General features: G+C 31.2%; 4 protein-coding genes and 1 long non-coding RNA gene across 11 annotated transcripts; 3 read left to right on the top strand and 2 right to left on the bottom strand.

Moving 5' to 3' along the window:
* Positions 1–1905: 1905 nt before the first annotated feature.
* On the top strand, positions 1906–2308 carry LOC111694713 (uncharacterized). Its single transcript, XR_002763695.1, has 2 exons — positions 1906–2068; positions 2183–2308. It is a non-coding gene; the product is annotated as an uncharacterized LOC111694713 (long non-coding RNA).
* Positions 2309–4272: 1964 nt separating this feature from the next.
* On the bottom strand, positions 4273–12317 carry LOC111718484 (troponin C, skeletal muscle). Its single transcript, XM_023494102.1, has 6 exons — positions 12179–12317; positions 11834–11946; positions 11705–11777; positions 7608–7664; positions 5436–5507; positions 4273–5010 (listed from the first exon to the last, which is right to left on the bottom strand). The coding sequence occupies exons 1-6, from the start codon at positions 12239–12241 to the stop codon at positions 4924–4926; spliced, it is 465 nt and encodes a 154-aa protein (XP_023349870.1). The 5' UTR covers positions 12242–12317; the 3' UTR covers positions 4273–4923.
* A 21917-nt stretch (positions 12318–34234) lies between these two features.
* Positions 34235–58249, top strand: LOC111718481 (bile salt-activated lipase). Of its 6 annotated transcripts, none has more exons than XM_023494092.1 (24): positions 34240–34272; positions 35194–35241; positions 35914–35967; positions 37642–37707; positions 37874–37978; positions 38392–38439; positions 39462–39512; positions 40540–40658; positions 41229–41301; positions 44142–44249; positions 44523–44565; positions 45179–45274; positions 46204–46294; positions 46786–46889; positions 48105–48209; positions 48977–49091; positions 49609–49683; positions 50100–50172; positions 50391–50439; positions 51393–51487; positions 52372–52483; positions 53095–53172; positions 55996–56112; positions 56549–58249. In XM_023494092.1, the coding sequence occupies exons 3-24, from the start codon at positions 35946–35948 to the stop codon at positions 56631–56633; spliced, it is 1830 nt and encodes a 609-aa protein (XP_023349860.1). In that variant the 5' UTR covers positions 34240–34272; positions 35194–35241; positions 35914–35945; the 3' UTR covers positions 56634–58249. The 6 variants fall into 6 exon arrangements, with proteins under 6 accessions (XP_023349863.1, XP_023349866.1, XP_023349865.1 ...); XM_023494093.1 differs by lacking the exon at positions 34240–34272 and adding an exon at positions 35726–35843; XM_023494094.1 differs by lacking the exon at positions 34240–34272 and adding an exon at positions 35726–35843 and having other exon boundaries at positions 35899–35967.
* Positions 53417–54480, bottom strand: LOC111718482 (uncharacterized). The gene is made up of 2 exons (XM_023494099.1): positions 53969–54480; positions 53417–53823 (listed from the first exon to the last, which is right to left on the bottom strand). The coding sequence occupies exons 1-2, from the start codon at positions 54418–54420 to the stop codon at positions 53472–53474; spliced, it is 804 nt and encodes a 267-aa protein (XP_023349867.1). The 5' UTR covers positions 54421–54480; the 3' UTR covers positions 53417–53471.
* A 2350-nt stretch (positions 58250–60599) lies between the features above and the next one.
* LOC111718487 (suppressor protein SRP40) lies at positions 60600–61186 on the top strand. Of its 2 annotated transcripts, XM_023494113.1 has the most exons (2): positions 60600–60728; positions 60795–61186. In XM_023494113.1, the coding sequence occupies exons 1-2, from the start codon at positions 60664–60666 to the stop codon at positions 61060–61062; spliced, it is 333 nt and encodes a 110-aa protein (XP_023349881.1). In that variant the 5' UTR covers positions 60600–60663; the 3' UTR covers positions 61063–61186. The 2 variants fall into 2 exon arrangements, with proteins under 2 accessions (XP_023349881.1, XP_023349880.1); XM_023494112.1 differs by having other exon boundaries at positions 60602–61186.
* Positions 61187–72089: the final 10903 nt, after the last annotated feature.

The following is a 72089-nucleotide window of genomic DNA, read 5'->3' as shown; positions in this document are numbered from 1 at the left end:
GAAATAAATCCTATCCACGGAAAACGTACATTGGTTACAAACTCAAATATAACAATATATTCAACTTACTACAGTACAATGCACTGAAGTCAAACTCTTTGTGTTGATGTGAACCCTGGGATCAAAGAGTTAGCCATATCATTTGTTGTCCTAAGGCTTGATCTAAATCCTCTCAGATATTTTGAGATCGAAACTCATAGCAGCCCGATAAATAAAATTAAGAAATGAAGCAAGCCCGTAGCTAGGGGGGGCACGTGCCCCCCCCCCTTTACTCCGAAGGGGAGGGGTACAGGGGGACACACTTTTTGAGACAAAAAAGAAGAAAATGAAAAAATGTAAAGAAGGAAACGAAAAAAGAAGGAAAAAAATTATTGTTAAAAGTTTATTGCTTTCTGAAAGATTTTTTTTGGAAATTTTTTTTATCCTGTGAAATGATAGGGTTTACATTAATTGTAATCTTGTGAAATGATAGGGTTTACATACATTTTTTATTTTGAGAAGCTTGTTCTTTTCCCTTCTTTTATTAGATTCATGATTCTAACAAACTAAAGCATAAAGTAACATGGCGACAAATAAAAATTGAAAACAAAATATGGCCAGGTTTAGGAGAAACTGTTTTTTCTCATTCTCAAGCTTGCAGGGGAGTTTTTTCTTCGAATTTTAGATTTGAGAAAACTGAAGATGATCATGCTTGAGCTTGTCTTGATCTTTACAGACATTTTACATAATTTATTTTCCCTGTATTAAAAAAAGTACTGGCTATCCGTGATTCAAAAGTTTTTAGTATTACATTTATTTGCTCAAATTTCTTCATCTCATACCTCCATTTTTTTGTTTTGATGCAAATATTATTATTCAAAATTATTCAAAAGCAACTAAGGAAACAAAAACAGGCTAAATATCTAAACTTAATAAACTAAATCCTAGTTTTAAGTCTACATACATACATTAATTTTCATTCTTCAGTTTTTTAGGTCAAAAAAAATGTTTCGCCTGCGGCGCGCCCCTAACTTATCTATCTATACTTATAAAAGGAATTGAGTCTTTATCACAAACTATGATTATCTTATTCTTATATCTTTGCAATCCAATGTCATAAACAATTTCAAACTATGAATTATATTAGATCAAAAATCTAAGTTTAAACGTTTAAGGTTGTTCGGTATCAGGTTGCAAAGATATAGGAATTTAGAAAAGTATTATGTGCGACAAAGAATAAATTCTTTTATTCCTAAATTCCTTTGGATGATATTTAGATCAAATTCAAATTTTGTATATTAGCTCTTTTTTAAATTACCTTTTTAACAAAGGCAGTTATTGCTTTTTGATTTTAAACAAGTCAATGTTAAAAAAACTAAAGTTAAAAATTAATTTTGAATAAAAAGTACATGCAAGACAAGCTGAACTAACAGTTGCAGGTGTATCAACTTTGTAATACTTTATTACACGTAGTAAATTAGAGACACAGCTTAAATATAGTACAGCTAACCTGGTCTTACAGAAAACTTTTGAATTATTGTCTAACTTGAGAAATAAAACTTAATAATGATAGTTGTAGAACTTTATTGTTAAAGCCGAGAATATCGGAAATGGTTCTAACAAGAAATTGATTTATTGCTTTCAAAGAGGGAAGAAAAAATAGTTGTATTTATTTCTCAGTCCTCATTATTTTTAAAGGGACTGTAATCGTAATTTTATGTAACCCTCCATGCAAAGATTTCAATGTCCGATTCACAACGGTACCTAAAAATATTTGTGTTATCAATCATGAATCGATGTTTGTAATTTTTAAAACTGACTATTTTCAATTGGACTTTCTCTGTAAAATTGACTGTATTTTGTATTTCTGTATAATTTTGAATTTACGCTAATTTATTGCTTCATGTTTCCTTTATGTTTAGGGGAAGGACTTGTTGAACAGAGTATCCGTTCATGATGCAATGCATCACAATAACATTACTGCTGCTGGAGCTATTGATGCAGATGATGATGATGATGATGATGATGATGCAACTCTCTCGTTCCATGATGCTGTATCTGATGAGAAAGAATATTCCCCTGATTTCAGGTTAATATTTATTTATATAAAAGTAATATCATAATAAATTTAATTCAGAAAAAATCCAAAAAATATTACACGNCACTAATTATTTTTTAATGCCACGTTTTTTTTCTTTTCTAGGTATTCTGATATAGATGAACTCTCCCTTGGTTGAGATTTTACAAGAATTCTTCACATTTTTCCAAAAATGTTTTAAATTTTTAAAAATAAAACATTTAACGAATAAAAATTATTCTTTATATTCTATTTGAACAATTTTAGTTCTCTAAGACTGGTACATTTTGTACAGCGTGCTTTTACTTTGTTACATTTACAAAATATTTAAACTGTAAACAATAAACATATCTGCAAGTTTCTTATTTCAAGAGTGCTTCTCTATATAAACCTTTCTAGACAAAAAACACAAAGATATCTTTGTTGTTTAATCTGCAAGGAAAGGATAAAGAGCATCGTTGTGAATTAGGCATATAACTCTTTAAAATGAAGGTCACTTGAAATTACGTCAAGCGTCTCTTAAAAGACAAAAACTTTATCAATGGGTTTAAAGCACTTGGAGTACATTTAAAAGAAACAATAACAAACTGGTTTTCTTTATTAGCAGTATTCACGCATTGAACTGCTTTATTGGAATATTAACAATTTATAAAGCTTATTATTACAATAATTATAAATAGTAATAAAAGGCAACAAAACCTGAAAGGTTTTCAATACGTTTATGCTTTCATATTTAACCAGTGCAAGTGGTGGGGGAAAGGGACCCTTTTACAGAATATTAAGGGGACCCCTCCTTGGAAAAATGTTAGTGTTTAAGTCGTAACAGGAGAAAGTGGGGTCACTTTTTACTCTCTTACTCTTAATTTTAACTATTTAAAAAAAAGCTTTTATAAAGTTCCAAGGGGGATTTTTCAAGACAGAGGGGATAAAAAATGTTGTTTTTGTAATTTTCCATGTTTTTTAATCAACTAAAAGGAAATGAGTTCTTACAACAAACTAAAAATTTGTTATTACTTTATCTTAGCAACCTGATGATGTAAACCTATAATATTTCAAACGTATGTTATTAGATCTAACAACATTCATAGTTTGAAATAACAAATATCACGACTTCGGGTTGCAAAGATATACGGATTAAATGAATTAAGTTTGGGGCAAGAACTCATTTCCTTTGTTGACTAAATTGTCCTTCTCTTTATTAAAAATTTAGTTCGTTATATAAACTTTAAACAGGCGTACAAATTCAAATGTGTAAAGAATCAAGGTTTATAAAAATTAAAGATTCGGAGAATTTTTTGAGAAAACCTCGAGGTTACTGAATGTAAATTAAAACTTTAAAAAAAAAACATTTTTTCCATTTAACTTTTTCAATAAAAAACTAAATTATTCTATCAAGGGTTAAATCAAGCAATATATATTCATTAATTCTCTGCATAGTAAGACCCTTATTTAGAATTAACGATTTTTTTCAATTAAATTTACTTTTTATACTAAAAATCTTGCATAAAACAACATTTGGTCTGCGTATTGCATGGCCGTTATATACGTTTTTGGAAGTCTGCGAAAATGATTAATAAATGTCTGCAATTACGATTATTACATCTATACATAATACATTTCTTCGTTTATGTATGAATATATATATATATATATATATATATATACAGGGTGACATAAAAAAAGGAATTAGCGTTTTTTTGTGTAGAACTTTGTCGAATAATCGAAAATTTATCCGTTCAGAAGAAAAAATCATTTATCTTATAGCTTCCTGAAATTCAAGGTTTATATAGGAAGTCCTAAACTCAGAACTTTATGGAGAGACATCAAAAAGGAGAGGTTGCATCAAATACCAGGTCTATGGTTGCTTTGACGGACCTTAAAAATAGGGCAGTAGGCTTAGTTTTAAGTGACCCTCCATGCAAAGATGTTAACGTCCGATTCGCTACGATACCCTTTAAACATATGTTTGATCAAGGATAAACTAGATATCAATGTTTACGATTTAAAAAAAATAATTATTTACAATCAGAATTAAACTAATTAAACTTAAATCTAGAAAACGATACTATGTTCCACAATATTGATCTGATTTCAAGGGAACCGTTTTGAATAAGGGAATACATGGAGGGTCACGCTAACAGTCCCTTTAAACTCTTTATATTTCTAATCTAATTAAACAAAATTATAGTTTTACATTATTTATTAATTGATCAGAGCACACAATAACTTATATTTATATAAACTGTCAACAAGTATTTTTGTTTTAAATCTATACTTTCCTGTAAAATAGTCACTTTTGATATATTAAAGCGGGGATAGAATTTTTAAATATTTAACTCACACACGTTAAAACTAATCTTTTATTTACCGCCGACTTTTTAAGTACAGCATATAAAGCTGACAAAATAAAATGTTAAAGAGGGTCTTCATTTTATAAACATACATATTTTAATGATCAAAGGGTCGTATACAACTTATATACATCAGTTTTTAATTTAGCTTGAAATTTTGATTTTAATCTTGATCAGAATAAGAATCAGGATCCAGATTTAATGATCAGGATCATTTTAGGATCAAATCAAATTCTAGATCTAGATCAAGATCAATCCAAGGATACGGATCTATGGATCAGGATCAGGATTAAACCAAAGATCAGGGGTTGGATCAGGATCAGGAGTATGATCAGCTTTGGGATCAGGATCAGGACTAGAATAGATCAAGTCCAGATCTGGATCAGGACAGATCTAGATCATGACTGATCAAGACCAAAATCAGAGTCAGGACTACGATAAATTGGTCAGGTTTCAGAACAGGGATTGATATATAGATAAAAAGGTGTATCGGGAGAAAGGGGAAGAATTAAAGTTTTATTTAAAGAGAGTTCTGAACTCATCAAGAGTTATTTTCCCATCTCCGTCTTTGTCTAGTTTCGTCATCAGTGCATCTCTTTGATCCTATGCAATGAACACTTAAAATGCTTTTTTAAAAAATCAACTAGTATTAAAAACTTTTCAACAAGCAAAACATTCAAGTTTTTCACAACACAACCTTATAACCTGGAATTCGATTAAGAATAAAAAATACTGTATGACCAGATGATAACATTGAATAATTTTTTTACCCTTGTTTTACTTATTTACTCTTTAATTGTATCTACTAACTAATGCTGAAATCAAATATTTTAAAGAAAACAAGAGAAATTATTGAAATTGATTTAACAATAGTTTTCTGTGTTTGATTAAAACAATGCTAGTTTTCTTCAAATGCTGAATTTTGTTATGAAGCAGTGCAGAACAATTAAATGTTCTATTAAGAGACAAAATAAATTTTTTATAAATAAAATAAATTTTGTTGCTTTTTTAACATTTTAAAAATGTTCCTTGTTCATTTTTGCGCCAAGTTTACCGAGTTCCCCTGCATCAATGTACCCACTGTTATCTCGATCTATTGCCTAAATCATTAAATTATTATATTATATTAATGTGTCTACAGTAAGATTCATAAAACTGTGAATTAGGAAAACGACTTTTATACTTAATTTATGATTTCCAAATAGTACAAGAAATGTAAAGCACAGAACATTTGCAGTGTACACCCAAATAGCCAATTTTCAAGCACCGGTCCGGTATAAAACTCTTTGCTTTTAAGCAATATCAAAACAAAACCTAGGAATTAAGTCTTAGCCAAAAATTCAGTTTTTGTAAAACCTATATCTTTGCAAAATTATGATGTAAACCTTTGATATTTCAAACTTACATTATTTGATCTAATAGCATTCATAGTTTGAAATATTAAAGGTCTACGACATTGGGTTGCAACGATATTGAAAATAGAAAATCAGAGTTTGTGGCAAAAACTCAATTCCTTTCTTGCAATGGATCCTCCTATTCCACAGTTTATTGGGTCCTACTCTAATCAAATTTAGTCCTGTATTTTTGTCGGGTTGGAATCCAATAAATTTTTGTGTTAAAGAATTCAAATTTCCAATTTTTGAAAATTCGCCAAAAAATAAAATTGAAATTTGAAATTCTTATTTAAGTAATGTACGAAGATAAAATGAACTACAGCTAGTAAAGAAAAATTTCAAAACTTAAAAAAATTTGGGCCCGATCGGTTCAGCCATTTTGACGTTTATTGGATACAAACAAACAAAAAAATAACGTTTGATTTGCAATTTTTTATTTAAGTTCAAGGTTTAAAATTTGACAAGAATTCATGTTCTTAATTAAACGAGAATGATTTATCAAATTTTAAAGACTTAGGCGAAAACTTTGCCTAATAGTTTTTGTTTTGTTCATGAAGCCATGCCTGAAACGCACATTTTTTTGTAGGGGAGCGGGGGGGGGGGCAAAACTCTTTTTCACAGTTTAAAAGCACTTATTTCACCTTTAATTTGATCTTCCTTGTACCGTTGCCCCCCCCCCTCACTTACGGTACTTTATGCAGCTTCACTTATAAAATTTGACAGATTTTCATTTACTTATTTATTTGGTGAATTTTGAACTGCCAAGAAGTAAATTTTGAATAATCTTTTGGAAGCCTATATACTTTTTGACTCATCTAAAAAATGTCAATTTCAAAAATGTCGAAATGTGCCGCCTTTTGAAAAAATTATAATTATTTTTAATGAGGTCTTGTCTGGTCTTTTTTTTTGTAAATATAATACCATGTCGTGCATTAAAGTTTATATCCAACTGTAAAGTCCTTAATTAAAAACAGTTTTATGGTTTTAATGATGACATGAACTTTCACATTTCGTGTCATTTGTTAAAGTCATCTTCGAGCTTATTTGTTAAAAGGTTTTTCTTCTAATGTTCATTTAATCTATTTCCCATTACTTTAAATTCTCTGTGTTCTTGGTTTAAAGGATCTCTTTTTTTGTTTTAAAGTAAAACTTTCAATGACTAATCTTTTTTCTTTATTTTCATAAGCAAAAATCATTAATCTTAAGTTTGAAATATCAAGAAGTAAAAATTGTAAGTTAAAACCTAAAAAAAAAATATTTGACAGAAAATATGCAAGTATAAAATAAAGTTTAAATAAGACTGTAAAGAAGACAGATTTATAGATGTCTTCTTTACAGTCTTATTCTTTATGAGTAATACTGTATTTAGGGAACAAGTAAAAACTAAAAGTCTTTTAGCAATACTTAAAATATACACAAAGTATATCTTGCCATCAAAGTGTCCCATTGCTCCCATGGAGGTGGACTCAAAAAATTAAAAACCATGGCGTTATACAGAGATATGGACTTAAGTCTTTGTCACAAATTCATATTTTCTCATCCTTATATCTTTGCAACCTGGGACTGAATTTAATGAGTTTTAACTGCCAACAGCCGGTTCAAATTTGAATTACATAATTAAATCCTTCCTTAATCTTTAAATTTGAATCGGTGGTTCAAATTTGAACCGGCATTGGTAGTTCAGTGACGTAGCTCAAATTAATTAAATTCGGTCCTAGATGGAGTAAACCTATAATGTTTCCAAGTTCTAAACCGTTGTGTTGCAAAAACACAGGAGCGATTAGAAAAGCAGATTTTGTATCTCACCTTGAAAGCAATTTCTGCTTTGTCAATGTTTTTTGTTCTCTCCGAGTCAAGAAACTCCTGAAAAAAAGAGATTGCAATAGAAAATTGAAAAGATATCAATTTGTTAATTTGCAAATTTTTCACTAACGTATCTTTAAAAAAAAAATAAAGGAACTCAGTAGTTATTTCAAGTAAAGTTCGATTAAAAAGAGTGGCATCCGATTGACGAAGCTAGACAAGGTCGATTAAAGGGTAACGCCTTTTGAACTGGACATGCATACTCTATAAATCAAGATTTCTATGTAATTCACAGTCAAATTATAGTAAACGTTACGTTGAATTAAACTAACATAAACACAATTTTTTTAATTTTTTTTTGACTTTTAATTTATAACCGGATAAATCTTATTTCCAGGTGTACAGGTCTATTAAATTAGACATATTCATCTATTTTTAAATCGGAATAATTTTTAATCTCTAACCAGAAAAAAAGTAAAAGCTTGTATTTGTTCAAAAGAAAATAAGCACTTGATGTATTTTATTTCTGCAAACAAATGTCGGAAAACTAATCAGGGAAAAGCATTCAAGTAGTATTCAAGTATTTTAAGTAAAATCTATTTACAAAGGAATTGATTCTTTGCCACAAACTCTGATTTTCTAATCCCAATATCTTTGGAACCCAATGTCGTGAACCTTTGATATTTCAAACTTATATTATTTGATCTAACAAAAGTCATAGTTTAAAATGTCAAAGGTTTACGACGTTGGAATCCAAAGATATAGGGATTAGAAAATCAGAGTTTGTGGCAAAGACTCAATTCCTTTGCCCTTTTTTTCTCTTTTTTGTATCCAACGTCAAAACGGCTGAACCGATCGGGCCACATTATTTTGTGGAAGCTCTGATGAGTCCAAAGAAGGTCAGTGAACAATTAAATTTAAATCTAATGTACTAGAAATTCAAGGCGCTTCACGCCCTTTTTTCTAGGCTTTTAGGGCGCTATGCGGATTTTTAAAAAAAAAATCACGGATTTTCAAAAATTTAATTTTTTTTACAAAATTAAAAAACCTTTAAAACACATTTTTTTAAAATTTTTATCATTCATAAACCTTCCCTGTGGTCATGTGACGTCCCACAAAAAATTTGGGCCCGATCGGTTCAGCCGTTTTGACGTTTATTGGATTCAAACAGACGTACACCCAAACAGACAAGCCAAATTTATATATAGATGGAAAACATGTTGACATCTATTATTTTTGGAAATGCAATAATTAAAACAGAAAATTCTGCACAATTTTTTTGAGAACGGAGAAAATATATGTAGAGGTTTAAAACTTGTCTGAATGAAATGATGTACATATTTTCTACATTCATATATACTTTTCTTGTTTGTTTGTCAGTTTGTTTGTCTGTTTGTGTCCGATAAACACCAAAACGACATTTTTTGAAAATTTTGAAAATCGACGAAATTTTTTTTATAAAATCCGCAAATTTAATTTATTATTTCTACAAAGAGAAAATGTTTAAAAATAAAATAGAAGATGGGCGCGAAGCGCCCTTAAAGCCTATATTAGAAATTTTAAACATTTGTTTTCATCTCAATAGCTCTATTATAAAGGGAGTTATGAATGAAAAACATGTGAATTATGTATAAACATATAATATACATGATATACATAATATACATAATAAAATTAAGAATCTAATCAAATTCCTTTCATGGTAATAAATCTTTAGGAAAGGGTTTTTGGGAATTTTCTACTAAGTACTACTGCTTAGCAAAATTTAGGTAAACATATCTTTATAAAAAAAGATGACTTGAAAACGGAACAAAAATATGAAACATAAGTAAATTTAGTTTTTATGGAACCTTTTGGCTTTTCACTGATTTTTAAGCTTAAATTGTTCGATTTAATATCAAGAATCAAGATAAACATTATTTTATTTTATTTGAACCTCGTTTTTACAGAATATTTGAAGTGACATAAAAAATCCAATATTTTGTGTTTTATGGTGATAATTATGATGATTATCTCATATTTGGCATGAAAATAAACCTTATGCTTTTCTATATAAATATATTAATGATATGATACAATCTATAGGAAACTGAATACATATTTATTATAAAGAAATCTATAGACGATCTATTGCACGCATACCTTGTTTATATACAATAAATACATTTCTTAATCGGCAATATTTTATGGAAGAAAGAAATATTCATATAATGACATAGAAACACGAAACCCTTTTTTTATTTTTCAGTCTCTAATTTTTGCAACCTAATGTCGTACAACTGTGATGTCACGCTATGAATCCTGTTAAAATAGATCATATACATTTTATCGAATATTTTACATTTAAAGCTGTTTTAAAAAAAATCGAAAGTACATTTCTTCCACTTCTAGAAAGTGAAGGTCAAAGCATTTCTGCAGATTAATAAGTCAAAGTCAAATGTTTAAAAGGTACTGTTGGGTATCGAAAAAGCCCCTCTACAAATGAAGGGTCACTTAAAACGCTAACAGTCTCTTTAAGGTTGGAGATATAAACGGTTGCAAAGATATATGATAATTAGAAAATTAGAGTTTGAGGAGAGTTTTCAGTTCCTTTGAACTTTCTAGAACTTATAACAGGTAAAGTTTGAATAGACAAAATATATTTACTTTAATCTTCTTTATTTGAATTAATTTACAATATTGCAGAAACTTTCAAGTTAGAAGCATTCCACACGCAAACCTCGCTATGTAAACAAACTATTTAAAAATTGAAAATAAAAAAATATTTTTTCTATTTACATGTATATTCAGGTACAAAAATTTAAATGTATAAAATCAATTTTTAGAATTCCCATTGCTTTCCATTTTTGTTTATTTAATCTAATAAGAAATTATAGTGGAAAATACTAAAAAAAACTTTAAAAATAGGCCGTACAGTCACTGTTATCGTAATTTACAAGTCGTCACGTTATTGCAATGACCGATTTACACAAGTACCGTTAGAAGTTTGGTCTGATCAAGTACAGATTAGGTATCAAATCCAAGCTGGTTATTTTTAATTGTGGTTTCTTTACAAAGGATATCTTACGCATTTTTACTGCAGGAAAACATATACGAATTATCAGAATTAGTCACTTTAAAGCCTAAAAAACGTCTTTATCTTCCACATAATTATTGACCAGACAAAGTTTTTACGGGACAGGTGTGAATCGAGCATTGTCATCTTTGCACGGAGGGTCACTTTAAACTACGGTTACAGTCCCAATAACTCTAAAAATGCTTTTTAGTAAAAGTAATTTAGATGCTATGTTTGTATGTTTAATATTTCTAACTGAAGTTTTTCTTGTTGTTGTCTTACACACGTGACACAGGTAAAAAGGAATGTTTTTAAATAAAATATAAGCAACATTTTAGTTCTTCACAAAAAAATAATTTTTTGTATATCGTTATTTTTGCATTTGATACTTTGGAATTCGAAAAAGCAAACGATTAATATGGTTTCTAATGATTTGAGTCATTATTTATTAATTATTTATAGGATTCAGCTAAAATACCCTTTCCATTAGACACTTTGATTTCTGTCTTCTTTAATCACGAATATTATAGTCATGAAAACTGTTGATTAAGGATTAAATATTGATGTTTTGACGCATTAATTATTTCTGAACGTTTTACAAAGAACAGCTACACAGTAATTTTTATTATAATAGAATTAAAATTCATATCACCAAATGACCTTTGCCAAATTTTGAAAATAAAGCTAAGCCTTGACAAAATTCTGTTTACCAATGGAAATATTTAGAAAATACTTATAACAAACGGTATTAAAAAATAACGAAAAGAGACGTTAATTAAAACTTATAAAGAATTTCGTTAAGTTTAGTTAAAGCCCAGCTGATACTGTAATAAGGTTTTTTTTTTATTCAACACCAAAACTAACATTTAACTAATAGCAAGTGTTCTTGTGTTTCCTTTAGAAAAAAGGTTCCATTAAAACAAGGATTAAATAATTGAATTGCTGATACCTAGACCAATAACTGAAAAATAACCTCTGAAAACATACATCATTTACTGATAATACAAATATAGTCAAAACTCAAAAAGGAGAAAAGATTCAATACCTTGATAAGAGAAGATTTTTTAGCAAAGTCCATGAATTCCTGTCTGTCTATATTTCCATGATCATCCGATAATCTGGTAATAATAATAATGTTAAAAATGATAATAAAAACTATATAATAAAAAAATACTTTTCTATTTTTGCCATTTCCCTAGAGTCTGGTTGAATTTTGTTTGCGTTGAGAACTTCTAGGAGACTTTTCACAGATATAGGTCCCCCTCCCCCTCCACACTTAGACATCACCTAAAACATGAGAGATAAAAGAAACTGAAACTCGTCACAAACTCTAATTTGTCTAATATATTTGCCCTCTGATTTTTCACTTTATGAATTCCGATGAAATATCCTAGGTTTGCAACATTAGGCTGCAATGTTTTAGGGATAAGTAAATTAAAGTTTGTGGCGAGCAATCCAAGGTATCCAAGGATTTCTCTGAAATCCCCCCTCACACATCTTTTAAAAATAAAACACAAACCTTTTCCACAGCTTCCCGCATTTTCGCCTCTTTCTTGTTCTTCAAATGAGAAACGGCGGCCATTTTTTTGTGTATTTTATTCGTCAAATATTAAGATTATCTTTTAATTGATAGATAGAAATTGATGTTAAAAATTATGATTAATACGTGTTGCACATATTTTCTGAAAAGTTAGAAAAAAATCATATTAAAGCAATTTTATATTTTTAAAAAGAAAATACTAAACTATGTTTGTTATATAAGGATTAGTCGAAAAAAAGTTTAACATAAAGGCCATGTACAATTTAAGATTAAATTGACGTATAGCACATCAAAAAAAGTATAAAACGTTATAAATAGTAAGTATGTAAGTGTAATAAATGTACATCACTTTTATTAAATAAAACAAAAACATACAAAATTAAAATATGCAAAAATATCATATATATACTTTGCTTGTCTGTATGCCTATTTGTATCCAATAAACGTCAAAACGGCTGAACAGATCGGGCTGAAATTTTGAGCGGGACCTCCGTGACCCCGGGGGCCCAGGGAAGGTTTATGAATGATCAAAATTTCAAAAATTTGTGTTTAAAAGTTTTTTATTTTTGTAAAATTTTGAATACTAGCCTTAGAGGGCGCTTTGCGCCCATCTTCTAAATTAATTGTGAACATGTTCTCTTTGTGCACATCGTAAAACAAAACAAAAATAGTTCGCGGATTTTCACAAAAAATTTCGTGGATTTTCAAAATTTTCAAAAATTTAATGAAGATCGAATTTTGATGGAGACAAATATTTAAAATTTTGATCATTCATAAACCTTCCCTGGGGTACCTAGATGTCCCACAAAAAATTTGGGCCCGATCGGTTCAGCCGTTTTGACGTTTATTGGATACAAACAAACAAACAGACAAACAAACAGACAGACAAACAAGCCAAATTTATATATAGATAGATTATAAAATCCACAAAATTTTTTTTATACTGTGCAAAGAAAAGATGATCACAGATAAACCCTAATTAAAAGTTGAAATAGAAGATGGACACGACATCAAATTTTGAGTGAAAAATGCGTGCGTCTATCAAAAACTAAATTAAACCAAAAAAATGTTCAATCGATAATTTTTTACTCAAAATCCAATAAAAACGTAAAAGACCTCGTTAATTTATCAAACAATCTACGTTCGATAAGTTTACTGACATATATCTCTGTACTCGACGAACGCGCAAAGGTTTAAAGGGTACCGTTGTAAATCGGGCACTGCCCTCTTTAAAGGGATTGGCCGGCAATGTATGGTAGTTGAACTGAGTTTGCAGTATTATGGAGAAATTTTTTATGATTCATTTCAGACCTATAATCAGACGTTTTTTAAATCAAATATTTGTTCAGAAAGAGCGCAAATTCATTATATTAATCCTCATTTATTTTTTTTATGATTCATTTCAGACCTATAATCAGACGTTTTTAAATCAAATATTTGTTCAGAAAGAGCGCAAATTCATTATATTAATCCTCATTTATTGTCAACTTTGCAGGGATAATTTTGAGAATCGGTTTTATAAAAATTATTCAAAACGACGAAGAAAAATGCAACAAAATTTCTACAGTAAACTAATTATAGACGTTTTGGAACATATATCTCATTAGAAATTTGTCAATAAATCAATGTCAGAATCAATTGTTTTTTTTCATCATTATATTAATTTTCTTATTCTTTATAAATTTTTTTGCAGATGTCTTCAAATTCTTCAAATGTCGTCTTTTCATTAAAAATTCCAGGAAATCTACAGAAAATGATTTTAAACATTAGAGACATTTATACAGAAACTAATAACTGAATAGATTGGTGATTTTCGATGATAAGAGTTAATTTCTATTTTCTCAACCTGTTCCTGAACAACTAATTAGTTTACTGTATATTTTTATATTACCTTTTTCGTGGTCGCCATGTTGAATAATTTAAATAAAACCGATTCTCAAAATCATCCCTCCAAGACAATCTTTAAGGACTTTAAAGACTGCATTTGCGCTCTTGCTAAACAAATATGCCCCGTAAAAACGTCTCCTAGGTCTCAAATAAATCCTAAAAAAATTCTCAATAATACTGCAATCTCAGTTCAAAACCATACATTGCCGGTAACTCTATTTAAATAATAAACAAATACGTGCAATGTTTGATTTAGATTCACTACATCTATCTATTAAGGTCATAAAAGTGTAAATGATTGATTATTATTTCCAACTTCTGTCACCAGATTCCCCCTGCCTAATTCAGGGAATATTATTTATGAATAAACCTCGCGAAACAATCCAATATTTGCAAAAGTTAATGCAAATTTACTAACTTTCGCAACATTTTCATAACAATTTACAGTTCTACGAACAATATTAAAGTTATACAATTTCTTCAAAATCAATTTTTCCCCCTATTTCTTTCTGAATTAAAGATCAAGTAAAATACAGAATATTCTAAACTTAAACTTCCATTCGCAACATGCTCAATAATAGCGCAAAACTTGAACTTTAGCTGAATAATATATCTGTAAAAATTTAAAAGTTATCTGTTAGAATGCCACAATAAAAAAATCGTACTGGTAAGACAAACCATTATTTTTCAGTTATGAATATTAGAAGAATAATACAAATTTTGCATATTATTATTGCTAAAACTTACTGCATTTGTAGCAACATTTTCTCAACGGCTAATTTTTTATTTTCAACCCCTAAACATATTTTTCTTATTATAAAACTTTCCAGAAATTTTATAAATAGTTTTTGCTCTGACTTGCACCTTGTTAAAGAAATTGTTGCTAAAAAAACTCGCATTGCTCAGGATTGACATTTTAGGTTTTTTCACATTAAAAGGGCATTTTTATCAAAAATTTTTTAATCTTGATTTAAAATGTTTGTTTTTTGGAGGGGGGCGAGGGGGGTACATTTTTTTAGTTTAAAATAAAGCATTGAACGCTTTTTTCAACCATTTTTTAGACTTCGTTTTATGCATGTTATCTACATTTAATTTTGGTTTTAGTTTTTCTGTTTTTCGTTTAATAACAGTTCTAATTCGTTTTGGTTTTTAATCGGCGAACAAATGTTATATTTAATTATCCAAAAAAGTAAGAAAAAAATCGCCCTTCAAGTGTTTTCCAAGTTTTCTCTATAAAAAGTCAATTTCTATTTTGTTCGTTAAAAATATTCCAAGATAACTTGCAATATTTTATCTTTGTCCTGTTAAGCTAATTTTAATGCATCCTGCTTTTTAAATGCAAAAAAAACAAGTTTTTGAGAGAGATTGTAAAATAGAGAAAAAAATTTAATAAACTTAATCAAAAAATTTTTTGGCAGAAATCTTGAAATCAAAATTTATTCCTTGACGATATTGATCCCCCCCCCCATATATTCTCTTTATCCAACATATTAAAATTATCAAGATTAGTAGTTGTGAAACATGTGAGCTTGTTCAAATATATATAATATATATATAAATATTGTATATGTTTGATAGTAGATCCCATATTTTTAGTAACAATATTAAGTATTAAAGTACGTCCAGCATATTTCCCAAAATAAGCAAATATCTGAAAATATCAAGCAATAATTTACGATTATACATATCAGGGATTGATTATTGGCAAGGCATGCGAACTTACTGCATGCTATCTTTAATATGCAAAGGGATTTTTAGGTGTCTTTCAAATTATTTCAAGTTACTTTGATAGAGAGACAACTATTTTAAATTTTGAATTTTTAAATGAAAAAAAAACGAGAATATTTTAACTTAAGTTTAGACAAAAAATTAAAAATATATGTAACCATTTTTATTCGCAAACCAAGTTTCAGCAAGTATCCAATTAACTTGATTAATAAAGCTCGGGTAATTGCAAAAAAATGATTTGCCAGAATGATCAATATGCAACCTTGGTTAAGTATTATATACAGGGCTTCCCATAAATGATGAGACTGTAAAGACGACCTGAAATTATTAGAATATGAGGATCCTGCAAGGTATTGATAATATATTGATAATTTGATCATTTACTGTCAAGATAATACGCATTAAAAGTTTGACTCGGATGTCGAAATATAACAAATTCGTCACCTGCCGAATTTTAACAAATTTAAACCCCCCCCCCCCTAAAAAAACAATATAAATAAAAATTTGGTCTGTCTGTACTTTATGCATGATATACGTCAAAACGGCTGAACTGATTGTGATACCTCCAAAGATAAATTACATCTGGCTGAAATTGAAAAATTGTTGACTAGAAATAACTTTGAAATTAAGGAAACCATCAATGTGAACAAAAATATTTGCGAAATTTTAGATGTATTGAGAGAAAATGGCGACTTAAAAGAAACATTTAAAATCTAAACGTGTTACTAGAAAGGGACGCCTTAAAAACCTATAAGCTAAAAGTGTTACTTGAAAGGGATGCCTTAAAATCCTAAAAGCTAAACGTGTTACTAGAAAGGAACGTTTTAAAATCATAAAAACTAAACGTGTTACTAGAAAGGAACGCCTTAAAATCCTATAAACTAAACGGGTTACTAGAAAGGGACGTCTTAAAAGTCTATAAACTAAACGTGTTACTAGAAAGGGATGTCTTAGTATCCAAAAAGCTAAACGTGTTACTAGAAAGAAACGTCTTAAAAGCCTAAAAGCTGAACGTGTTACTAGAAAGGGACGTCTTAAAATCCTAAAGCTAAACGTGTTTCTAGAAAGGGACGTCTTAAAATCCTAAAAGCTAAACGTGTTACTAGAAAGGGATGGCTTAAAATCCTAAAAGCTAAACGTGTTACTAGAAAGGAACGCCTTAAAATCCAAAAAGCTAAACGGGTTAATAGAAAGGGACGTCTTAAAAGTCTATAAACTAAACGTGTTACTAGAAAGGGATGTCTTAAAATCCAAAAAGCTAAACGTGTTACTAGAAAGAAACGTCTTAAAAGCCTAAAAGCTGAACGTGTTACTAGAAAGGGACGTCTTAAAATCCTAAAAGCTAAACGTGTTTCTAGAGAGGGACGTCATAAAATCATAAAAACTAAATGTGTTACTAGAAAGGGACGCCTTAAAATCCTAAAACCTAAATGTGGTACTAAAAAGGGACGTCTTAAAAGCCAAAAAGCTAAACGTGTTACTAGAAAGAAACGTCTTAAAAGCCTAAAAGCTAAACGTGTTACTAGAAAGGGACGTCTTAAAGCCTAAAAGCTAAACCTGTTACTAGAAAGGGACGTCTTCAAAGCCTAAAAGTTAAACGTGTTACTAGAGAGGGACGTCTTCAAATCCTAAAAGCTAAACGTGTTACTAGAAAGGGACGTCTTAAAATCCTAAAAGCTAAACGTGTTACTAGAAAGGGACGTCTTAAAATCCTAGAAGCTAAATGTGTTACTAGAAAGGGACGTCCTAAAATCCTAAAAGCTAAATGTGTTACTAGAAAGGGACGTCTTAAAATCCTAAAAGCTAAATGTGTTACTAGAACGCCTGAAAAGTCCTACACCTAGTATTTTACACGACAAATAATAAGAAAACTATACTGGCACCCCAAAACCAACCAATTAAACAAGCATATCAGAATACTGTAGTATAGCGCGATCTACTACCCACTATAATTAGGTGGAAATATGAGGGTATTTAGAATAACTGATCCATTTAACATAGATAAATAACATGATAGACAAGTCCAATAAAAAGTATCTTAACGAATGAAATATGAAATAAATATGAAAATGTTTAAATGGTTGTTAATATCCTAAAAACGTTTTGTATTTTAAATGTAATCTGATGGTGTAAACATGTTATCTCTATTATTATTTATACTTTGAACTATCAAGGTCTACGCCTGCAGGGTGCAAAGTTAAAAGGTTAAAAAAATTTGAGCTTGAGGAGAGAAATCGGTTTCTTTCCTACTATTTCTGTAATGTATTTAGTCTATGATTTGTCATAAATATTTAATTGGAACATTTATAAACCTGCCCCGTCCGTTGTCCTTGGTACCTCTGCATTAAAAGAAAGGCAGTTGATATGAACCACTGCATCTATTAAAAATCATGATATTTTGAAATATGTAATTTGTTATATAAAATCTAATTATAACAATAAGGTCTATATCATATATAAGTAGTAAAGTAAGTAGACTTTAGGGTCATATAGTAAGATGTTCTGGAAAGGACCATACTGCCTAAATACTGAGTTTTCCTTTTGATACATAATTTTTATTATATAATCAACTAAGGATAAATACTTACGGATTATATTTATTAGATTTCTTAAACCTAAGCTTGGAATTTTTATTTTAAGTCCAGAAATTTCGGGGCCTAGAATATGATATGCCGTGAACAAACATTCAAAATCTCGTAAATCCGGGAATACTTAAAGGGACTGTACGCGTGACTCTCCATTAAAAGATGACAATGTCCGGTTTACAATGGTAACCTTGCAACCTTTAACTGATCAATAATATGGAATAAAGTGGTGTTTTCTAGGTTTAAAAGTATTTAATTCAGATAATTCCGATATGTCTTTCTGTAGCAGAAATGCGCGAGTATCTATTGTGTACAGAAATATTAATTGAAAAAAATCACTTTTCGAAATTATAAACATTAATATCCTATTTATACTTAATAAGACAAAGATTTTAAAGAGAAGGTTGTAAATTGGGAATGGAGGGTCACTTATAACTTTGCTTACAGTCCATTTAAGTCTACAACCATCAATGACAGTATGTTTTACCTCGTAAATAAATTCTAAAAAGGTTTAATTCGATAGCCGGATCCAACACAATAGTTTCTCACTGGAGCCTGATCCAACACATTAGTTTCTCACTGGATAGCCGGATTCAACACAATAGTTTTTCACTGGCGTAAATGCGTAGATTTACAATTGTTTTTTTAAAAGCTGAATTTAAATTTATTTAAAAAATTATTTTTAATTTAACGATTGTGTATTAGCATGTCCGATTCACAACAATATAAATTCTTTTTCTGATCAAGGATGAAATAGATATCCATGTTTTTGTTTTTGAATATCGCTTATTTTCATTTGTGACTTTTCTGCAAAAGTGACTTGCTTATTCCTTGCTTCCTTGCTTTTCCAACCTGAAAAAGGACGTTTTCTTTTACATTTCTGATTAGAATAAGGAATACCGTTGTGAATCAGGCATGCCTCTCTTTGTTAAAATATAGGGTAATTTAAAGGGAGTGTTCGCGAAAAATTAAAGGGGGTATACGCTTAATGCGATAAAAAAGCGCTTTTGATCGCTACTAATCTTACTTCTATCTGTTGCGTCTATAAGGAGAAAATTGATAAAGACGTCTCATACCGAAGAGCGTAGCGCCCATACAAAATGAGGAAGTTGGAACATACGACTTAGACCGTAAAAAAATCAAATTAATATCAAACAAATCATTCAGATATTACAACCTATAGTCATCGATTATCTTTCGCCACATTTGTATATATTTAATATTTCATACTAGTTTTGATTTTGTTTTTTGAAATAATATTTAGCTTACAACTTGTTTTCGAGCATTCCTGGAAAATATGAAAATGTCGTCTTCATTACCAAAAATCCTCGAGACATAACAATTAAAACATATTATGAAAAATCAACCATATAAAAATGTGGCGAAAGATAATCGATGACTTTAGGTTGTAATATCTGAATGATTTGTTTGAAATTAAATTGATTTTTTACGGTCTAAGTCGTATGTTGCAATTTTCTCAATTTGTATGGACGCCATATTATTCGGTATGAGACGTCTTTAACAATTTTCTCCTTGTAGACGCAACAGATAGAAGTAAGATTAGTGGCGATCAAAAGCGCTTTTTTATTGCATTATCCCTTTCATTTTTCGCGAACACTCCCTTTAAATTTATAACGACAAGGTTCTTTAAGATATAAGAATTTCAAGATAAGAAAATAGGGATTTTTACTTGTACAAATTATTTGTAACAATTTGAGTCCAGAAGATTCAAGGTGCAACTTACAATAACAAAATCGAGCTAAAAGGTTTCCCCCCCCCATGGCTATACCTGCCCCCCTTCCCTCTTCCCAGGCCCCATTTAACATCTTATTGAACATCTATACTCCTATCCTTCTTCCTCCAAAGAAAGGTTTTGTAAATACAATTTATTTTGTTTCTGAAACATTTCGATTTAGAAGATTTTCTCGTATGAATAAATTGTGAACAAGAAATCTGCCAAAAGATGTGTGTGGCCGGAAACCCTCTAATGTAATTCCATTATCGTAAAATGCACCGTTTAGTAAATAAAAGAAACTTTTATTATTGGGGGTAGGGGGGGGGGGGGCATAGGAGATTTAAGAATAGATAAACTAGAATGGTAACGGTATGTTCGTAGTAAAACATTCAATTGCGAAGGCATAAACTTTTTGTGTATACTTTTATTCTGAAATAAGATAAAAAAAATACTCTAAAGGTACACATAATTCTAAATGAAAAGTAACTAATTGTAAACGTTAAGAAGATTTTCCATGTTTTAAAAATGCAGAATATAGTTTGGAATAGATTTGTATGGTTGGTTTTGGCAGATTTAATATTCTCTAAACTGCAGGAGAAAGTTCTCGACCGGAATGGATTAGAGTTTTTGCCACAAACTCAAATTTACTAATTCAGTCATCTTTGCAACCTAATGGTATAAAAAACCTTTGATATTTCAAACTTTGATTATTTGATCTAACATAATTCGAAATAACTAAGGTCTACGACATTGGGTTGCAAAAATAAAGGGATAGAATATCAGAGTTTGTTGCAAAAACTCAATTTCTTTGATGCTTCATGTAAGTATTGATATCTAAGACTAGGAACTGTTAAATGGATTAAATTAGTTAAACTGAGTTATTCTTTTTATGGAGTAAACTCAAAATGATTGGACAAAGTTCTTAGTTTTGGCAAATTAGAAGTCAAACCGACCACTTTATGAGAACTGTGACTCAAACGGCCAATTAAAAAGTTCACGGCTCTGGTTAAAAAAGCATTTTTTTTAATTCAAAAAAGGGAACAAAAATAATTGCTTTAATGCACTTCATTGAAAGTGTCAATATTTCAATATATTGTTTATGCTTCTACTGCACTAACAAGTTAAACAGAAGTAGATATATTTCTTGGTAAAAAATATAGATATCGATATATATACCTTGCTTGTCTCTTTGTTTGTTAAGTTGTATCCAATAAACGGCAAAAGCGCTAAACCGATCGAGTCAAATTCTAAAAAAACTGCTTAACAAATTTTCGATTTTTTAAAATCCACGAAAAAAAAATCGAAAAAAGAGATAATATACAAATCACGCATAAAGGACAGACATTTTTTCCGTTTATCAAAATATTCTCCAGTACAGACAGACAAACAAGAACAGTATATATTTATATAGCTATAGATTTTTTATGAAAAGTCTAAAATTTGATTATTTCTGAGGTTTTGATAATTATAGGATTAAATATCGGTATAGGCTTGAATAATTTATTTTTATTCGGTAAAATGATTAATTTCCATGAATCCATTAGGTTTGCGAATAATGTTCAGGAATTAAGATAATTTCTGATTAAATTAATTTTGTTTCAGGCAAACTACTAAAAAACGTAAATTTAACTGAACTACTTATAAAACAGGAAAGCACACCCATTTCAGGCTAAAGAATATTTTTACCAAAATGTCGAAAGTTGGTATTTTCAAATTTATAATACTACCCCCTTGATGTTTAAGTAATACTACCCCCTTGATGTTTAAGTAATACTACCCTCTTGATATTTAAGTAATACCACCCCCTTGATATTTAAGTAATACTACCCCCTTGATGTTTAAGTACTACTACCCCCCTTGATGTTTAAGTAATACTACCCACTTGATATTTAAGTAATACTACCCCATTGATATTTAAGTAATACTAGCCCCTTGATGTTTAAGTAATACTACCCCCTTGATGTTTAAGTAATACTACCCCCTTGATGTTTATGTAATACTACCCCCTTGATGTTTAAGTAATACTACCCCCTTGATATTTAAGTAATACTACCCCCTTGATATTTAAGTAATGCTACCCCCTTGATGCTTAAGTAATACCACCCCATTGATGTTTAAGTAATATTACCCCCCTTGATGTTTAAGTAATACTACCCCCTTGATATTTAAGTAATACTACCCCCTTGATATTTAAGTAATGCTACCCCTTTGATGCTTAAGTAATACCACCCCATTGATGTTTAAGTAATATTACCCCCCTTGATGTTTAAGTAATACTACCCACTTGATGTTTAAGTAATACTACTTCCCTTGTTGTTTAAGTAACACTACCCCCTTGATGTTTAAGTAATACTACCCCCCTTGATGCTTAAGTAATACTACCCCCTTGATGTCTATTGTTTTTCTATTTACATTGTATTACTATTCGGAATATAAATTACCGTGGGAATACCCATTCAGTAGAATACAGGATAAAGGGACTGTACCCTGTAGAATACAAGATAAATGTTGATATTGAAGGTACTGTACCCCGTAGAGATGTTTAAGTACTACTACCCCCCTTGATGTTTAAGTAATACTACCCCCTTGATATTTAAGTAACACTATCCGTTTGATGTTTGAGTAATGGCTAATGACAGAACGAGAAACCGGGAAAACAAAATATTAGAAGCATGAAACATTTAACCAGAAAAACAGACAGGCTTAAATGGAGAAAATGCAATATTTACAAAAAATATAATACATATCTTATTCAGCTGCAAACGAAAACCAAAACAAAATACGAAAAAGAAAGGACATACTTTGTTCTGTGTTTTGCATAAACCACTACCACTCTTTGGACTTTTAGTTTTACCCTACTCAAAGTAAAAGGTTTACCCTACTCTGGGTAAAAATTTACCCTATTCAAGGTTAAAGGTTTACCCTACTCAGGGTAAAGATTTACCCTATACTCTAGGTAAAAGGTTTACCCTACTCCGGGTAAAGATTTACCCTATACTCTAGGTAAAAGGTGTATCCTACTCTGGGTAAATGTTTTCCCTACTCTGATTTAAGGTTTACCCAACTATAGGTAAAGGTTTTCCCTACTCTTGTTAAAGGTTTACCCCACTCAAGGATATAGGTTTACCTTACTCTAGTTAAAGGTTTACCCTACTCCAGGCAAAAGGTATAAACTACTCTTGTTAAAGGTTTACCCTACTCTGAGTAAATGTTTCCCTTACTTTGGTTAAAGGTTTACCCTACCCTAGGTAAAAGGTTTATCCTAGTCTGGGTAAATATTTTATCTGCTCTGGTTATAGGTTTACCCTACTCTAGGTAAAGGTTTACACTACTCTAGGTAAAGGTTTACACTACTCGAGGCAAAAAGTTTATCCTACTCTGGGTTAATGTTTATCCTACTCTGGTTTAAGGTTTACCAAGTTTAGGTTACTATGGTCTAGTAACTCCTAAATCCTGCTCCAGGTTTAGGTTACTATGGTCTAGTAACTCCTAAATCCTGCTCCAGGTTTAGGTTACTATGGACCAGTTACTCTTAAATCCTGCTTCAGGTTTAGGTTACTATGAACTAGTTACTCCTAAATCCTGCTCCAGGTTTAGGTTACTATGAACTAGTTACTCCTAAATCCTGCACCAGATTTAGGTTAATATGGACTAGTTACTCCTAAATCCTGCTCCAGGTTTAGGTTACTATGGAACAGTTACTCCTAAATCTTGCTGCAGGTTTAGGTTACTATGGACCAGTTACTCCTAAATCCTGCTCCAGGTTTAGGTTACTATGGACCAGTTACTCTTATATCCTGCTTCAGGATTAGGTTACTATGGACTAGTTACTCCTAAATCGTGCTTCAGGTTTAAGTTACTCCTAAATCCTGCTCCAGGTTTAGGTTACTAAGTTCTTTTTGCTCCTATATCCTACTCCAGGTTTAGGTTACTAATTTCTAGTTGCTCCTATATCCTGCTCCAGGTTTTGGTTACTTTGGTCTAGTAACTCCTATATCTTACTCCAGGTTTAGGTTACTAATTTCTAGTTGCTCCTATATCCTCTTCCAGGTATAGGTTACTTTGGTCTAGTAACTCATATATCCTACTCCAGGTTTAAGCTACTATAGTCTAGTTACCCCTACATCTTGCTCCAGGTTTAGGTTAATACGGTCTGGTTACTATTACAACCTGTTCCAGGTTTGTGTTACTATGGTCTCGTAACTCCTATATCCTGCTCCAGGTTTAGGTTACTATAGTCTAGTTACCCCTATATCCTGCTCCAGGTTTAGGTTAATATGGTCTGGTTACTATTATAACCTGCTCCAGGTTTAGGTTACATAAATTCTAGTTGCTCCTATATCCTGCTCCATATTTAGGTTACTATGGACCAGTTACTATCCTAGACTGGTTTGTATCCAACTGCCCGTCTCCGACTATTAATACCTGAGGTTGTCCGACGGTCCCCACAAGCACAACCCGGTATTTACTAGTTTAAAAACAAAAACAAAATTAGGAACAACAAGTTTAGATTTTTCACTTAATATTCGTCGTGATATTGTTTGTTTTAAATGTAGTTTTGACTTTTTTATTATTGTATTTATAAAGCATACACCTTTTTACGGCTGAGTCTGAATTTCAGGTTGAGGTTATGGTTGAGGTAAAGGTTTAGGCTTTGGTTGAGGTTGAGGTTGAGGTTGAGATTATGGTTGAGGTAATGTTTAGATAAATTCATTATTTTCTTATTTTTAATCTATGACAAAAAAGTATTTTTTTTCCGTCTTAGCAATCACCAGATCTGCGTAAAGATTAAAGGACAGTCCATCAAAATTGGCTCATTCTATGCAGTAGAAAAGGGTTACAGAATACCCACTTCTAACTCTAAAACATACACAAACATAATGGATACATAATTAAGTAACATGAAGACGTTAATATTTTTTCCTTAATTAAGTTGCAATGACTTTCCTCTCTCTTAATGATTCAAATCTAGGGGTTCGAAAAACTTCATGAGGACGTGACAATGAACAGTCCCTTGATTTTACTTGACGTGTATTCATTCCATTCATAGAATGGTCCAGGGCATGATTACTATTGTTTTTCTATTTACATTGTATTACTATTCGGAATATAAATTACCGTGGGAATACCCATTCAGTAGAATACAGGATAAAGGGACTATACCCTGTAGAATACAAGATAAATGTTGATATTGAAGGTACTGTACCCCGTAGAATACAAGATAAATGTTGATATTTAAGGGACTGTACCCCGCAGAATATAAAGCAAATGTTGATATTAAAGGGACTGTACCCCGTAGAATACAAGATAAATGTTGATATTAAAGGGACTGTACCCCGTAGAATACAAGATAAATGTTGATATTAAAGGGACTGTACCCCGTGGAATACAAGATAAATGTTGATATTAAAGGAACTGTACCCCGCAGAAAACAAAATAAATGTGTATAATAAGGGGACTGTACCCCACAGAATACAAGATATATGTTGCCATTTAAGTATTTATATAATAAAGGGACTGTACCCCGTAGAATACAAGATAAATGTATATAATAAAGGGACTGTATCCCGCAGAATATAGGACTTATAAATATATTAAAGGAACGGTATCTTGCAGGATACAAGATATATATAGGAGGACTGTTCCACAGTTATCTAAAGGTTGCCAACTTGCAAACACAAAATTCTATGAAAATGAGAGTCTTGCTTTATATTGTTGAAAGGTAGAGTTGAGAACACAAATTGAATAATAATTCATCATATGCTTGGAAATATAAAAAAATATAGTTTTTTTCCATCTTAACTAACTCAGGAATTCTAAAGGGTCAGTACTAAACCTATATTGAATACAAGCAAGATTATAAAAAATTCACTCCACCTATATGTTATTTTGTGTATTTTGACTTCTTATAGTTCTGAAATTGGCCTAATGCCTAATGCAACACTGCAATATTACAACCAGGAACCGTAGTTGTGTATTCTTTAACTGTGTTCAACATCCATCTATAATGCAGTACTTGGTTTACTGCAGGGTAAAACTGGATTGTAAAGTTGATATATAAATATTAATGAAAGCAATATATTATGAATGCAATTTTTAACAACAAAACTTTTTTAATAAACAATTCAATTTTGACGATGATTTCAACTTGTTGATTTTTGATATTTTTTTCAAACTATTTCTTTATGAATTATTAAGGTATGGAGCTAGAATATATGAAAAAAAAAACAGGTTACAAAGCGCTCTGAAAGCTGGTAGTTTAATGGTAGTTTATACGTCTCTATAATAATGTCTTAAAATATATTTTTTTTTCTTGTGAAATAAAGGAATCACAAGTTGTTTCTGTTTTTTCTGATATTCCTATATTTCTAGAAAGCCAGTTCTGATCTGTAAAGGAGTGAAATTGATTTAGTTTCTTTATCTTTTTACTCACTTTTATCTTTTTATTTACATTTATCTTTTTATTTACATTTATCTTTTTATTTACATTTATCTTTTTTATTTACATTTATCTTTTTATTTACATTTATCTTTTTATCTACATTTATCTTTTTATCTACATTTATCTTTTTATCTATATTTATCTTTAATTATTAACATTTATGTTTTTATTTACATTTATCTTTTTATTTACATTTATCTTTTTATCTACATTTATCTTTTTATCTATATTTATCTTTAATTATTAACATTTATGTTTTTATAACATTAATCTGTGGCGAATCTTATTTCTACTCGATATTTTGCAGAAAAGTGAAGTCACTAACAACGAAACTAAATTATGACGTCACTGACAACCAATGCTAGATAATGACGTCAGATTGGAGGATTCCGCCGAGGGAGGGAGGGACACCACAACCGCAATGAGCCTCCAAGATTTACCCAAGTGTACTAAGCCACCACTTATATGCATGCAGAATGAATTTCATATTTAAAGAGACTTTTAGACGTAATTTTGATACTCCATTTATAGAATTGCAAAACTTTGTCTGGTCAAGTATGAATTAGATATCCATGTTTATAATTTTAAAAACTGATTATTTTTTAACTGTGGATTCACAGCAAAAAAAAAGACTTTTTGTATTTCACATGCTGCAGGAAAACAATGTCAGAATTATCAGATTAAACAAACATTTTTTAATCTAGAAAAATAACAGTACCTTCCACCTTCTTTATCAGATAAAGACCTCAATGGTATCGTTGTGAATCTGGCAAGCCCGTAAAATGGAGGGCCCACTTAAAATTACAAGGACGTTCCCTTTAAATTTTAAATGTTTTTATGCAGTAAGGTAGGTAATTATAGAGAAAAAACTTGCTTGATTAAATTTTGCTTTATTCTTAAGATTTATAGATAATTCTATAAAATATTGTATCGCAACACTTTTGTAAATCTAAATAGATATTCCTGAAAACGTTAACGCTTGAATCAATGATTATAACAGATCAAATGAAATTCACTTCTGATATGTTTTCTCTTAAAGTCGAAAGGTTTGAAGACATAAACTGAGGCCGAATTTGGCTCAACAAACATAGTTGGTTCCACTTAAAATTATATTCAGTGTTTCGAGATTTGAGCCGGCGCTTAATTGGAACCGGTTTTTGGGGGATTAGCGACACGGTTAAAATTCTTTAAATTCGGCTTCTGTACGTATAGCGGTGGCTTGGCACTGTAAACCTGTGAGGCTGAAAGGGACCGGGGTGCCCCTATCCTCCCTCAACATAATGGAATACAAACTCAAGTTGTTTTTCTCAAACAAACTTTACAGTTTTCTAGGGCTTTCGACTAAACTGCAAACATTCAAAACAATAAACTTTAAGCATATCCCGACATGGCCATTTTTGTCTGATAAGAATTCGAGGATCGAGGGGCCATTGCCCCACACCCACTTATGATTTTGGTTTTAGAGTTGAGGAGTTTGATACATGCCCCTAGTCCATCTTTCAAAGGCCAGGTCATTAAAAAGGTTTGTAAAAAAAATCAAAAGAAGAAAAACAATCGTGATTTGGGTGATTAGGAGTTGTTTTGAATTAGTAAACTTTAGTTTAACTAAGATGTAAATATCATTTGCTTCTTTATTACTATTTGTAAAATTACTACTATTTGTAAGATTGGTTGCTGAGAAATGACGAAATCAAATTAATAAATAACAGAAACACATTCTATCTATTTTAAATTATAGTTTAGTGGCGGCGTCGTCCAACTAGCTGCATTAAAGCTTTTTGTTTTGATTGTGAAAGTTTGATTGTTTAGTCTGGAAAACTGGTGGAACACTCTTCACTAAAACCATCCCCTATTTCTTCGGTCAGAGTACTGCTAATCACTGCAGTACACACCATAGAGCTTAGCTGAGAGGGAATGTAGGATGCCAAAATAAAATTCAAATTGAATCTACTGAAAATTATGTTGCAACCAAATTTATAGATTTGATTGATTGATTAATTTGTTCAAAATTTACTTAAAATCTTTAACGTATATTTTGGTAAAATTTCAACTATTTATTTCAATTTATTAAAAAAATTAATCAAGTGTTTTAATTTTTCAAATTTATCATTTTAAGTTTCTATTTGAAAATTGAACATTTCAATTTATGATCTACTTTTATTTCTTTTAGTTGGTGCTATTTTATATAAAATTAAAGCTTATTTATTGTCTTCTGTTTCTAGTAGCAGAAACAAACAGAGGCCTAGTTGCCCTGGTTATGGGTGGTCCTGGAAGGAGGAGGGCGGACCCAGAGGGAGGAGGGCAAGCTTTGTGAGAGGGGGGGGGGGCGGAAGGTGGGCCTTTCCAATTTATGGCCTTGGTTCTTGTAGAAAACTGAGATTAGTTTTAGTGTCAGGTTATAATGGCAGGTGAAAACATTTTCTATTATTAAATATTTTGATTTATACTTTTTACACAACAAATCACATAAATATTTAACAATATTTGCAGAAACATATCTGCAGTACATTATAAGTAAGTTCTAAAATAAAAATAAAAAACTTCCCATTGAAGTAAGGGAAGAAAAAATTAAAGAAATCTAAATATTTATTATTGTAAAGCGTTATGGTTTGCTGCAGACTATAATGTTAAAATACACTGAAAGGTGCTTTACAAGTTTTTTCACTTTACTTGTGAAACAAGTTAAATTAGATTTTCGACATATTAGATTTAACACTTTTTTGTCAATTTTGCTTGTCTATTAATTCCGATTATACTGCATTTTCGTAAATTTTAAACAAGGGTTTAAAGGGGGTGTTCGCAAAAAATGAAAGGGGGATAGGCTTACGGTGAAAAATAATCGCTTTTGATCGCTACTTTTCTTACTTCTATCTGTTGTGTCTATAAGGAGAAAATTGTTAAAACCGACTTATACTGAAGAACGTAGCGTCCATATTAATTCAGAAAGTTGCAATATACGACTCGTAAGGTAAAATAATCAATTTAATTTCAAACAAATCATTCAGATATTACAGCCTAAAGTCATCGTTTTTTTTTCAAAGCATTCGAATATAGTTAATATTTCAATCCTCACATTTTTCAGATTAAATTGTTTTGAAATTGCAGATTGAATTTTTAAATTTTAAATCAAAAAAACCAGTTGCGTATTCTATACTGCATTTTCATAAAATTTTAAATCCTTATTTTCGTGTTTAAATCCTTATAATTTACAGGGTTATAATTTAAAATTGAATTTTCGTGAATCTTTTTCAGTAGAACTGCATATAAAGAAGCGTTATCCTTTGTTATAAAACAGGACGCCTCTCTGCTTGTCTCCGTGTATCGAACTATGGATCTCTGGATTGTCAACTTCGTCGATTATAATCCAATTTCTGTAGCACGGGTTCCACAACCTGATTATACGAGTATTTAGTTATCAACATTTAAAATATATAGACAGAAAATTGAGAGAATCCCCCCCCCCCCCTCGTAAGTTTTATTCAAAATATGGGGGGCAAGAAATGTGCATTTTCGTATATGTAATAGAATATAAGGCTGGGCTCCACTTTCCCGCGAATCTTCTAAGTATTCGGATCGAATGTTAGAAAAAGTATTGGTCTATAGGATGACCTTTTGTTTTCTGTTAGATATTTCCTGTTAATTTGAAACAAAATTCCTTAATTTCCTGATAATTGAAGAAATCTGAAGAATTTTTGATCTTGTTATCGTCTATATTTATATATCTGTATATATACTTTGCTTGTCTGTTAGGGTGTAGTTGTCTGTTTGTGTCCAATAAACATTAAAATGGCTGAATCGATGGGGTCCACATTTTGTGCGGGACCTCACATGACCCCATGGAAGGTTTATGAATGATCAAAATTTCAAAACTTTGCCTCCAACAAAATTCGATTTTCATTAAATTTGAAAATTCACGAAATTTTTTTGGTTTTCTTTTACAATGTAGACAAAAAGAAAATGTTCAAAATTGAAATAAAAGATAAAATGTATACATATACTTTCCTTGGGTGTATGTATCCAATAAACGTCAAAATGGCTGAAATCGGAACCACATTTTTGTAGGACCTCACAAGACCCCAGGAAAGGTTTCTGGATGATAAAAACTTCAAAAATTTGCCTCGAACAAAATTCGATTTTATCAATTTTGAAAATCCACAAAAAGAAATTTTTAAATTCGTTTTTGTTATTGTTTTATAGCGTATACAAAGCGTACACAATTTAAATAGAAGATGACCACCCTAAAAGCCTAGTAATTTACATTTGTAGAGAAAAATTTTTAACTTTTATGTTGAAACTCAATTCATTAAACTATCACCATGTTTTTAGTCTAAAAGTCGTCTTTGTATTTAATAATGAAACACACAAATACCAACTTGAACCTTTCGATCAGAGATGTTAGATAAAAATTAAGTAAATCATCTTTAAAGGGGCTGTATGCGAAAGTGACTTTCCATTTAAAGATTCACAACGGTAAAAGTTTCCTTATTTATCTACGGAAACGCTTGTAATTGTTGAACATTTTGTTTGCAGGCTGTTTTATATTTGAGAAATGAATATCTAACTTTCTAAAAGTGGCAGAAAATAAATATTCACATTCGAATTCTTGAAATTTGTACACAACATTTAATAGATGTATACACGGAGTTCTCTGTCCTCCATGATCAGTCAACGGTTTGAGGGTATATATATGAGGGCGACATTTCTTGAGAAAAAGGAAGTCACAAAGACGACATCTATTAGCTTTCTGGTTTTTAATGTATATAAACTGTAAGCTGTATTTTTTCTGCACATACTAACGTACTGCAAAAAAAAGCTTAAGACAAGTTTAAAAATTATTTTTTAAAACCTTTGACTGTTCTTTATTTTATACATATAAATGTATTGTATGCTGTATAGCCAATTGTTACTCATACTTAATTCAAGCTCGTTCTTATCAATTTCTATCGTATAAAATTAGAAAAGGGTGCTACCTCCCTTCCCACATGTTTCTCCTATAAAGCATTAAATTTTAGATTAAATGTGTTTTTTCTGTGTAGTAGTGCTTAATCCTCCCCCCCTTTGCCCCCCATCCCGTGCCCCTGTCGTCTACGACACTTCCTAGTTACGGGCCTGTACTTTTGCGGCCTGTATCTCAATCTTTTCATCTGAATCTTTTTATCTATCTATTTTACATAAATTTTTCGACATTTCATATTATGAATCAGAACCCAATCCCATAGACAAGTTCAGATCAATACACACTATTGTGAAGAGAGAGGGGTGGGGTGTGGGGAGGGCCGGAGGTTAGATGGGTGGGTGGAGACTAAAATACCCTCCCAAAGGGGGGGGGGGGCGGAGGACAGCTTGAGAAAGCCGGAGTTAGCACAGTACACAATATGTCTGCTTTTTTATGTAACAACTTATCTATAGCTGAGAACAAACATATCTATTATAGAGTTATGTGACGCGGTCCGGATAGTTACATTTGCGTAAAGCGAGGCGGGCCCACGCAAATTATAAAAGCGTACTTGCGGAAAAGCTTAATTTTGTATGAAGACTGAAATTTGGTGATAAAAAGTTTAAAAATTGCATTTACAAAGGAAAAGTGTGACCGATAAAAATCAGTGCGAAATATACATCAATTTGACCAAAATAAATTGATGTGTTTTTATTCATGAACGTAAAGTGAAAGAATTAAAAGTGAATAAGCTACTTATTATCTTTTAATCTAAGCTGCATGCAGAGAGAATCTATACAGGGTGTCACAATAAACATGGAAATTGAGAGACGACTTGAAAGTCGTCTTTGAATTCTAGAATTTAATGCATGGCAAAGAAAGTAAAAAACGAGGCTGTATAACGTCTGACGAGCTTCTCATAAAGTGGTTTACGTTACTTGTATCTTAAAAATTGACGAAGATATTAGATATTATAAGGTTCCTGGAGGTATCCAATCCAGGCTAACAAATGATTGGGAGCAAAGAGTTTGATGATGTTTCCTATCTGTATGGCCTCATTCCAGTATATCAGAAGAATTCCTGCACTCCTGTTCTAAAGCCTAAGAAGCGCTAGGCTGCTGGAATCTTGTCAGTCCTCTTCTCAGTATAAATGAAGCGTGGACGGATGAATGTGCTGGTAGAATACAACCCCTGGTAGATCAATACAAAACCCATACAACACCAAACTTTTGCAATAGAAAAATTCCGAGATTCGTACGTAACACCCCGATCATGTCTTGGGGACAAAAACATCCTTTTTAAAAGATATTTAAGCTGGAATACTACAATAAATATGTGATTAAAAAAATGCCGCATGAATCGAAGACGACATAAAAGGCGTCTTTGAATTCCCATGTTTCTTTGACACCCTGTACTTAAATGTATTATTAAAAAGTTAAAATAAAAATTATGAAAGCAACTGTGGATAAAATCATAAATAATCTGTGCAGATATTTTACTAGAATTTGAAATTTGATAGTTTTAGTTTTATTATTTGTTGATGTCTTGCTCTAATTAGATATATATGGATATATCAAACGAAAACAACAAGTTTTCTTTCTTTTACTTGTCCTGGAAATGTTTTGATCCCTTATTTTCCTTTCTTATTTGTTTTTTTTTTATTTTTTGCTGATCTCTTTTTTTATTTCCTTTCCTAACTTCTCCTTTTAATTAAAATCTTCTTTAGTTTTGATAATTTTCCTGTAATTCATATTTAGTTTTTTATCTTAATTCTAAGTCTGACGTTTTTTCCTTTTTTTTATTTCCTTCATGATATTTTGTCTTATTATTTTGTTTTCTTTACTTTGTCGTATATTTCAAACTAACTACTTTTTTCAAAATCTGTTTTTTTTGTGACCTAAGCTATGTAAATTAGTATAGTTAACAAAAAGTTTTCTGACTCATATCAATTCTTATCTTATATCCGGGGTTTCGAAGCAGGGGCGTATACACTAAACAGGGATGGGGGGACATTTATCTGCCCCCCGGGCCCCCCCCATCCTGGAAACTATGTTACTAGGTTTATTTTCACCTCACTGGATACATTCTTGTTTACGCCCCTGACCCAGGTCACATACAAATGGAAATCTTATCAGTGCTGTAAAAAGATTAAATTGGTTAAATTTTCACAGTTTATTTTAAACATTTAAAAGGACTTTTTCTCAAAAACTGAAATTGAACATTGACTATTTTAGAGTTATGTAAAGCTGTTTTTAATTGACTAGGCTTACAGTGTGCTTCGCGCCCACCTTCTAATTAATCGTGAAGATTTTCTCTTTGTATACACGTTGAAAAAAATTCGAGGATTTAATAAAAAAAATATTCGTAGATTTTCGAAACTTTCAAAAATCGGATTTCGTTATAGGCAAATTTTTGAAAATTCGATAAACCTTCCCTGGCTGGGGCCCACAAAAAATATTGGCCCGATCGGTTCAGTCGTTTCGACGTTTATTGGATAAACGAACAGACAGACAAGCAAAGTATAGATAAAGAATCTGGGATAAATAAGTTTGAAATGAACAGTAGCGAACAAAGAATTCTGTTGTTTTGTTGTTTTAAAAAAGTATTAATTATCAAAATTTAGTTTTCCTAAAAATTTATGGGTGTTTAACGATTAAAAAAACCTAAAAGAAATTTTAATAACGGTCCATGGATTGAAAATTTTAGTCAAATTCCAGGAATGACCTCAAATGACAATGACCTTAAAAAGGAAAGTTACAGGTGAATTAAGTAACAGATCAAATAATAAATAGATTTTTATGCATACATATAAATATCTTTAATAAAAAAGTGTGTTTTTTCCTATGATGGCTATCTTCGTAAAATAAATAAAAATCATTTAAAATCATTTTCCTGGAAAATGATCCTGCACAAACATTGCAATTTAGATAAGAATAATTGTGAATTATAATTAAATTAGCAAAATTGTCGATCTTTAGGGATTAAAATGAGTCTAGAGAATTCCTTTACCTCAAATATTAATTGTTTATTTTAGTAAAAAGTTTAATTTAATTATAATTTTTTCTCTCTTTTTCCTGCAATTGTATTTTACTTTTATAAACTCTAATAATAATTTTTTTTACATAAACCTAGAAGTAAAACAATTATCATCCATAAAAAAATTATCTTTGTCTGAAAAATTATCTGTTACAACGTACTGAATATGAAAACGACTTAACCGATCGCGCCAAATTTTCGGTAGGCCTTACGGCCCCAAGATTTAAAAATACCTCTATATAAACAGAAAAGTTTAAAACTGTATAAAATTTAATCAGTATTTTTAGAAACAGTCAATCTTGGAAAATCTTAACCTATTTTAGATTTTTGCTAACCAAAATTTTTAAAAAATCGGCCGAAAAAACTGCGAGAATTTTCAGAATAATTGTATTATAATGTACAGTGTACACAGCACAAAGGAATAGAGCTTTTGCCAAAAACTGATATTTTTTAATCCCTATATATTTGCAACTCAATGTCTTAGGCCTTATCAGATCAATAGTTTGCAAAGATATAGTGATCAGAAAATCTGATTGTGGGGCAACAATTCCTTTTTACTGGACAGGACCTTGTGAGCCTACATTTATAATTTTAGAAGTTTTTTAAATATTATTTTGTTTTGTTTATTTAAAATGTTCATTTTAGGGAAAATGTCGCTAAACTTAAAGAACTACGGAACAAAGTTTTAGACAGGTAAGCCACTTAATCATAATAATTTGCAATATGCATTTTACAGTAGAAAAGAAAACTGCTTGTTTAATGGGACTGTCAACCAAATTTCAAGTGGCCCCAACCCTTGTTTAAAGTGTTGCATGTTATATTTACAACGGTACCCATTACAAATTTACACTGAATTATATCCACTGACCAAATCTGAACTTCCTCAAAAGAGTTCTGATTTTGAAAGGCAGATTTATTTCCTTGTGGGATAATTAATTTCTTTTTAAATGAAGTTCACCGTATGACGTATGTTTGCATACATTACACAACAAAAAAAGAAATTACCTTTAGTTTAAAATGTTTCATAGAAAACCCATACTAATAAATACTAAATTTTAATTTAGAATACAAAAATATCATTCATCTTTTTTTAACGGGTAGCATTTTGAATCGGACATGCCATTGCCAAGCTTTCAATAGAGAGTCTCAGGAAATCATGTCTACAATACCTTTTTAGGAAGAAATATTGCCTGCTACTAGATTTCATAACTTTGTACTGCTCAACAAGAAATCTGGACATCATAATCATTCAACAATTAAACAAGATAACACGATTACAAATTGTACTGTAAAATGTAAACAGACAAGTAAACAAAAACTAAAGTGAACAAAACTATTTCTATTAAATAGGTTGTAAATGTTTAGGTGTTGATATCTGATACGTATGGGGTTTGAATATGCAGTGCTCCAAAAAACAAGGTAAAATCGATAGATAAAAATGAATGTTTTTAAACCAATTGTCTAGCCGGAGCGGCTATTATTTTTAAATTTTGAATAACTAAAGGAGTAATGAGAAAAGATTATGTTAATATGGTCCAACTTTCTGTTTATCAAGAAAATTGACGTTGATATTAGAAATACAAAAACGGGCATTTTATTTAAAAAAATGATATTTCCATATGTACTTTAAATAAAAAGCTTTTACATATTTGAAAATTAGAATTGATCATTTTCAAATATAAAAAAAACAAAATGTTTTCAAGCAAAAAAACTATCAATAAAAATATTACTTATTTATTAACTTATTGACTGCAATATGACAAAAAAGACTGCAGTGGCTTTACAAGCCAGGTGTTTGAACCAACATACATGCAATAATGCTTCACGCCAAACTGATTAGGAACGGACTGCATCCACGTCAAGCTTAAGATTAAAAAGCTAAGATTAAAATCGTACATGTTACAATCATAACTCCTCTTATTTAAGACTAACTGAGAAGAACAAATATTTTTAAATTTCTATTATGTAACCGGATAAATTTCTATTATTTAACCGAATAAATTTCTATTATGTAACCGGATAAATTTCTATTATTTAACCGAATAAATTTCTATTATGTAACCGGATAAATTTCTATTATGTAACCAGATAAATTTCAATTATTTAACCGAATAAATTTCTATTATGTAACCGGATAAATTTCTATTATGTAACTGGATAAATTTCTATTATGTAACCAGATAAATTTCTATTATGTAACCGGATAAATTTCTATTATGTAACCGGATAAATTTCTATTATGTAACTGGATAAATTTCTATTCTATTATGTAACGGGATAAATTTTTATTATGTAACTGGATAAACTTCTATTATGTAACCGGATAAATTTCTATTATGTAACCAGATAAATTTCTATTATGTAACCGGATAAATTTCTATTATGTAACTGGATAAATTTCTATTATGTAACTGGATAAATTTCTGTTATGTAACCGGATAAATTTCTATTATGTAACCGGATAAATTTCTATTATGTAACCGGATAAATTTCTATTATGTAACCGGATAAATTTCTATTATGTAACTGGATAAATTTTTATTATGTAACCGGATAAACTTCTATTATGTAACCGGATAAATTTCTATTATGTAACCAGATAAATTTCTATTATGTAACCGGATCGATAAATTTCCTTCTCTCGTAAATTCAAGAAACATGAATCCTAAGACTTATATTATTTTTTATTATTTTTTATGTTTTCATTATATTTAAGTTTTATAAAAAAAATCAAGTTGGTCTATATACTGGACATTACAAGGGACATGCTTTGAAATTCCCAATTAATTGATGTCTTGCTTTCTTGCTTTATTTCATTAAATATTTGTTAATTTTCTATTTAAAACTGCATAATTCTTACAGAAAACAAAAGAGAATTATGTTGTTTTACAGCACATGTTTTTACCACAATTATAAAGTGGTAATTAATGGGTTGTGTAAGTGCATGAACACTTTACAATTTGCTGTGTTCCAGTTCATTGAACTATTTAAATTCATAATTTAGGAGAAACAGCCGTTTTACAAATTCACACCTTTGAGCAATATCACAATATTTTTGTTTCATATGATTATTTAAGATTTTTTTATTTTCAGCTGGTCGGCCAATGGTATCTGTGGAACAGGGTAAACTTCTTGGAAGACGACGTAAAACTAAATCAGGTTATTATTATTGTTATTATTATTATTATTATTATTATTATTATTATTATTATTATTATTTTATTATTATTTTTATGGCTATGTTGGACTGCTTCAATTAAACTGGGGGGTGGGGGTAGGGAGGGGAGGCTCCTTTTTTCGAACCGCTATAATCTCCTACTCCTAGGAACTGGGTATGCTTCCTACACAAGGATCCCCTTTGCCGCCCCTCCTACGGGAGGAAGGAGGTTCATGCATCCTTCAGATCCACCTCCTTGGGAGGGAGTTCTAGGTTTGTGGTTTTTTTTAAAATGATGCAACTAAAATAGATCTTTACAACATGATAGTGTAAACCTTTGATATTTCACATTAGTTTCTTTAGCAGAATTGAAAGTTTGAAATACCAAAGGGTCACATCATCAGATAATGTTATTTAGTTTAATTTTTATCAATAATGGCAACAAACTCTGTTTTTCAAATCCCTTTATCTTTGCGACTAATAATTATAATAATAATAATAATAAGCTTGAATTATCAAAGGTTGCACCATCAGGTTGCAAGGATAAAGGTATGACAAAATGTGAGTGTGTGGCAACGGCTGAATTAATTTATCATGGTTCAATATGTGGATTGTAGAGAAAAAGATTTAAAATAAAAATGAAAAAATATCAAATTAGAATTTCTAGAAATATGATTTTTCTTTAGATGGTGGAAGACCGTGTCCTAAACCCCTACAGTCGAACTATGTAACAGGTATCAAAAATATGTTTTAACAAATATTTAGATCCTTTCTTTAAAAGCAGAAGCGATTTAAATTATTTGTATTTGTTACATCTTTAAATCTTTAAAAAATCTCACAGTTCGTTGCAAAAGAAAAAAATAATTACATAGATCCGGTTGCATCAGTTTTCAAGACTAAATCGACTGTACACTCACTAGCAATGCTTTTACCTTTAATTTTACCTTTACCTTTAACTTTTTTTTACAGATTTAGATTTTAAGAATTTGTTGATAAACATCTTATTGATTTTTGCGTTCGAGCTTCCAGCCTTTGAATACTATGTAATAGGATGTACTCTGTAAATTTTACTCACGGTACATACAATAAGCTTTGCGCAATTTTTTTTGTTGCACTTACAGGTTATTTCAAAAATAAAGGAAAAACGACAATTTTGTTTGAAATATTTCGTAATGACTAACATTTGTCCTAAACTATGAGCAATTTTTTCTGGATAACTCACAAATATTAAATTTGTTTTCGAGCAAATTCTTTCAGTCAGTTCGATAGTACGAACAAAATTTTATCTGTTTCTTAATTAATAATGTATTGTGAGAAAATCTAATTTTCTTCTACTAGTGTATTGTAAGAAATCTGAAGCAAAACAAACATGTATAACTTTTTAATCTTGTTTATGTCAGATTTTGATTCAATAATGTATTTCAAGTATGTAATTTTCCAACGCATCGTAATGACAGTCTGATGCGATCTGTTGCATTTGCAATATCATCACGTAGTGATAGAGCTGTGTGTATAAGAAAGAATTCTCGTCACGATAACTAATTGCATCTCTCTTTCGCTTTCTTGAATAGCAATAAATAGACTTAAGTCAAAAAATAGTATTCAAGAAATTATGTGATAAAAGAATAATACGATTAATGAACTGAATATTTGGTTACCCGGCAATAGTATCACTTTCTACAGAAATTCGTTGAAAAATGGATTTTTGTTAGTGTCCGGATTTTTTTGTCATCTGTTCCAATCTGTATTTTATAAGGTCTACTAGAGGGGCAGGAAGATTGTCTTTATCTTAATGTGTATGTCCCAGGTAAACATCATCATCATCATCATCATCATCATCATCATCATCATCATCATCATCATCATCATCATCATCATCATTTTCATCATCATGATTATCATCACATCATCATCATCATCATCATCATCATCATCATCATCATCATTTTCATCATCATGATTATCATCATCATCATCATTGTCATTTATGTATTTATTATCATAATCATCATCATCATCATCATCATCAATATAATAACCATATTAATAATCATAGGCATCATAATCATAATTATCTTATTGTAATCATTGGCATCATCATCATTATCAGCATCATTGACATTTTTGTAAACATCGTCATCATCATTATCATTATTATTTCTGTAAACATCATCATCATCATTTTCACTGTCATTTTTGTAATCATAGACATCATAATTATCCTCAGGATCGTCATTTGTACCGTCAACTTTATAATCATCGTCATCATTATCATAATAAATTCGAAGGTTTAAATAAATACTTTATTGACTAAATTTTAAAAACTTTAAATTTAAGAAATCGAATATCAAGGTGACGTGGCAGATTCTGGTTCATCTTGCCGCGTCTCAATCCGGCCTCAAACTCCTCAGATCGTCTTCCGCCACATCATCCTAATAAAGTCAGGAATATCATCATCATTATCAACAGAATTATCTTCATCACAATTCTTTTTTAATTTAGGACCATTTACATCAAAATCACCGTTATTTTCAATCTCCATGCTTTATTCGCGATACTCCTCATCTACAGAGGGACCCATTAAAATTTGAACTAGGAAGACGACATTTAAGCAATCTTTTGTGTGGTTGATATTGTTATATAGCAAGTAGCTTGACCAGTAGCTTTATAATCAACTTATTAAGTGAAATGGTCTGTGTAAAAAACAATGTACATCTGTATAATTTCTATTTCATGTTCATTGAACTTTTGGTGTCAAACACTATTCCCTCCATTTAACAGCTTCATGGGTCCAACTGTATTATTTTTCTCATTGAAGTTCTAATATTGTTTAGATACTGGAGATAGACCGGGTGTACTGCCTGTTATGTACTGGTTGTATGGAGGAGGGTTTATCATGGGAGATGCTACAGAAGAAAATTATCTTCCAGGGCCCCTTCTAGATACTAAACAGGTAATCCAGGGCCCCTTCTACATTCTAAACAGCTAATCCAGGGCCCCTTTTAGATACTAAACTGGTAATCTAGGTAACTTTGTTTTACGGTAGTGATAGTTGTAATAAACTAAGTGTTAGGATGTTGATAGTTATAAATGTAAAGCTATTTGTTTAAGCTTGTTACATACTAAACAAAATGTTAAGATTAGAGTTAATAATCTATATGTTAAAGTGGTGATAGTTATACTAAACTTTTTGTTAAAGTGGTGATAGTTAAACTAAACTATATGTTAAGGGGGTTATAATTATACTTAACTATGTGTTGAGATGATCATAGCTATATTTGATTTTATGATAAGGTTGTGATTACTTAGATGTACTATACTTTATGATAAGATAGAGATAGTTATACTAACCTATATGTTAATGTGGCGATAATTATACTAAACTATATGTTAATGTGGCGATAATTATACTAACCTATATGTTAATGTGGCGATAATTATACTAAACTATATGATAAGGTTGTGATACTTATACTAAACTATATGATAGGGTTGTGATGCTTATTCTAAACTATATGTGAAGGTGGTGATAGTTACAGCTAACTACAGAGTTGGACCCCTGGGATTTCTATGCATGGAAGACAATCTTCTGCCAGGTATATATTTTTCAACCTTTGTACTTGTTCAACCTTTGTTGCGATTTTGTCAAGCAATAGACCAATGATGGGCACTGATGAACATGCCATTTGCACAGGCTGATCCAATTAAAGTGCAGAAAGGATAGCACTATGTAAGTAAAGAAAAGTTAAGTGGGAGAATATGAGAGAGAATTTTTTACTGAGCCAGTGAACCCAGAGAACACAAAACAAGAAAGGAAAGGATAGACGGAAGAGAATAGACAGAGGAAAACAAAATCAATTCTTAAAAGGAAAAATTCCTTATTTTCTTTCTTTTTACTTTTTGTGACTGACTAAGAAAATTACAAAAGAGCATAACTCAATTATGTTTGAAAATCCAGCTTTTTACAAGTATTAGCAAATCAACGCTACATTCGATTAACAAAAATCATTATCATTTAACCAACCTAATAGTTAAGCCTAAGGAAAACAGGAACCAAGATCAGTCCACGTAAAATAAGTGGAAATAGATTTATTGATATATTGTTTTATTTGTATGCGTGAGCTTGTGCCCACTGCACCCCTTAACCAAAATAAATTATTAAAGTTAAAAACATTGATGTTAACAATGCTTGGTTCACATTATTTCTTTTCTTTTAAATTTAAACTTAATGATCTGTGCATATGCTCCCACTGAAAATAATAATTTATATTCAGACATTTAGATTCCTTTCGTTTTATATCTTTTTATAGTATGGCAGTAATTTATTTAGTTTTATAAATATAAATGGTTATGCATGATTTTGTCTACATTTTGTACATACAGAGTGTAATTAAAAAGAAATTGTGAAGACAGAACGAGAAGGTCAAAATTATGCGACATTGCTGGTATAACTGTGTGACCTCGTAGCTCTTCAAGTTTTGATTGTGCACATAAGTATGGGAGGGAAAGCAAACAATTGAATAATACATTTAAGATTTCAATCTTAAGTGCAATATATTTTACTTTGACGCAATTCGAGTTTTTTATTATTTTGTCGACTCATTGATTTTAGTTTAGAACGATTTCAAACTCCAGATTCATCATATTAGAATTATGACGCCTTGAGACTTTTCAACTTATTAATTTATGATCTGGCAATATGGGGGAAAACAGATAAAAAACCAATTCAAGAAAATGTTCGTCTCTTCAACAAATTTTCTACATTCTACATATTTGTCTGTCTGTTGGTGTGTCTGTTTATATCAAATAACTGCTAAACGTCTGAACCGATCAGGCCCAGTTTTTTGTGGCAGTACCTTTTTTTTAACTGGTCATTAAAAAGCATTGTCTTAAAAAACTTCGATTTTTAATTAAATTGAAATCCACCATAAAACAAAATTCTGCTAAATCTTTAGTTTTAGTTTTTTACAGTGAAACCCTTAATAACGAATACATCTAAAGAATTCATCAAATGTCGTATTCTTCACTTTCTGATAATGGAATGTTGCAGATATTTAGTTTTTTGATCAAATGATTACATGGAACTCTTTAAAACTATTCGCGCATATTCATGGCTATTTATTTATTTTCGCAAATACTGAAATTTACGTAATATAGTATAAAACTCATTGAAAAATTGTCAAGACTACATTTGATTATGCGTGAGCTTGTGCCCACTGCACCCCTTAACCAAAATAAATTATTAAAGTTAAAAACATTGATGTTAACAATGCTTGGTTTACATTATTTCTTTTCTTTTAAATTTAAACTTAATGATCTGTGCATATGCTCCCACTGAAAATAATAATTTATATTCAGACATTTAGATTCCTTTCGTTTTATATCTTTTTATAGTATGGCAGTAATTTATTTAGTTTTATAAATATAAATGGTTATGCATGATTTTGTCTACATTTTGTACATACAGAGTGTAATTAAAAAGAAATTGTGAAGACAGAACGAGAAGGTCAAAATTATGCGACATTGCTGGTATAACTGTGTGACCTCGTAGCTCTTCAAGTTTTGATTGTGCACATAAGTATGGGAGGGAAAGCAAACAATTGAATAATACATTTAAGATTTCAATCTTAAGTGCAATATATTTTACTTTGACGCAATTCGAGTTTTTTATTATTTTGTCGACTCATTGATTTTAGTTTAGAACGATTTCAAACTCCAGATTCATCATATTAGAATTATGACGCCTTGAGACTTTTCAACTTATTAATTTATGATCTGGCAATATGGGGGAAAACAGATAAAAAACCAATTCAAGAAAATGTTCGTCTCTTCAACAAATTTTCTACATTCTACATATTTGTCTGTCTGTTGGTGTGTCTGTTTATATCAAATAACTGCTAAACGTCTGAACCGATCAGGCCCAGTTTTTTGTGGCAGTACCTTTTTTTTAACTGGTCATTAAAAAGCATTGTCTTAAAAAACTTCGATTTTTAATTAAATTGAAATCCACCATAAAACAAAATTCTGCTAAATCTTTAGTTTTAGTTTTTTACAGTGAAACCCTTAATAACGAATACATCTAAAGAATTCATCAAATGTCGTATTCTTCACTTTCTGATAATGGAATGTTGCAGATATTTAGTTTTTTGATCAAATGATTACATGGAACTCTTTAAAACTATTCGCGCATATTCATGGCTATTTATTTATTTTCGCAAATACTGAAATTTACGTAATATAGTATAAAACTCATTGAAAAATTGTCAAGACTACATTTGATAAATTCTTCCGATGTATTCGTTATTAAGGGTCTCACTGTACTAAATTTTAAGGCTAAAATTACAAGAAAGAGGGGTGCGAAGGGCCTTATTAACCTCGTAAGTCCTAGTAATCTAAAAATTGTAAAGATATAAACCTTTTTACTCTGTATGTTTAGGTAACCTAGCTCTTTGGGATCAGAGAGCAGGATTGCTCTGGGTTAAACAAAACATTCATAAGTTTGGAGGAGATCCTGGAAATGTGACTATTTTTGGGGAAAGTGCAGGTCTAAGATATGAATTTAGTATTTATGATTAAATGAAAAAAAGAGAAACATCTGGGTTGCAGCAAAAAAGTTGTAGTTTAAAAAAATCTAGCTGTAATATGGATCTTTCCACTCATTATAAAATTTGAATAAAAAAATTTTCCTCTGTATTATACCTCTACCCCTTCGGCAAAGTTTTTTTCGGACCTCCTGTATATTCATATTGGACTATTTTGAACTACATATATTTATCTTTTAATAAACTATATATATTTATAATATATTTATATTTAGGAAGTTTTTGTTTGATGTGCCTCTATACCTCTCCTCTCTGCAGGAAAATAGTTTAACTAAAACTCATTTTATAAATTCATTTTAAAACTTCAAAGGGGAAAAAATTGAAAAATTCAACATTGTTAAAATTTGATTATTCATATCGTTATATGAGAATAAAACTAATATATACAGGGTTACCCACAAAGAATGATACTGGAAAGACGACATAAAAGTCATAAAATATGACGGTCCTAAGGTTCAATTAAGTTTTCTGCATTGAATATAGTCTTTTAATGGCTTATTGAATGATTAGAAAAGAAAGAAACAAGTTTGCTGTTGCAGAGAATCATTAATATAAAACACCGTAAAAATTCCAGGCATTTGTCTCCGAAGTCTCATCCTTTGTGGGCAACCCTGTAGCTCAATTTTTCTTTGCTAAAAACTTATAAATAAAAAAATGTTATGAACATACGGTTTATTCCATAATAATATTGAAATTATTTTTGCTTACTGTTAATGCTTAACATATTTTTTTTCTGTTTTCCAGATTTGGATTTCTCGAGAAATTGTGAACATCCGTTTACATAATTGAAATTAAATTTAGAAAATGTTCGCAATTTGCCATAAAAAAAAACTTTATGATTTAATAAGTTTCGATAAAACTATATTATCAGGGGTTTATTCCACAGAGCCATAGCTCAGTCAGGTCCTCTCATATCAAACTGCTCGGCTCTACAAGTCCTTGGGAAGACTCCCCAACTTTATGCCAGGTCAGAATCTTCCTAAAGTCGTCTTCGTTCATTTTAAAGGGACTGTAGACGTATCTTCAAGGAATCCGACATTTATAAAGTGGCATTAAACCGTTGGGTGGTCAAGGATTAAGATATGTTTCTATGCTAAAAATTGATTACTTTTATTTTTGGTTTCTCTGTAAAAGGGACTTCCGGATATGTGCTTCAGAGACAATGACGAAAATTGTGAACATTTTTAATTTTAAAACTAAAAAAAATACAAAACTAACCTCATTGCTACTAATATAAAGGTTCAAGGGGTAACGTACTAAATTTGACTCTTTAAATCTTCAAGTAAAATATAGAGGTTTCGAATAAAGATGGACAAAGTTTAATATTCAACTTCTGTTTAGAATTATAAACAGAGGAGCCAATACAATTATAAACAGAGGAACCAATAGAATTATAAACAGAGGAACCAATAGAATTATAAACAGAGGAACCAATAGAATTATAAACAGAGGAACCAATAGAATTATAAACAGAGGAACCAATAAAATTGTTGAATAGAAGACCGAATTAAACATTGTACTTAATAAGTTTATTTTCAAGCTACGGTAAAACTATTTGCTAAAGCAAAATAAAATAAATAACATCATCAAATACACCTAGGAGTCCTCAAAAACATGTCGCCTTCTTTTTCAACAGTTTTAAGAGTTCTAGAGGGGTCAAAAAGGATGAGAATTAATTAATATAGCGATCTGAAGGTTGAATTTAGATTTTTGTCTTGAATATCGAAAGAAAGAACCAAGCAAAGCACTAAAAAAAGCACAAAAGAAACAAGTTTCCATTGCTAGTGGACCAATATGGTAGTAAAGTAGACCAATTAAATCGTCTCTATAGTCGTCTCGTCGTCTCTATAGTCGCCTCTTTTGTGGGTAACCCTGTAGTTTAATAAGATTGTTCAGGAGCTATGCTGAAAGGTTGGGATGTGCCCGATCAGATTCATCCGAGAAAATACTAGAATATCTTAAATCAGTTTCAGCCGTCCGTTTACAGGTTAGATAAAAATAGAACAAAAAATAGAAAATAAATATTTATTTATTAGGTTGTATTTAATGTAAATTTTAAAATTATTTTTTTTATCTGTCGGCAATCTCTAATTTTACTTTAAAATTATTTTCTTTCTTTTTAGGCAATTTTAACTTTTAAAATGTTTTTTATGTGTTTTTAGGTAATCTTTCATTTTGCTTAGAATTCAAGCTTGCTAAAGGCAATCATTAATTTTGTCTTGCAAATCCTTTTGATTAGACTAGCTATCTTTCTTTAGACGTAAATTTATATACATTTTTGGTCAAAAATATTCTTTGATGGTATAGGCAATCTAATTGATTCTTGTTTTTAATATACTTTTGTTTTTTTTTAAATATTTGTTTAACAAAAACTTTAGTTTGAAACAAAAAAATAATTTTTGGAAAATTTGCTTCAAAATATTTGCTGAAATTTTTTTTTTAATGTCGGCAAAATTTTACAAAATATTTGTTGTCCAGGCAATCTTTAATTTTGCTGGTGACTGGGCCCCAATGTGTCCATCTCCTTGGAAGCCAGTAGTTGATGTCTGGGCAGATACTCCTATACTACCCAAAGATCCCAGGTTCGCGTTGTTGATGACATTGTTTATGTTGATAACAATCTTATTTTTATTATTGAAAGTTTTATTAACGATGTTGTTTTCGTTGCTGTTGCTGTTATTGTTATTTTTGATCTGCTTTTTTACTGTTATTAAATTTTTGCTGTTGTACTTGTTAGTACGTTTGCATAACTACTCATTGCAGTTAATGATGTTGTTGAAGTTGTTGTTGGTGTTACACAACTATGCATCTTTAATGTTGTTGATGATGATGACGATATTGTTTTAAAGGATAGTCCTGATGATGATATTGTTGTTGTTTATTAAGTTGTAGCATTTATTACAGATTGACAATTAAACTCAGAAAGCTATTTTTAACCGATAATTGTGTTGTCTCCATCCCATGAACTTATGTATCTCGATTCTATTGATTTCTCTATTTCACAATCTGATATCTGCTGAAATATTTGAAGATTCGCTAATATTCCAATATCATGCTGATGAAACAGAATATATGCAATTCAATACACATGATTTAAATCAGAGTTTAAGACTTTGACAAGACATACTATAAAATTGAATGAAAATACAAAAACTCCAAGTCATAAATTTAAAAAAACAGAGGTTAAAGCACAAAAGTTTGATTAATATATTTCTTCATTTTACAACGATGAAGCCCATAAAACTATGGAAGAGAAAGCCAACTTTCTTACTCAAATTAGTATTTTAAATATGCATGAACATGAAACACATACGGTGTACGGTGTACACTGTACACACACCAATATGGGTCAATTAATTAATTTTAATTATTGGTAAAACCAAACAGATTATCAAGTACAATAGGTGGCAACAGAGAAATTTACCAATTATACACGACGTCACAAGTGTCAAATATAACAAGGAAAACGAAATTTTCTCATATTTATTGACAGGTTTTCCAAGATTAAATAAAAAAGTGTACAGACAAAAAATAAAGAACTCATAAAATGGGACTTGTTTCACTGTAAGATAAGAACTTTATTCTAAAATTATCACAATTATTAATAATTTTGTCGGACACAAAAACTGAATTGACACTTGTACAGCTATACTGAGAGTGTACAAATTCTAGGCTGCCATCTATTGTACTAGACTCTATTTGGGTAAAACTACTTTACTAAATAAATGATATGTTGCACATAAAATTGCTAAAATGTCGGCTCTCTAGTCCACTGTTTTATGGTTCTCACTGTCTAGGCAAGCCCTACTGGATGGAGATGTACAATGTGTTCCTTTAATCACTGGAACATGTAGAGATGAAGGTCTTCTCAACATGTCTCATATTCTTAAAGAACCCGTCAGGTAGACTTTACAACATTCCGGTAGACTTTAGAACATTCAGGTAGACTTTACAACATTCTGGTAGACTTTAGAACATTAGACTTTATAATATTCAGGTATCGGCAAAAAAGTGTAAAGCTTAACATCCCATCTAACTTTCCTGTTCAATACTATCTTCTTTCTTCTTATTTTTCTTGTTTCTACACTTTGAGGCCTCTCAAAATAGTTCTTTTGTTATCTTGTTGTGGAGCAGGTAGAAGAGAGATAAAGAGGTTTGTAGGAGGAAGGGTATAGGGGATTGCTCCCTGTGTTCCTTCTGTTATACTTTTTCCTGAGTTAAAGGCATTAAGGAAACCCATAACTGCACCCCATGCAAAATGGGGAGTTGGGTGTAAGCCCTAAAGCCCCATTGAGAGGAATCTTCCGCAGCAGTCCACTTCCCCTGTAGGATACAAGATGTGTAACTAAACGCAGCATTCCACCAAACTGTAAAGCCGGGACTGCTAAAAGAGAAGGTCTTTCTCTTCAGAGGGCGGTTGGCAACTGTAATGCAAAATGAATGCCGCGGTCTTCAAGTCTTCAATCGATTAATATTATTCCGGGTTATTTAGATTAGAACTGTTACTTTTCACTATTGATTAACTCTGACCGACAATTTCCAGAGGGCTTTCTTTTAAAAAATTTACCTTTCTTGTGATGCTTTCTCTAAAATGCTTTCTTTGTTGGTTTAAAATTTTATTAATTACTGGGGAAAAATGGTTTTTAAAATTTGTTTTCTTCTAATTTAGGTGGAATTTATTTTCTGATCCCTCCTGGTGGAAATATTTATCCATGGTGCTGTTTCACTCCCACACAGAGGACCTGGATACCCAGGACAGAGATATCATGCTTAAGATTGCGAAGGTACAAAGAAATTTATCTTTATTTTCAAATTTCCATGTTTTCAATAAAACTCTTGTTTTCGCCTTTTTCAGATTTTTGTTCAAATCCCCAATTATGTGTATGTATTTTTTTACGTTTTTATGCTTTTTTTCTTCGTTACGTTATTTCCCAAACTTGAGGTTATTTTGTCGAAATAATTTTCTGGCTTGTTTTGGTCAAAATCCATGTTATTTATGGTTACTAGCTTAGCTATCTCTGAATGAGTTAAACTATCTCTGAATGAGTTAAACTATCTCTGAATGAGTTAAAATATCTCTGAATGAGTTAAACTATCTATAAATGAGTTTGTTTATCTATGAATGAGTTTAACTATCTCTGAATGAGTTTAACTATCTCTTAATAAGTTTTACTATTTCTTTATAAGTTTCACTATCTCTGAATAAATTTAACTATAAAAATAAGTTTAACTATCTCTGAATGCGTTTAACTATCTCTGAATGATTTTACTATCTCTGAATGAGTTTAAACATGAATCTAGGAGTATGATTTACTGGTTCCTGGAGAATCTACAATTTTAACTCCAACTACATCTCGGAATTCAAAACACTCCAAGGAAAACCAAATTTCATAATCATAAATTACCTTTGTTTAGATTAGGCTAAAAAATAGCTTTTAAATTAATTGTGATTTAGTCAACTTTATCTACTTGGAAAGTAAAAAAAATTATGAAATAAATTCCAACGATCTAATGGTTTAATTCGGTTTTGTAAAATCAATTTCAAGTTTTTAAACTTCGAAATTACCGGAAGCTAATTTCTTCTGCAGTATGAGTTGTATACAATTTTTTCGTCTTTTGACTCTTTACACTGCAGAGCGGGATGTTATTTTATTTAAAATTGCTCTACGGAACCCATATGCTTGCTTAATATAATCTTTTCAGTAGTTTCTAATTTCACTGCACTGTAGCTTTAGCTTGTTTCCTCATCTAAGTTTGTGAATATTAATTATATGATTTGGTTTGGATGGTAGGATGAGAAGATTGATAGATCTGAGAAATTAATCCAACTTTTCACGGATTCTTACTTCAAGGCAGGAACACTAGGTAAACAAGAAAGACGACAACTAATTTCATTAGAATTTGTAAAATCATTGTCATAATTATCATTTTATTTCTTGACAACCATGAATTATCTACTCTATTTTACTTTAGGGTTTTCTTTAAAAAAAGTCACATGAGCACAAACGGCTCTGTTGAAATGTCGTCGTATTTTTTCTTATTTTTACTTATTTTTCTGTGATTGACTGATTTTTTGTATTTAGATCTCTGTCAGATAATTGCGCAACAAAATGTTCCCGTTTATCAGTATAGGTAAATATATATATATTCAAATTAAAATAAATGGAAATTTAAATTTTTCTATATCTTTTTACAAATAACTTAAATTGCAGTCTTAACGTTTATGTTCATATAGTACGTTATGTGTTCTTTGCACCTCTTAAAAAGACATTTCAAAGACAGGACATTTCATAGACAGGACATTTCATGGACAGGGAAATATTTTATAGATTAGGCAAATTATTTTTCAAAGGCATCTTATTTAATAAATCATACACTATTGTTTCTACGAAAATATAAAATTTGGTTAATTAATTTACACTAATCAAGTTTTAAGTTAACGGTGACACATTTTTATTGACCATAAATTTTGGATTTTCACGCATCTAGAACTTTTTCTGTCTGTAAAAAAAATCTTCTTTTTCTATGAATGTCCAGTCTAAAATGTCCTATTATCTTAATTTTGTCTATGAAATGTCTTATTCCTGTAATGTCAAATCTATGAAATCTCTTTTAATGAAATGTCCCACACCTTTAATTTACTTTTCATGTAAAGAAGGTGTAAATAGTTAAGAATATCATGATAGATTCAATTTAGAAATATATAAAAGCTTTGTATCGGAAAAAAAGAAAGTTTAAATTGCATATTTTGGTTTAGGTTTTTGTGCCGGAAAAAGAAAGTTAAAATGGCGCCAATTTGGTTTAGGTTTGTTTGCCGGAAAATAAAATTTAAATGACGTCTATTTTGTTTAGGTTTGTGGACCGGTAAAAGAAATTTAAATGTCCTCTATTTTGTTTACGTTGGTGTACCGGAAAAAGAAAGATAAACTGACGCGAATTTTGTTTAGGATTGTGCACCGGAAAAAGAAAGTTTAAATGGCGTCTATGTTGTTTAGGCTCGTGTACCGGAAGTAGAAAGTTAAAATGGGGCCTTTCTTTAAGTTTGTGTGACGGAAATAGAAAGTTAAACTTGCGACATTGTTTAGGTTTGTGTACAAAGGAAAATGGAAGTTCGGTGATCTGCTGACTCTATCAGCTGGAGGTCTAGCTTTCAAGTTTATACTGGATACAGTCTCGAAAGGTTACTTTACATTACTTTGCTTTACTTAAAGCACCGTACCGACTTTCGGGTAGCTGGAGCAAGTATTGTACACTGTAGTGTATACATGTACAGACAACAACGCGTGGCAGCATACTAAATTAATCATTTCCTTTGGCAAGACTTTTGTACTAGAGTGGTCGTCGTTTATATCACTACAATGAAGACGACTTAAATTTGTTATTTCTACCAAGTGTTCAAACAGCAAGAATACATATATAAAATGGAAAAAGATAGAAATTAACAGCTTCTCTGTGTTTACTTGTACACTTGTAATTTGAAAAAAAGCTTGTTAGAAATTAAAAGTGAAATAGAAAAGTCGTCTTTATTATAGTTATATAGACGCTGACTACTGTATTATGAATATAAAACTGCGATGTATGTAGAGTGCTTCCTTAATATGAGTTTACAATTTTCGTCCCTTCTGGGCGTTCTCATTGTGTGTCCTTTTTGTTATAATAAGTGCATAAGTGCGTTCTATTTGGCAGTGTTGGTAAATATTTCAGGCCAATATAAGATAATTTATTTTATACTGACATTGAGATTTAGGTGATTACATTGGTTAAAAACACCTGTTTAGTCAAAATAATATGCCAAATAAGAGTAATGACAATGATTTAGAGAAAAGACTTGAGGCTAAAATTAATAAAAAAGTTATTAAATGTACTAAGACAACTAAAGCTATCAATATTTATTCTGAAAACAATGTAGGAAACAATCTTTAATTCATGGAATGCAGCCTTTATGCTTTAAGAATTAATACAAATTTAATGTAAAATTTAAAATTTTAATTTTTCAATTCTATGATTTGCTGTAAAAACTCGTTTAAAATCATGCTGAGAGATTCTAAAGAGAGCAATTTTTAGGAAAAGTAACCCTGCATGGACCACTCTGGGAGGGGGTGTGTCACGCAGACGAACTTCATTACCTGTTTAGTCCTAAACTCTGGGGGATGAAGAATACATTAGCAGATCATAGGTAGGTTTAGACTAGAGAGACGGAAACTTTTAAAAAGGAAAACAGCAAAACCGCGAATTAATCCACCATTTTTACCAGAGTTTTAAAGGTAGAGAAAACGTTCAGAAAGGAACTCATTACTCGCTTCTCGTGCTTCTTATTCCAACTTTTAAATCGGACAAACTTTATATATACAGATACTAGCTTGGGAACCCAGCGCTGCCCAGGTTGCTAAAAATTACTCCAGCCGTTTACCCGCACTTAAATAATTTTACTAGGAAACTAAATGTTCGCTATTAAAGTTTTAAAACCTAGCTAAAACAATCGCGAGTTCCCCATTCAAAATTTGAGGCAAAATCGGTCCAGAGGTTCCTGAGTTGAGATCGGACAAACAAACAACAGAGATTACAACTTTATACATATAGAAGATACACATCACTAATATTTACGTATGTCGTAATAAAGAACAAAATCGATATCATTACGAAAACACTTAAAATTTGTTTCAACGTTAAAAATATTTTACAATTGTTTTTATCCCTAACAAAGTGTCGAATTTAGAATAAAATGTTCGCAATTTCTAAATTCTAAAAACAGTTCCAAAAATTCTTCCATTTTAATTTATCATTTAGGGATAAAGAAATGAGTCGCCAGCTGTCCACCCATTGGGTAAACTTTGCTTCAACTGGAGACCCCAGTACACAAGTCAGGTATAGATCGTGTCCCACGAAAATATGATAGATGAAAGACAATCTAAAGATAAACCAAAATTTAGCCAGTCTTTTTTATGCCTTAAAAATGTAGCCAGCCTTTTTTATACTTAAAATATTACTTTCGTACATGTTAAACTCAAAGCAGTCTAAATCATAAACAGTGTTGACGAAATTAGTAAAAAAGATTAACTCTACGAAACCCATTCTATTTTTTAGATGTTAATTATGGAAACAAAGAAACTAGATGGTCAAAACAATTTATTAAAATATGATAAAACTCTTGATTTGATAATTATTTACAAAGCCTTTTGAGACTTGGCAGTAACTACTAGGATTCCGTCAGTGGAAAGATTGGATACAACGTCGTCTTTACCCATTCCCTCCGGGAGAGTGTACATTCGTCGGAATTCCCGTACAGTGATGTGCTTCTTATTCTCAGAGATATCCTCGTGTTTCCCGAGTATGTAGAGGATTCCCTTGTCCACGGTCACGTTGATCTCGTCAGGTTTGAAGTTGTGAGTGTCGAGACTGACCTCGAGACTTGTATCGTCTTCCTTGAACCTGATGAGCTCGTTGTCGACCTCCTGGAACAGGTTGAGGTTCATCACCTTCGTCTTCAACTCAGGGAAAGAGGGCAGCATCCAATATCTGAAGAAATATTAAAGTTTAAAAATCAAATATGCCAAGTTTGCGCAACTAAAAACCAATCTTTCATGTCTGCCGTCTAAAAATTAATAATTTTCAATTGTGGTTCCTTATACAATATACATTCAAGTTAAAAGTAAAAAATTACCTAGGAAATGGTGTATTCGTCTTTTGATCATATTCTTTTATCTCCACTTCTCCCTGTTCAGCAGGAGGAGTATAGGATAAACTTCTCAATTGATGATCAAATTTATGCCATAGATCAGCAGACACTCCTAGAATATGCTCCTTTATTTTATCATAGTGCTCCCAGCTCAGTTCAAAGTGCGGATCGCTGAAAAAATAATCTCGGAGATTTGTCGGGATTTTGGTGAGCTCTGTTACCGCATTGTGCGTGAGATCCTTAGCAGATTCAATAGTACTCCTTGGAATTTTGCTGATATCTGTCGCAGACTCTTTGGCATCATCTAGCACACTTTTAGTATTCTCTTTGGCAGTTGACAGTGATTCGTTTGTGCCATCAGCAACAAATGATGAAGAATCATGAACAGATTGACCTGTACTCTTAGCATCATTCTTCAGAGCAGTTGTAGTCGCCATTTTATATTCAGGACTAGCTATCTGACTTGTAGGAAATATATTGATTTACTGATCTTTAATAGTCACGGGTTGGTGTTTATATAATGCCATGACCCCCCCTCCCCCCACTCCCCACCCCAAGTGCAGTACACTGCAGCCGGAAGGATCTGGATTAGGATTTGCCAATGAAACTAAAGTAAAACAAAAACATCAAAAAGAAAACCTACAAATTTCTTGAAAAATATGGTAGCAAGAAAAATATATAAATAAAGTTAAAATTTAGCATAAAATGACTAAGGGTGCATGAAGTGATATTTCCTTACTTTTTATTTTCTTGAGAGAGGGTGGGTTTATAATATCACGTAGAGGCTGTATGCTTCATAGGGAATACTAGAAAATGCAACTGCAGGGAATGGGGGGGGGAGGTGGGGGTGGAGGTTCAGTGGGTGTGTAGGGGAGAATTGAGAGAGTTAGAAAGGAAAATGGTCATGTGTATATATCTTGATACAATATGGTTTATGCGCAGTAATGATAATGGTTTGTAATTTCTAAGAATTAGATTTGTTAACTTCTGAAGATTTCATTATCAATTCATGATAAACAAAATAAATCATTATTTAATTTTGGAAATATAATCATTGTATTAAGAAGATACATAATTCCTTTAAACAAAAAAGCCTGATTCGGATGTTAATCAATTACTCTGTATAAAACTAGTTAGATTTATTTTGTTTTTAAAACATTTTTTGTAAATGCGCTATTCTCGGCTTGAAAAAATTCCTGTATCTTTATAATTCTAGATGCGTTTTTACATTAGTGAATTATACAAGATGTATTTCTAGATGGGAGAGAGCGGAAGTGAAAGGGTCTAACTATATATTTCTAGATGGAAGAGAGCTAGGAGAAGAAGAGAAGGGTTAAATCATATATTTCTAAGTGTGAAAGAACGGAAGTAGAAGGGTATAACTAAATATTTCTAGACGGGAGAGAACGGAAGTAGAAGGGTCTAACTTTATATTTCTAGATGGGTGAGAACGGAAGTAGAAGTTTCTAACTATATATTTCTAGACGGGAGAGAACGGAAGTAGAAGGGTCTAACTTTATATTTCTAGATGGGTGAGAACGGAAGTAGAAGTTTCTAACTATATATTTCTAGATGGGAAAGAACGGAAGTAGATGGGTCTAACTCAATATTTCTAGATGGGAAAGAACAGAAGTAGAAGGGTCTAACTATATATTTCTAGACCGCAGAGAACGGAAGTAGAAGGGTCCAACTATATAGTTCTAGACGGCAGAGACCGGAAGTAGAAGGGTCTAACTTTATATTTCTAGATGGGAGAGAAAGGAAGTAGAAGGTTCTAACTATATATTTCTAGATGGGAAAGAACGGAAGTAGAAGGGTCTAACTTTATATTTCTAGATGGGAGAGAACGGAAGTAGAAGGGTCTAATTATATATTTCTAGATGGGAAAGAACGGAAGTAGAAGGGTCTAACTTTATATTTCTAGATGGGAGAGAACGGAAGTAGAAGGGTATAACTATATATTTCTAGATGTGAGAGAACGGAAGTAAAATAGTCTAATCATATATTTCTAGATGGGAGAGAACGGAAGTAGATGGGTCTAACTATCTTGAGATTGATATTGATGAGATTATGAAGGAATATGATCAAGATGAATTGAAGAAATGCAATCTTTGGAAGGAAATATTCAGGTATTTTAAACATTTCGGGATAATTTATGAAAATAATATATCTACTAAGAATCACATTGATCACCTGATCTCGATATCCACAGTGGGATTTTTTATTAATCAAAGCTCCCTTCAAACCCTGACCAGGAACGATCATGCCATGCGGAATATTGAATTAAGATTAGATTAATATGCAGATTAACAAAAATCTTGATATCCACAATACAAGAGTTCCCAGCTCCGGTTCTGGAAGGAATATTAAACTAGGTAGATGATGTAAAAAAGGTTAATTGAGTTCTCTCAATTTTACTGGGGATAAAGCATAGATGCTCAAATTTAAAAGTGCCCACATTAAATATCAAGCTCAGGTATAAGTGAAGATTAACGTTACTTTACACAAAAGTTCTGAGTTCTGACCTCTGTTGTCTCGTTGCTAATTTTGAAAAATGTATTCTAGGGAGAGAGGGATGAGAACTGTTCCTGGAACTTTGCTGCAGCTGAAACCAGAACCAATTGTTAAGCGTATTGTAAAATCTACCTAAATAGTTGGATTTTAGGATTTATTCTTCACAATTCCGCAAAACATAATTAGCAGAAGTCAGCTGATATATCTTACCAGCATGGGTTTAAAAGTCAACTGTTATCCCTTTCTAGAGCCAGCTGTTGTATAGTTGTAGAATCAGCTGTTATCTAGTTCTAGCTAATCAGCTTTTATATATAGTTATTGAGTCAGCTCTATTTTAGTTCTAGAATTAGCAGCATTAATTGTTTAAATCGTTCACAACTTTAATCATTCTAGAATAAGCTGTTATTCAGTTCAATAATCAGCTGTAATCCAGATCAAGAATCAGCAGTAACATAGTTTTAGAATCAGCTGTTATATAATTCTAGAATCATGCTGTTATCCAGTTTAGAACCAGTTGGTATCTATGTAGTTCTAGAAAACGATGTTATCTAGTTTTAGAATCAGCTGTTATCCTCTGTTTCCAGTTCTAGAATCAGAAATTATTCCGTCTTAGATTCAGCTGTTATCCACTTCTAGAATCAGTTGTTTTCCAGTTCTAGAATTAGCTGCATTAAATGTTTAACTTGTTCACCATGTTAATCAAATTATTCTCCATGTCGCACCATATGCATTTTTGAAATCCTTTTATTAGATATTTTTAGACTTTTCTATCTACTGATCTGGGATTTTTTGTAAATTACCGTCATAAGATACATTAAAATACGCGCAGATTTATTAATCATTTATTAGAACTCAGAACATGTTAAACTTGAAGCAAAGCTTAATTATTGTTTCATAATGTTTCTTGATATATTGTAAAGATCTCAATTTTATCACAAACTTTTATTTAGAACTTTAGAAAATCTTTTTAATAGACATTAATTGGTTCAGAATTCCCGTCAGTGAACGTTCCCTATAAAATTTTAAAATTGTTTATTTTGTAAAACTTGCTGATTGATAAAATTTATAAACTTTAAAATAAAAAACATAGCTTAAACTTCTGATGGTCAAAATAAAACAGAAAATTGCTTTAAAATTATATGTTATAAAATCATGACATATTTCCTTTATTCTGCAGTGCAGAAGAACTTTAAACGAATATAATGATATTATAACATTTTATCTATAAGTTATATGAAATTATGTCATTTCTAATTTTAATATTTTCTTATTTTGAGCAAAAATCCTTCATACTAGCAATATTTATATCAAAGCAATATTTTTTTATGATAAGTTTTTTAAATACAATTTTGCACTTTTTGATTTAGCTTTTTTAATTAAAAATAGCTTATTTTTTATTTGGATTGAGATATAAACAAATTTTTTTTTTCCACTTATTCCTTCAATTTCACATTCTTAGAATATCATCTAGTTAGTAAATGGCGTAATAGTGTCTGATATTATCATGCAAAAGTAATTACGCATCAAATGCGTTATGACGCACAATCTTATAAATTTGACTGTTACGCAGTTTATGGATTTATCATATGGAAACCTAATTTTAATGTAAAGGGATTGTCGTTGTAATTTAGAGTGACCCTGCTTTAAAAAAAGGCCATATCCGATTCACAACAGTACCCTTTTGAACGATGTGGAAGATATCCTCGTTTCACTAAATTGAAAATTTTCACAATTGGAAAAAAAAAAAAAAAAGAGAAATTAGGGATATCTCATTCATGCTTCATCAGACAATGCTTTTAAGTGTACTGTAGTTAATCAGACATGCCATCTCTACAGATGAAAGGTCACTAGAAATTTAGTCTACAGTCTCTTAAAATGTTCTTTAAAATATGCTCGTTACGTTACAGTTTGGAAATTATTTTTTTCTGAACATCATGCATAGTAGAAAATAACAGACATTTTGTAGATAAATTAATTTATCAAAGTTTGCAAATGCATTTTCTCAAAGAGATTATTTACAAAAACTATCCAATATATTTGAAATCAGTTTAATTTATTTTTAAAGGTTGAAATAGATCTATTGATAAAATTTCTAACATTGGAACTCAAGATCAATTAAAAATTGTTTTTTGACAAGAATGATTTCAATTCCTTTCTAAAATGTTTATTGGGATCATTCCCATTTCTAAAAAACAACCCAAAAAATTCCTGAACTTTTCTCCTTCATATATTACATATTTGGTATAATCCACCATGGTGCTTTTGCTCTAAATCAAAATGGTTTTGCTGGCCTAAATATTTATACAATAAAGTTGCCTTGAATGTATCGTTAAAACATAATCATCACACTTGATTCAAATTGTTTGAAACAATGAGTCTTAATTTTAGACTCTAAGTTATAATTGGCACCATTTTTTTGGATTCAACATTGGTATAGATTATAGCCCATTTCCTTCAAATATTATTTCAATTGTGTTTAATAGTTAAAAAGGTAAATCAGAAAAAAATTTTATTGTCAAGCTTCTTGCTACTTTCTGTTATTAAATTATATGGTTCAGGGTTAGTTAAAAAGCATGGGATGGCAGCATATATGTAAGTTTTTTGACTGGCCCTGTATTTTATTAATGTTTTTCAATTAATCTTTTAATAATTCATGTATTTCAAATTTTAAATTCAACATTTCAAATTTCAAATTAATTATTTCAAAATTTAAATTAAATATTTTAAGATTTAAATCATTCTATTTATGTAATATTTTGTTAATTCTTATAATCAATAAATCAGAAAATTAGTTTTGTTTAACTTTCTTCGTAAAACGTATAGACTATAAATTCCTGTCCATTTGAAGTTCCGGATACCAATCTTTTATGAAGTTTAATATACATTTTAAAAAATACATACAGATAATATCAAGGAAAACGTGACAGTACGCCAAATAAATCATTAGCATTCCCTTCTAGTTGGAGAGATAAATGTGCCACAGTTATCAAAAAGGTTGCAAGGAATCACACAAAAATCAAGTGATTTATATTCCTAAAATGTACATGTCTAGGGCTACAAATTTATAAGTTAGTTAGTGAGGTAAAATCAAAAAACAAGGCGTTCAAACTATAAACCATGTCTTGCAATTTTACAGCCCAGCCAAAATAAGCTCAAGCATTAGAGTGAAGTTTAAGACGAGTTTCAATAGTCGTGTCATAACACCGGCTTTTGAACCACTTACCAACTGGGTGAAATCTGTATGTATATATATAAATGAATATTCGTGTGTTTTTTTATCATTATTACACAATTTTCTCAGATCTTTACCTTTATTGTTTCAATAAAAAGTTTGAAAGAGAGAAAAATCTGGCGGGAAAATTGACTTGAACTCGACGTTTTATGTCCCAGTAACAATTTTAATGAACTTAAGATTTTATTATTTGTCTTTGCTTAATTAATTAAAGGGACTTTCAATGTAATTTGAAGTCACCTGCCCCCCCCCCCTATCCCCCATTAAAATAAGTTTTCCTCTTTACCCCGAAAAAACGGGTAAGTAGGTTCTAGGTATTTTCGTTTTTTGTCTTAAAATGTTGTGAATTCTGTCAATTTTATTTATCCTACGCAAGTTAATTTTTCAGACAAAACCACAGTTGAAAATTATCACTTATTAGTCCAAAAGCAAGAATAAATTCGTCTTTTTTTTGATCAGACAAAGGTTTCAAAGGTTATGTATCTCTTTAAATGAAGGATTTCTTGAATTTACGTTGACAGTGCCTTTAATCAAGGCCAAAGTTTGAGTTTATTTTCAACCAATCTCAGCCAAACAAATATCAGTTCTTAAAAATAAACCAAACCTAAAATTTCTCGCAGGTTTTAACAAACAATCTCTTCAAGATATGTGTGCAAATATCAGTTAATTTTCGACTTTAAAACTTAATGTTTAGATTTTAAAAAATTCTAAATGTAACGAGCTTATTTTAAGAAACCTTAAGACATATTATTAGGAACAGTAAAATTTCAATAATTCTGCGTCATTGTGGATTTGATGCGTAATAACTTTTGCCTTACACTACTGCGCATGCATGGGGGGGGTCATGATAGTATATAAACACCAACCCGTAATTATTTCTCATCAGTAAACAATTATACTTTCCACAAGACAGTAAAACTATCCTGAATATAAAATGGAGACTACAACTGCTGTTCAGAAGGACGCTAAGAGTATCGGTCAATCTGTCAAAGATACCACATCATCTGCCTGGGACAGCACCAAAGATACAGCATCATCTGTTTGGGACAGCACCAAGGACACCACATCATCTGCCTGGGACAGCACCAAAGATACAGCATCATCTGTTTGGGACAGCACCAAAGACACTGCATCATCAGTTTGGGACAGCACCAAAGACACTGCATCATCGGCTTGGGACGGGACCAAGGAATCACTGTCAACTGCTAAAGAGAATACTAAAAGTGTTCTAGAGGATGCCAAAGAGTCTGCTTCAACTAAGAAAGATTCTGTCAAGGAAAGTACTCAGAGAACGATAGATTGTGCATCTATTGACACCGAGACTGCTCTCTAAACAACCAAGGATAAATCTAAAAATACTGATGAATCTACTAAGGATCCATAAAAACTTTAAATGCTTATGATGATTAAAAATGTTTAAATGTTTATATTGTACTTAAGTTTTCATGATTAATAAAATAAAGAAAATTAAAGATAAATTGGAAAAATCAAGTGAAATATAAGGTTAGTCAAAAAGGCATATTTTCCGCCTCGATTTTTCTAAGCTTTGTAGAATACAGAGAAATCTAACTAGAAGCGGGAAAATTATATACAGGTTAAGCCCAAAAAAAAGTGTTCATGCATAATTGTGTAAAATTGTATTTTTTTTCGTAAATCGCATCTTTTGTATATTTTAAATCCTTTTTGGCGGAACTTGGGTCGAGAAAAAAAATCCCGCGAAACTTGTTTTCTTTTTAAAATCGAAAGTGTTGAAAAGAAAAAATGTGTTCACGAATAATTTCTATCTAAACCTAGAATTTTATAAAATCCGAACTCACGGAAATGGTTAAATTTCGTAAAATTGTATCAGCAAGGTAGTTCTAGTGTAAAGGCATATCAATAAACAGATCTGAGAATTAAGTGTCTCCTAAAGAATGGAGTACATTTAATGTAATGTTCTACTGTTAAAACTGTTAATTGTGTGCATGGATCTACGCTGATAAATACAAATTCTGAACAGGATGGAGACGGATGTTGAAAAGGATGGTTTTTTCTAACTAACTTAAAAGCGGTTTTTTTATTATTGAATTGGAATAACTAATTTTAAGGAAATAAAATAAAATTTACTTTTCACGTCAAACTAAAGTAAAATGAGTTGAACACGCACAGTTTTTGAGTCCGTCCTAGAAAACGATTTTTGATTTTTCGTCGTTGTTTTCATAACGAAACGATCGTTTTTTAAAAAATTGAAAATATTAACATCCCTACTTATAGAAGTTCACTTCAAAGACTTTAAGTCTAAATTTTAGAACCCTAAAAGTTTAACTATAGATTTTTCGTATTTGCTTTGATTTACTTTTTTATTGTTCTATTTCTGTAGATTTTATATATTGAAATATTGAAAGTCTCTGACGCTATTTACAATACACTGATAGGGGTTCACATCTGCATAATATTTTTTTAATCAAAGATCGGTCTGGAAAAACGAAAATTTGTAGATTTTGTTTGAAATCGCGTTTGTGTTTCGTTTTGATTTGCGGCATTGCGCTAAACCCCCATATTGCTTCCGAACCTCGAGATTCGGAAGCAATATATTGGGACCATTTTGATCATTCTTTCTAACTCTTTCAATGTTCAGAACTTGATGATTTTAATTCTTTGAGATATTTCAAATTTTGTACAGCTTCAATCCCTTGAACTTGTAAACTAAAGAAATTTACTCTCAACATGTCAAAATAGTACTGCAATGAATTAGAGATGTCATCGATAGTGTAATGTAACTTAAAATATACTTTACGTTTAGGGATGTTAACGTTTTCATTTTTTTAATTGATCGTTTCATTATAAAAACGACGACGAAAAATCGAAAACGAAACGATCGTTTTTAAAAACTATCGTTTTATAAAAAGTTCGTTTTTTAAAAATTGTCGTTTTTAAAACGATCGTTTTTAAGAACGATCGTTTTTTACAAAACTCGTCGTTTTGTTAACGATCGTTAACCCTATTCCTGCTGGGGGGGGGTCAATTTGGCCCCCCCCCCCTGTAGTTTTTTTTACATAACTCAAAAAGTATTGGTCTGAGGCTGTTGAAATTTTCTGACTTTTCCTACATACCCAAAGCCCTCCCTTTAGGCCTAAAACCGGGCTTTTATACTAACTGCCTGAGTCCTCAGGCACACTGCCTGAATGACTGCTTATTCCTTTAACAAACTAAATCTTTGTTTTGACCCACTTCCACTTGTCAGATTTTGATAAAATTTAGCTTTTTGGAAAGCCTTTGACATAAGGAAACGAATTGCACAAGTTTTGCGAAAAAAAATTGCAAAGTTTTTGCAAACAACCTATCAAAGGAAATTTGCACATTTTTAGTTTTTCTTGATTATAAATCAGGTTATTTAAAATTTTGCAAAATTTTTTGCATATTTGAAATGGCATGGTCAAAGGCTTTTCAAAAATGTATAATTTTTCATTTTTTGGACAAATTTATCTTTGCAAACATTTTTACTATATAACTGGATTTTGCGATAAAAAATTCAATTTTTGCAAATTTGCAAATTTTTTTTCAGATTCTAAAAGTAGAGCATAAGAGCTTTCCAATGATGTATCATTTGTCATATTTGGACATCAAACATGGGATTTAGAGGGGGGGGGTCAAATTGACCCCCCCAGCATATCCTGGTTTTCAAGTACCCCAACAGAGATAGGGTTAACAGCGACCATTCGTGAAGGATCGTTAACGACGAAAAAATCTGGCCCTGTTGGTGCATAGTTGAAATATTTATCTTTTGTAAATCGAAAAAAAATAGCTTCAATTGAATTAAAGATCAGAAATTTTATGTCCTTTGAAATGTTTCTTTTTTACACGCATTCCGAATGGTTCCATGGGATAAATAAAAGCCAGTGGTATAACAAATATTTTGTATTTAATTTTATATCGTAAAGGTTAGCCATTGCGTAGGCAGAAGAGATTTAATTAGTTTTTGCCCTAACGTGGTCAGATATTTTTTTTAAAGTTTTATCTTCACGGATTTGACACGTTAAAACATAATAATGGAAGTCGACGAGGATTTTGAGGATGGCTCGGACGAGAATCGGAGAAAATAAGGAGAATGTGGCTCGGAAGAGAAATTGTTGTGGCTGGCTTTCGCACATAAATTTAATGAAAATGCATTGGGGAACGTTGTCAAATATCGTCTTCTTGTTTAGGAAAAAAACGGAATAATTTAGGAGTCAATGAGGTTTACGAAGTTTAAGAGTAAAGGCTTGAAACTTCTTAACTTCAAAGAAAACCTGAATGAGAAGAACTTTTTAGTGAAAATTTATAAATACAGAGAGAGAACGGAGTTTAATGTTTTCCTGCAGCAGGAATGAGCAAGAAACTTCAATTTAAATAATTAGTTTTCAAAATTAAAAACATGGATATCTAATTCATACTTTATCAAATAGATATTTTAAGGGTACCTTTGTAAATATGAAATGCCACTCTATAATAAAGGGTCACTTGAAATTACGTATACAGACCCTATAAAGCAAGTAAACTAACCTTTACAAGATGATTTTTGAACCAACATTATGTTTTTTTCATGTAATAATGTAGAGTTCAAAGCGTGAATAAATAAAGATTTTAGTTTTCTTGTTCAATGAATCTTGTATAAGGATATAATGGTAATATTTGTGTAATAAATGATTGATGTTCTCTTGTGTGTCAGAACCTAGGGGCGCATATACAGTAATCTATTGAGGGGGAAAAGATTTTTTTTATTTTCCTGGGAAGACTGACCTGGGACCTGAGACCTTAGAAAGCATAGTTATCAGTTCTATGTGAGGGGGTCAACCCCAATGATCCCCCCCCCTTTGTGTACACTCCTGTCTAGTGTGTCACCAGGAATTGAGGTAAAGATTGAACGAAGCATCAATTAACCTTGAAGTTTATATGATCAAATATGAAAGAAAAAAAAGGAGCGATTAAACTACGAATATATCAACCACACACAGGGGGGCTTTGGGGGATGACCCCCCTCCCCTGGTTGAGCAGATAATGCATGGGGCAGAAGGGGTAATCAAGGACTGCGCTCCCCCCCTTCCCTTTTGAAAGTTTCTGTTTAAACCAAGCTTAACCCCCCCTCCCCTCCCTTGTAAAAAAAATGCTTCCAGTCTACCTGCATGACCTGCATTCCATTAAATGTTTTAAACATGTTAAACAAGCGGCTTCTAATTTATAAAGCCGATAACATTTTAGGTGGTTCTACTCCAATATTGACATGTGTATGTATTATATTTGCATGTTTCCCTAACTTCCAATAAACAAATATTATTTTCTAAAATCTTTTAACATCAAATTAGACCTTTTATATAATAATGTATCATACAAAAACTGTTTTTGTTACTGAAGCGTGCACTTCTGGCATATTCAATATCATACTTGGTTGACTTCTACTTGCCTCAGCAGGTTACACTCTCCTTTTTTATGTTTGATCGAAACGGATGAGGCCCCCCCCCCCGGTTCATAGTCTAACCAGAAAGAGTAGTGTCGTGCAAAAACGTCGTATCAATTTTTTATTCATCCTTGTGTTGTGTTGTATATGTTCTTCTCAGAAATCTAGCGTCCGCGGCGATGATAAAAATCCGCAGAACGAATTTAGCGCGGGAAATAATTTGTGGATTTCTTACGCATATAGGAATACAAATCTTCCTTGCCCGTATGTGTGGTTAAATCAATTTAAACCTATGTGTATAGCCGGAGGTTTATCAAAAGAATATTAATGTTCCTTTTATATTTGGTTAAAGTAATTTATAATGTGCCTGCTGTGAAAAGTAATAATATAATGTTTAACTAGGATTGAATTAACTATGCGATGTTTCAGTTTAATTTTACTTGTCAGTTTTCAACATATCATTTTTTTCTGAACGTACAAAATTTTTGCAAGCATCCTAGTATTTTCTGCATAGAAATGTTTATTTATAGCCGAGCATTGTGTGCGTATTTTGGCGTTAAGCTGAGATATAATCCAATATGATATTAAACGCTCTGTGAGAAAAATGCTGAATTTTGGTTTTAAGAATTTCTTACGAGTGTGCAACCAAAAAAGGATATTTAACATGTTTTATAAACCACAAACATTTAAGATCGAAGATTTTAGCAAAATTAATTTACCCAATTTTGTTAACTGTTAATTTATACGCTAGATGAGCTAGCTGAAGTGTTTCTTTTGCGCAAAAATAATTTTAGAAACTGATTACCCGTCCGCTAAAGATAAAAATTACTAGTTTAAAACCTAACAAAATGGCCCTGGCTTGAACGTAAAGATATGTATTTACATTTAACATTATTTTCTATACAGAGAATAAATTAGTAAAATTTGCTTCTCCTGATATTTGGTGTGGGGGGGGGGGATGAGGACCCCTGCCTGGATAAATATTACTCAATGGTATATATCCAGCAGTGGGTTAAACACGAAGGTCAAACAGATATTTTTAAATCTAGGATTCATCTAAGCATACAGTGTTTAATTTAAAGGGAAGGTATGCGTAATTTGAAGTGACTCCCCCTCCATGCCAAGATAGCAATGCCCGATTTTCAACATTAATGAAACCTTAATCTGATCAACAACAAAAAAAGAGATAACGTCAATTTATTTACTCGAAAAGTGTTTATTTCTGTAAATTTCACAATTGTTTCTTATAAGCAGAGATGTTTTCCAGTTACTTTTGCACAGAAAACGCAAAAGAACATTGACACTTAAAATAAACAAAAACATACATATCAATTCATAAAATTGATAAGTCAAAGCTTTCAAGGGTACAGTTGTAAATCGGGCATTGATATCTTTGCATGGAGTGTCCCTTGAAATTACGCTTACAGTCCCTTTAATATTAATGGACTCCAGAATACAGAGGTGTGAAGAAGTATCAATTTATAAAAAGAAGAAAGTAAACATCCTTCTTGAAGTAGATGGGAAATGCAAACAAACAAAATTTTTAAAAAATTTTCTAAGCCTCAAAATATCTTATCGTTTAAAACTTTTTTGTGGACATCGTTAATCTTTTATTCTTTTTCTCGATATTTAATGTGGGCACTCTTGAATTAATGTAGAATTGCTTGATCACTCAATTAAAGATTAAATAAAAGTTTAAAAACAGAAAATAAGGAACACTTAAAATTGGAATTTTTTCACTGTAAGATAAACACTTTATTATCACTATTATTAATAGTTTTGTCGGACACATAAAACTGGTGACACTTGTGACGTATGAATACAGCTGCATTGTGAGTGTACAAATTCTACGTTGCCATTTATTGTACTTGACAATCTAATTGACCAGACCTAATTTTTGGTAGTTTCCTTACATTAATGAGTTGTTTTTTACAAATATTGCAACATTTTTCATAATCTAACCAATTAAAAACTTTTTTGAAAGGTCCGGAAACCTTTAGGTACATTTCCTCTGTGGTTCGGTTGAGAAGGCATAACAATAAATAGTTTATTGGAGCAATAAATCTGGTAAACTTCATCTAAATCTACATCGTCTGGACATAAATTTGACATAAATTTCCCCATTGTTAGGTCAGAAGAGGATTTACATATCAAGAACATGTTTTATATACAGGGTGTCCCACGATACATTACTTCAAGGTCGCCTTTGATCGTTGAAATAATTTACGGCATTTAAATCTAATTCATGAATCTAATTTTGGAACTAACTTTCTAGAGTTAATATTTACAAGAGACCCCTAGTCTTGGTATTTCCAAAATGTCGTCTGCCTTTTCTATGCTTTCAATATTACTGGATATATAAAGAATTTCGTTCAAAGTTTAACAAATTTGATTTTATTTAATAAAATTAAAATCTGAACGAAATTTCAATTATTGTCAGCAAAAAAAGGCAGACCACATTTTCGAAATGCCGGGACTATAAGAAGAATTTATTTTGGTTATTGTTCCCAGAATTATAGATGTTAAAGAAGGTTGACGACTTGCTATATACTCTCATGCTTCGTGGGACACCCTGTATCATAGGGGGTGTCTCAATAAACACGGGAATTGAGTGCAAACGGCTAGATTTAGTATCCTTCAAGGATATTACAAAATAAAAAAATATCGCATATAATTAAGAAATAAATCGTTTTTTTTCTTCTCAGAAACAGTTGCAAACTGCCGAGAAAGCAATTTTTGTTAAATGTTACATTACTGTTAGTGACTTATTGTTGAATAAAAGCGGTTTTTTATTTCGTAATTTAGATTGGATCTAGCAGATACTCTGAAGCAGAGGTAACATTATGAAGTTTGAAATCAGGTATTACAATAATAATTCTTAACAAAGACGATCTTCGAGTTGTCACTCAATTGCCATGTTTATTGAGACACCCTGTATAAGATTAAATACAAGACCCCCCTCAGCTAGAGATTCCAACGAGGGGACTTATTACAATTATGTCCAATTTATTGCAAGGCCCACATAGACACAGAGAATACCAAGGTTAAGAAGATTACGGGGGGGGGGGCAAAAAATACCAGCCTTTTTTAGTTGTGGCTCTTAATTTTTTGCAAATCAAATATAAAAAAAAAACTTTTTTATATCAACCAGGGAAGAAAATTGGATATTTTTCTAGATTGTAGTAGGAACTAGGAAGGCGCCGCTGCGCAGGTATAGATTTTAATGCGAATTTGCAACTGTTTGTGACCTGTAAATTTTCATTTTTATATTCTCTTAAGTAGGCGCCTTCTTTAAAAAGATTCTTTTCTATGTAGAGGGTACATGTATGGCATACATCATACATGATTGGTTTTAGTTAATCTACACACACAATTTGCCAACTTATTGTTTTAAATTCATTGTTAGAATTGACAAGGGGTTTATGTTGGATTTCAAGGGACTGTACACGTTATTTCAAATGACATGCCAGATTCACAACCCTTAAACTTTGTCCGGATAACAATAGTCATTTTTCTATCTTAAATTGTGTTGAATTTTGACATTCTCTTTATTGTTTTGACAGCAAAATATGCGCAATAGAAAAATTGGATATTTTTACATCCTTGGTCAAACAAAGATTTAAAGGGAAACATTGTCAACTGAATATTCCATTCTGTAAATGGAAAGTCTATTGAAATTACGCCTACTGTCCCTTTAATATTGACAAGAGTTTAGGTTGGATTTAATATTGACAAGGGTTTAGGTTGGATTTAACCAGATTTAACATTAACAAGGGTTTAGGTTGGATTTAACTAGGTTGGATTTAATATTGACAAGAGTTTAGGTTGGATTTAATATTGACAAGGGTTTAGGTTGGATTTAATATTGACAAAGGTTTAGGTTGGATTTAATATTGACAAGGGTTAAGGTTGGATTTAACATTAACAAGGCTTTAGGTTGGATTTAACTAGGTAGGATTTAATATTGACAAGAGTTTAGGTTGGATTAAACATTAACAAGGGTTCAGGTTGGATTTAACTAGGTTGGATTTAATATTGACAAGAGTTTAGGTTGGATTTAATATTGACAAGGGTGAAGTTTGGATTTAACATTAACAAGGGTTTAGGTTGGATTTAACTAGGTTGGATTTAATATTGACAAGAGTTTAGGTTGGATTTAATATTGACAAGGGTGAAGTTTGGATTTAACATTAACAAGAGTTTAGGTTGGATTTAACATTAACAAGGGTTTAGGTTGGATTTAGCTAGGTTGGATTTAATATTGACAAGAGTTTAGGTTGGATTTAATATTGACAAGGGTTTAGGTTGGATTTAATATTGACAAGGGTTAAGGTTGGATTTAACATTAACAAGGGTTTAGGTTGGATTTAACTAGGTTGGATTTAATATTGACAAGAGTTTAGGTTGGATTTAATATTGACAAGGGTTTAGGTTGGATTTAATATTGACAAGGGTTTAGGTTGGATTTAGCATTAACAAGGGTTTACGATGAATTTGCTACATTGCTGCCTATAACGCTGGAGAGTAAAAAAAAAAAACATTTAAGCAATATCCTATGTTTTTGATGTTGCTTGAAAACCCAACTAATAAATAATAATGTATGTATATAGTTTTTAAGCAGTGCAAAAGTGCTGTGTTTATTGTTTATTAGACTATTTGAAATAATAACTTGAGTATGAAAGTCGTCCTTCTTTTTCAAAGTTGTATGGGTCCCCCAGTATAAATCTTCTTCATGTTTATTTGTTCTCATGTTTTCACCTCTTTCCCAGTGAGTGTATCTCCACTGTAATCAAAGTTATTTATCAAGGTCGTTATTTTACCCCTATATGTATCTAGCTATGGCAGAAACAAAAACAACTGACAAATAGTAATTTATTAGGAAATATTTGACGCTCATATATAAATAGGGTTCGAGGGGGTCTATTAGTGTTGGCACTTAGTGAATAGGTTGCAAGAAAAAGTGAAAAGTATTTATGAGTCACTGAGTGAAGAGTGAGTGTGTAGAGTGTGAATGAGTGAAGAGTGTGTATAGAGTGTGAATGAGTGAAGAGTGTGTATAGAGTATGAATGAGTGAAGAGTGTGTATAGAGTGTGAATGAGTTTAGAGTGTGTATAGAGTGTGAATGAGTGAAGAGTGAGTGTGTAGAGTGTGAATGAGTGAAGAGTGTGTATAGAGTGTGAATGAGTTTAGAGTGTGTATAGAGTGTGAATGAATGAAGAGTGTGTAAAGAGTATAAATGAGTGGAGAGTGTGTATAGAGTGTGAATGAATGAAGAGTGTGTAAAGAGTATGAATGAGTGAAGAGTGTGTATAGAGTATGAATGAGTGAAGAGTGTGTATAGAGTATGAATGATTAAAGAGTGTGTATAGAGTGTGAATGAGTTAGGGGTGTGTATAGAGTATGAATGAGTAAATAGTGGGTACAGAGTATGAATGAGTCAAGAGTATGTAAAGAGTGTGAATGAATGAAGAGTGTGAATGTAGAGTATGAATGAGTAAAGAATGTGTGTAGAGTGTGAATGAGTGAAGAGTGTTTGTGAATAAGTGTGTGAGTGTAAAGTTAAGCAGAACAACAGAAATTGCTTGAGGGAAGACAAGACAAGGTCACAAAACGTCTTCTTCATTCATCTTCAACCACGGGACCAGGACATACAGGGGGATTCAAAAAACGTTAATCTTCATCCAGGACATACAAGGTGATTCAGAAAACAAGAATCTTCCACCAGAACATACAGGGGGATTAAGAAAACATGAACCTTTAACCAGGTTATACAGGGGATCCAGAAAACACGAATCTACAACCACGGGACCATGACATACAGGGAGGTCCAGAAAACACGAATCTACAACCACGGGACCATGACATACAGGGGATCCAGAAAACCCGAATCTACAACCACGGGACCATGACATACAGGAGATCCAGAAACACGAAACTACAACCACGGGACCAGGACATACAGGGGGATCCAGGAAACACGAATCTACAACCACGGGATCATTACATACAGGGGATTCAGAAAATTTTATCTTCAACAACATGCATGACCAGAATATACAGAAGGATCCAGAAAACATTAATCTACGCAACAGGATCAGAACGTACTGGAGGATCCAGAAAACTTCAATCTTTAGCAACGGGACCAGGACATATAGGGGGGATTCGGAAAACCTTTAACATAGTTTCATTGTACATTATGAATAAGATTTTAGAATGAAACGATAAAATTTTAGGCATTTTTTATATACAACGTCAAAATACTGGGTCTCATTATATCAAAATCATAATAAAAAGTTATTGGCGGATTTTAATACCACATTTATTTTGAGCCGGACACTTCAGCAATATTATCTTATATCACCAATCATAATTCTATTTTTTTATGAATCGTTTTATAAGTTATATTGAGCCTTGAATGACGCCAAACATTTTCCTTATTCAAATACGTAAGAGGGTGCCATTTTCTTCATTGAACCCGACAAATTATGATATATTATATATTGAGGCATCCATTGTGAAATAATTTGTGTATTTTATAATGTGTGTCCCGGACACAATGAGGAGAAGGTCGTCCTAATGTCTACCCATCACGACACTAAAGATTAGAATCTATAATCTAGATGATTTGTAGAAATTCTCCGACTATTTTCCTCACCCATTCAACCCTTTTTAAAGGGAGTGTTATAGACGGTAAGTTTAAGTGATCCTTTATATAAAGTAGGACATTCACAGCCTTTATCTAAACAAAACAGTGAATGAGATACAATTTATTTCTGCCTTGAAAACTGTTGATTTCTGATTTGGAAATTATAAATTTTAGATCGAAAACAAGAAAATTTTTAATTACGTTAACAGTTCCTTTAAATCCTTATTTGTCGACTAATTTGATCTATAAAAGGAAAGGGTTGACAATGGAAAACAAAATGTTCATGACAAGTTGAACTGT

This window comes from Eurytemora carolleeae, unplaced genomic scaffold, assembly GCF_000591075.1.
Source record: "Eurytemora carolleeae unplaced genomic scaffold, Eaff_2.0 scaffold68, whole genome shotgun sequence".
Taxonomy (NCBI): Eukaryota; Metazoa; Arthropoda; class Copepoda; order Calanoida; family Temoridae; genus Eurytemora; species Eurytemora carolleeae.
The sequence above is the reverse complement of the archived record's forward strand: the minus strand, read 5'-3'. Positions and strand labels throughout refer to the sequence as shown.

Coding starts and splice junctions, on each gene's coding strand:
- LOC111718482 (XM_023494099.1), bottom strand. CDS start 54,420: ATGGCGACTACAACTGCTCTGAAGAATGATGCTAAGAGTACAGGTCAA. Junction 53,824..53,968: donor ACGAATACACCATTTCCTAG/GTAATTTTTTAC, acceptor ATATTTCTTCAG/ATATTGGATGCTGCCCTCTT.
- LOC111718487 (XM_023494112.1), top strand. CDS start 60,664: ATGGAGACTACAACTGCTGTTCAGAAGGACGCTAAGAGTATCGGTCAA.
- LOC111718481 (XM_023494092.1), top strand. CDS start 35,946: ATGCAGTGCTCCAAAAAACAAG. Junction 40,659..41,228: donor CCCTTCTAGATACTAAACAG/GTAATCCAGGGC, acceptor CTATATGTGAAG/GTGGTGATAGTTACAGCTAA. Junction 46,890..48,104: donor ATACTACCCAAAGATCCCAG/GTTCGCGTTGTT, acceptor CTCACTGTCTAG/GCAAGCCCTACTGGATGGAG.
- LOC111718484 (XM_023494102.1), bottom strand. CDS start 12,241: ATGGCCGCCGTTTCTCATTTGAAGAACAAGAAAGAGGCGAAAATGCGG. Junction 11,778..11,833: donor GAAATGGCAAAAATAGAAAA/GTATTTTTTTAT, acceptor TATTATTACCAG/ATTATCGGATGATCATGGAA. Junction 7,665..11,704: donor AAAAATCTTCTCTTATCAAG/GTATTGAATCTT, acceptor TCTTTTTTTCAG/GAGTTTCTTGACTCGGAGAG.